This window comes from Macrotis lagotis, chromosome 8, assembly GCF_037893015.1.
Source record: "Macrotis lagotis isolate mMagLag1 chromosome 8, bilby.v1.9.chrom.fasta, whole genome shotgun sequence".
In the NCBI taxonomy this organism is placed as follows: Eukaryota; Metazoa; Chordata; class Mammalia; order Peramelemorphia; family Peramelidae; genus Macrotis; species Macrotis lagotis.
In genome coordinates, this window is record NC_133665.1 from 68,461,187 (window position 1) to 68,530,728 (window position 69,542).

The 69,542-nt window shown below is 34.8% G+C and overlaps 1 long non-coding RNA gene and 1 pseudogene across 1 annotated transcript; one reads left to right on the forward strand and one right to left on the reverse strand.

The window, feature by feature from the left end:
- Positions 1-7,782: 7,782 nt before the first annotated feature.
- LOC141494839 (uncharacterized) lies at positions 7,783-29,564 on the reverse strand. The gene is made up of 3 exons (XR_012470565.1): positions 29,410-29,564; positions 14,017-14,152; positions 7,783-7,801 (listed from the first exon to the last, which is right to left on the reverse strand). It is a non-coding gene; the product is annotated as an uncharacterized LOC141494839 (long non-coding RNA).
- LOC141496774 (U6 spliceosomal RNA) lies at positions 21,097-21,197 on the forward strand (annotated as a pseudogene).
- Positions 29,565-69,542: the final 39,978 nt, after the last annotated feature.

Below are 69,542 nucleotides of genomic sequence, written 5' to 3' on the forward strand. Positions count from 1 at the left end.
TATTTTTTGCAATTATATGCTGTGGCAGTTTTTCAACATTCATCCATTTACAAATTTATGAGTACTACCACTCTCCCTCCCCATGGCAGCAAACAGTCTGGTAAAAGTTGTATATGTACATTTGTGTTTAACATGTTTACATATTAGTGATTTTTGTGAAAGAGGAATTAGAACTAAGGAGAAAGAAAAAAAAACCATGAGATAGGAAGGCAAAACATAAGAGACAAGAAGTAATTGTAATATGCATTCAGATTCCATGAGTTTTTTTACTCTGGATGTGAATGACATTGTCCATATAAGGTCTATCAGGGTTATTCTTGATCTCTGAACTGCTGAGAGGAGCTGCATCTATCACAGTTGATCATTTTACAATATTGTTGTTAATGTATACAATGACCTCTTGGTTCCGTTCTCTTCATTCAGCTTTAATTCATGTAATTTTTTCTGTGCTTCTCTAAAGTTGACTACTCATGATTTCTTATAGAATAATAGTTCTTCAAAATAATCATATATGATAACTTGTTCAGGCATTCTCCAATCAATGGATATCCCCTCAATTTCCAATTCTTTTCCATTACAAAAAGAACTGCTCTAAATGTTTTTGAACGTGTGAGATTTTTCCATTTTTTATGATTTCTTTTGGACAAAGGCTTAATACTGGTATTGCTGGGTCAAAGGGTAAATTAGTTTTATTGCTCTTTGGGCATTGTTCCAGATTGCTCTCCAGAATGACTGGATCAGTTCACAAGTCCACCAACAATGCATCAGTGTTTCAATTTTCCCATGTATACAAAATTGATCATTTTCCTTTTTTGCCTTCTTAGTAAATCTGTTAGGTATAAGGTTTTAATTTGCATTTCTGTAAACAATAATAATTTACAGCATTTTTTCATATGACTATATATAACTTTAATTTCTTCATCTGAAAACTGCCTGTTAATATCCTTTAATCATTTATCAATTGGGGAATGATTTGTAATCTTATAAATCTGATTCAGTTCACTATATATTTTAGAAAAGAGTTCTTTATCAGAAACACTAACTGAGAAAATTGTTCCCAGCTTTCTGATTTCCTTCTTATTTTGGCTGTATTGGTTTTATTAATACAAAAGCCTTTTAATTTAATATAGTCAAAATTTTGCAATTTATAATGTTCTCTATTTCTTATTTGGTCATTAATTTCTCTCCTATACATAGATCTGACAGATAAAGTATTTCTTCATCTCTTAATGGATCTATGGTATCACTCTTTATGTCTAAATCCTGTATCCATTTTGACCTTATTTTGGTATAAGCCAATTTTAATTTTTTAAGGAACTATTTTCTTCAGCAAGCTTTTCTGTCTCCTTTTCCAATTGACTAGTTCTACTTTATAAGCATTTTTTCATTGAACTTTTTTTGTCTCTTTTTCCATTTAGCCAATTTTTGCTTTTTAAGTCATTCTTTTTGTCAATAGCTTTTTGTACCTCTTTTACTATTTTCCCTAATCTGGTCTTTAAGGTGCTATTTTCTTCTGTATCTTTTTGTGTCTCCTTTATCAAGCCATTGACTCATTTTTCATTATTTTCTCTTATCCCTCACATTTCTCTTTTTATTTTTTCTTCTACCTCAATTCCTGATTTTAAAAATCCTTTTTGAGCTCTTCCATGACCTGATTTATTTATTTTATTTTATTTTTATATTTTTCTGGGAGACTTTTAATGTAGGTACTTTGACGATGGTGTGTTCTTCTGAGTATGTATTTTGATCTTCTTTGTCACTATAGTAACTTTCTATAGTCAAATTTTTTTTCTTTTATTTGTTCATTTTCCCAATCTATACTTGATTTTAACTCCTTGTTAAAAGTAAGGTTCAGCTTCTAGGGGGCAAAGTGCATTGTCCCAAGTTTCTGGGGTTTTGTGAAACTATTTTCAGAGATACTTCTGGGAATATGCAAATTTTCAGTTCTTCCACTGTGGTATGATGTAAGGAGAAATGTTTACTTCCTTCCTGGGTCTGGTCTATGAGTGACCACAAGCACTCTCTTCTGCCCTAGAACTGAGAGAAGGTCCCTATTTCCATGCAGCAGCAAGCTCTGGTGTTCTCCCTGGGACTGTAGCCTGGACAATGACCCAGATCCAAGTACAGGCAAAGCAACTGAGTTCTGAATCATTGCTTAACAAAGAGATGAAATTTCCTTCTAACTAGTTATTTGACCCCCTTAAAATCTGTGGACTGAGACCTCTGCCACTACACTCTGTTGGACTGTGCTCCATGCTCACCCTGGGTGACAGACCTTTCCTGCTGATCTTCTAAGTTGTCTTTGGCATTTGTGAACTGAGAGATCAGGAAACCACCACTGTTGCCACTGATTCAGTGGCATTTGAACCTAGTCTCTAGTAGTCACTTGAATGTGACTGTTTCTGGATTAGTAGGAATTGGTCTGCATGGGCATAACCTATACTAGACAGCACCCCCCCTCTCACTTTGGTGCAACAGACTTTTCCTGCTGACTTTCTAAGTAGTCTTGGAATGGAAAATTGTTTCATTCTGTCCTTTTGTGAATTGTTGTTGTAGAATTCGCTTAGAGTCATTATTTAAAGGTATTTGAAAGGGTATGGGGGTGAACTCAACAAGTCCATGTCTTTACTCTGCCATCTTCTGCACTATTGTTTTTGGTTTTTTTGTTTTTTGTTTTTTGCTGGAGTTACTTGTAATTGTCCTCTACTCTTCACCAGTAGCATGTTGGACATCTAATCTGAGGGTCTCATATTTTAGTGTCATATCTTTATTCATTTTTAAATTGCCCTTGGGATTTTCTTGGCAAAGATACTGGAGTGGTTTGCCATTTCCTTCTCCGGTGGTTCACTTTGGGTCAGAATTCTCCATTATGACCTGTCTGTCTTGGATAGCTTTGTATAACATAACTCAAGGTTTCACTGAGCTATGTAAGCCTCTGTCACAACAAGGCAATGATCCAGGAGGGGAAGCTAAAACAGTATTAATATTTTGAGTTGTCGAATCATACTGCTGAATTTTGGTCCAATAAACCCCCAAAATCTTTTGATCAAATTTCCTTGAACTTGTAAAATTAATTTTTAATAAGACTTTACTTTTAAAAGTATGGTGGGTTTTTTTTATAGCTTTTGCTTTTTCTTTGTATCCCCAGTGCTCAGAACCTAGAACATAGTACAAAGTTAAGAAATGTTTATTGACTGATTTACTTGTCAATCAATAAATTTATCTTATTAGCTTTGGCTCAGTGCTCCAGTTGGTTATAGTCTCTTTGAATCTTCCCTCTCCCTCATTCCAGTTAGTCATCTCTCCCAACTTTAGTGCATCTACAAATTTGATAAGTATGCCACTCATACCTATATCAAAGTGAATGATTAAAAACACTACAGCAAAATAACTGATAAAAAATGTTGATTAGCACAGGATCAAGCCTAGACTCTAAAGGTATTCCACTAGAGACTAGGCTCAAGTGACTATCCAACCATTAATAACTTTTCTGAGCCCTATTCAACAAACCCCAAGGTCATTTAAGTATTTCATTATTCTACTTCCACAAGAATAGTATGAAAAATTCTGTCAAATGTTTTGCTAATACCCCTAGTCCATTATCATTGTCTTATCTGCTTCTCTTAAGTGATCCCATTCCTTCTTTGATACCTCTCTTTTCTCTATATAGTTTTAAAAGATTGTTAGATAGTACAGCAGATAAAGATTGATTTTGGAACCAGAGAGACTTGAATTAAAATCTGGTCTCATAAACTTGCTAACTGGGTGACCTTCAGCAAGTCACTTAACCTCTGTCTGTTTCAGTTTTCTCAGCTATAAAATGGGGAAAATGATAGCATCTCCCTCTCAAGGTTTTTATGAGAATCAAATGACATGATATTTGTAAAGTACCTGGCATAAGAACTTAATAAGTGCCACTTTCTTTACTCTCTTCCTCCTTCCCTCCATTCACCTCTCCCTCCCTCCCCTCTTTCTTCCTCTCTCTCCTTTCTTCCCTCCCTTTTCCCACCCTCCCTCCCTTCCTTCTCATCCTTCCTTTCTCTCTCTCTCCCTCTCCCTCCTTTCCTTCCTTCCCATATCCTTTCTCCCCTTCCTTCTTTCTGCCTCCCTTCTTCTCTCCCTTCCTTCTTCTGTCCCTTCATTCCCTCATTTTCTTCCTTCCACTCTTCTCTCCCTCTCACTCTTCTTTCCTCCTTCTATCCCTCCTTCACTTCCTTTCTTTTTTCCTCCCTCTCTCCCTCCCTTCTCTCCTCTTTTCAAAAGTTTTTAATATTATGTAATTGAAATTATTTAATCTTTTGCCTCTAAGTTAAGAATTTTCCTCTAGTCAGTTATAAAAAATACATTGATTAAATTTTTATAATGTAGCTTTTTATACTTATAACAAGTAATTTTTTGTGCTTATGGCATCTAGTATAAAATACTGGTCTGATTCTAATTTCTGCCTAAAAATCTTTCCATTTTACTCATTAGCTATTATGCAATAACAGGCCCTAACCCCAGTCATTTGTGTTCTTAATTTTAACAACCTTTGAAAGAGCAGTTTCAATAAAGTCATGATATAAAGTAGTAGAAAAACTGCTGATAATTGGACAAACTCTACACTAAGGTAATGGCTATCTTTTAAAAGCAAACTATATATATATATATATATATATATATATATATACATATACATATATATGCATATATGTATTTTTGAACTTTTTGGTATATAAGCCTGTTTTCTGATTTTTTTTGTCTTTAAAAAAATATTCATTTTATAGGATGATTCTCAGGGGAAGGAAGGGGAATACTTGGGGAAATTTTGGTGCTGTTAAAAAAAAACCCCAAAAGATATCACCAAAAACTTATTTTTTTTAAAAAAAAAGAGGAAAAAACAAATAATAGCATGAATTTTATTTAGATCACTGGAAAAGAATTTTTGGATGGATAGTTTGGGGATTTCCTTTCTAAGATGTGTATTTTTTAAATTGAAGATATAATGTATTCAACAAATACAAAGAAGATTCAGAGATGAGTAAGTAAGTATTGTATAAATCACCGGGCTTGTGTTGGTTTATTATATTAATTTTTTTTTTTTTAGTTTTTGCAAGGTAATGGGGTTAAGTGGCTTGCCCAAGGCCATACAGCTAGGCAATTATTAAGTGTCTGAGGCTGGACTTGAACTCAGGTAGTCCTGACTCCAGGGTCAATGTTCTATCTACTGCACCACCTAGCAACCCCTATTATATTAAATTTTAAACTCTATTTTGTAAGTGCCTGAAAAATCTTGAAGGTTCATCTTTCAACTCAAGGAAAATTTTTTTGATTGTTTGAAGCATTTCTCACTGGTTTAAGATAAACAATTTTGGGGATAAGTATGAAATAGGCCAAAAAAACTTGCTTTTGAAATCCCAAAGTTAAAGAAAAAGAATGTAATAGAGTGTAATGGACAATGAACTTGGAGTCAGAAAAACTATGTTCTGGTATTACTCTGATTCTTACTAGCAAGTCACTTTAACTTGCTGAGCTTTGATTTCCTTTAATGCAACATAGATATTCCTCATATTATTTATCTCATGTGCTGTTATGAGAAAAACATTTTGAAAAATTAATTGCAATATAAATATGGACTATTTCTATTAAGAAGGGCAATGGAGATGTTTGAGAAAGGGCAGGTGGTTCCATCAAGGGGAGGCAGAAGAGATTTTATCAATGCAGATTGGCATTGGATTAAACAATATGTATTGTCAGTACAGTTTCCTTTTTATGTGAGTCCCAATAAGAAAAACTTTCTAGAATAAAGAAGCAATAAATTTAGAGGGTTTGTCATTATTTTTAAGAAGACTTTGAAATAACAGCCCCAGAACTAATCCCAATTCTGTTAATTTGGAAAGGAATTTCTTAGTTTTGCCACTGATTAGATTTTAAGTAAATATAGATTTAAATCAAATATTTACTAAACATTTTATATAAGACTCAGCAAGATATAGAAGATAGAGAAAACTGGCCTCCAAGCTAGGCAGCCCTAAATTAATGTCTCATGTCTACCATGAGACAAATAACTGACCAAATAACTTCATCTCTCAGTGATTTTCAGGCAACTCTCAAAATACTCTACATTGCAGAGCAGCTGTAGATACTTTTCCTCACTGGAAGTTCCCCCACATTAACAAAATTACAGCCTCAGTCCAAAAAACAATAGGCTTTGGAATTAGGATAAGAGAGATATGTGTGTGGGATATTTAATATATCCACACACAAATAATTTTTTACATACATAAGCAATACATCCAGGACACGATATGCATGTATATATATATATATATATATATATATATATATATATATATATATATAAAACATATGCCTTATGTAGACATGTATATACATATATATATTATATATATATGTATGTAAAGTGACTGACTTGCATATGGCAAGACAGACTTCTCTAAGATCTGGCCTATTTCTCTTTAAGGAAGACTATGAAGGAGAATTTGTAGGCACTTATTCCTTTCTTTGCCTTTCTCCAAGTGGAGAATTGGGCTAGAATTATATTTATCCACTGTACCTCAAACATCCACCTTGCTTAAATGAAAAGAAGTTCATGGTCCCTGATTATTCTGAAAAGGGAGGTAATAGCTCTAACCTTATACTCATTAGCTTAGCTCCTTCCCATCAAACACTAATTGCACAAAGGATCATCACAAGTACTGAATAGAATAAAGCAAGAAGGCAAACAGAAATCAGAGGAATTTTGAAGATTAGAATATATCAGAGTTCATAAGTAAAGGAGTTCTTCAGCTGAGTGTGAGTTGAGAATTCAACTCAACTAAGGAGAGAAGGAATGATCTCATTCGGAGCATGTCCATTCTCAGCAGTTTCTAGAATTTCCAGCAAGTCCAGGGCCATGATGGGGATGGTTTCCCATTTATGTCTGCTATTCCAAAGACTTTCTTTCTCCACTGAAACCCTTTCTCTTGTCTCTCTTAAATAATTTTGAGAACCAAGCTCAGTAAGTTCCTTACCCAGGGGTTGAGCATTGTCCTAAAATCTTATCATATTAAATATTCTTTCTGCCATGAGGAATCACATCTCTCATCACAAAAATAGCATATAGCTTGCAGCATAGTGCTAATTTTGTGAGATTTGGTTCAATGGGATGTTATATCAGGAAGATTTATATTGTTTTTGCCTCCAGCAAAAACTAATTGTGTGATTTTTAGGCAAGTAACAACTTCTCAATGCCTCAGGCTATATTCTACATTACTATAAATTACAGTGTCAGTTGATGGAAACTACCTTCACTAATGAAATCAGAAGACTGAACCGAAAATAAAAAAAGGTAGAAGGTTCCATGCTAGGCACAAGAGATAAAAACCCTTGCTTGTCCTCGGGAAGCTGGGATCTTAAATTGGAGTGTGTGTCACAGTCAAAAGGTTAAGATATCTCTTAAAATTCTTAGGTTTCAAATTCACCTTCAATTTTTAATTTTATTTCATTCTTCTAGAACTGAAACTGGATCTTTCCACTATTTGACTGACATGTTGGTCTTGGGAAAGAAAATTTAGAGGGAGCGTTTCTTTTCACAGCTTTTGGAATGTCTTACATCTTTAGATTTTCTGAAAAGTTATTTCAACAATAAAGTCTGCTTCTCGTCCAGATGTTTAGCTCTCCGGATTTCCCCTAAGTATAAAGTTACATCTTGGCTCTCCTGAGAGATATTTCTTTTGCCTGGAAACTACATGGAAGTCCAAGGGCTCCTGTTTTCAGCATTCCTGCTTGGATCCCAGCAGCCTTCTTGCTATATAAGAGACTAAAATGTAAAATGATCAAAGACCTTTGCTATCTCATTTTAAGTAAAATGTAATCAAAAGTACACTGGCTTTATAGCTGGACCTAGGTTAAAGTCCTGATTTTAAGAGTTATTGGTTATGTGACTCTATACAAGTAGTCCAACCTCTTGGAAACATCCCAAAATGAAGATGACTATGAGAATAATCTTTTGTAGCAATTTAAAGTTTACAAAGCATTTTACATTTTTAGTAGTTATAAGCTTTGGGGATTCCTTATCCCAAAGCATATACACCAGCAGGTTGTGTTTCCAGAGCATTGGCATCAGGATTCAAGGGATATCCCTGAAAGGATGTTTTTCTTTTTTTTTTTTTAATTATCATATAAATATTTCATTTGTTTTCCAATTATATTCAATAGTAGTTTCTACCTATCATTTTTTGGTAAGGTTTTGAATTTTACAATTTTTCTTCCCCTCTCTCTTTTCTCCCCCTCCCCCCACTGAAGTTAATCTGATAATCTCTACATTGTTCCCATGCTACCCACTGATCAAAATTGAATGTGTTGAGAGAAAAAACAGAAAGGCTATTTTCTTATGCTATTACCTCAAGCCATCATTCTGGGGTGTCTGTTCCCCCCTCACAACAATTACCATTGCTAATTAATATTTCCCTAGTGTCACTGATCCTAGTGATTAATACCTTACTGTCAATATAACCAATTATGATTGATTAGGTTTTTTTTACAAGGGGATATTTACTGAAAAAATATAGCAAGAGCAGAAGTATAAAAACTCCCTCCTTTACTAAATGGAACCCTGGAGAAGTTGGGTTGAAGCTTAAAACTGTTGCTACAAAGCATTCACACCTCTTCACATTCTTTTCTAAATGTGGAGTGACCTACTGGTCACTCCACATAAGTAGGGTTGCTCCCTACTTATGGTCCGAGGCCATATTTGATGAGATGATATACATGCCCAGTCTTCCTAACTCCTAACTCCTAACTCCAATACAGTACTGTATTCATTATGCTACCTAGATGCCTCACTTATTAGCCAGGTGACTTTGGGAAAGTCCTTTAGTTTTTCACTTTATCATTTTCCCTTTTTTCTATGGAGATACTAGCTCCTACTTCAAGGGATTATTGCTAGAATGAAATAAGATTATATATGTTAAATGCTTTGCAAAACAAAGTTATCTAATTGTTCCTTGTGGTAATAGGGCTGTTATTATTTTTACATATCATCACAGACTTTTAGAAGCAAATTCCCAAGGCTGTACTTGGACGGGTAGTAGGCAGAGCACCCTGTGCATGCTTTGGAAATTTGGTCTTCATTGGCCAGATTCCTTCCTTACCCTATTACACATATCTACCATCTGAGTTTCAGATGATTAAATCCATGTGTATTATTATCCTCTTCTGCAGATAAGAAAACTGAAACTCAGAGGTTAAACTTCCACACCCAAGATCATGTAACTAGCTAGTCTAAATAAATCTAGACTTCTGTTTATAAGAGAAATGCTATATTACGTATGAGTTATTATTATGGAAAACTCATCACTCTAAGTGATTCTTAACTATTCTGAGATCACAGAGAAAGAGGTTTCTTTCTTCTACTCATCTTTTTTTTTCTCTTAAGTAAAAAAATTAGTAATCATATGAGAGTCAAAGTTAAAGTAAGCATGATAGATTTGATAGAGCATTAAATTTGAAGTCAGAAAGACCTGGGCTTAAATTGTACCTCAGATATCAACTAATTGTGTGGCCCTGGGTCACACAGGGTCTCAGGTTCTTTGTAAAATAAGAGAGTTGGATTCTATGGATTTAAAAACCCTTTCCAACTGAAAAGCTATGCTCTTAGGATTCTATGATCCCTGTCGGTCTTTTCAAATGGATATAGCTACAGTCTTCATAGAGAGATACAAAATCCCAAACAAAGGCTTAACCCCCTGTAAACTCATTAAGTTGATCAAGAAATTTTCTGATCATTTCCCTAATTAATAATAATAGTAAACAAATAGTATTCTATTATCTAATATTATCACAATAGTAGCATAATAACTAATAATGATTTTATGAAACATATAGCACCAACTTTCTTTTTTGCCTAATTATAAGTTTATATGTGCATTATTTATGGATATGTTGATACATACATGTACTTAACGCATATATACATAATATGTGTATATGTGCATGTGTATATACAAATATTTTATAATATATATATATATACATATATATATAATTCAATAATCTTTATCTTCCAGACTGGTGATTTCATCAGTATAGAGAGAGAGAGCTACAGTGAGACAGCTGTTCTGCCATTTATAATCACAGATAGTAGCATGAGGTTTTGAGAGATTAAATTACATACCCAAGATCATATAACCAGTGGATGTTAGAGTCAGGACCTTAATCTGGGTTTTCCTAACTCCAAGGTCAGCTCTCTATCCATCAATCAGTCATAGGATCACTGACCCATATAATGCTTAAAGGTAATCTTGTCCAAAATCTTCATTTACAAAGGAATAAACTGACTTGCTCAAAGTCATACGGGGTAGCAGTAGTAAAAGATGAGATTTAAACTTAGGTCTTCTGACTTTATAGTCATTGCTCTTGTTTTGGTTTTTGTTTGTCCTTTGATCTTAAAGAGGACCATGAGATCAGGGAGTCCATACCATGACATGCTCATGAATTGGTAGTGAAGGGGTGCTTTGCTAAGTCAGTAGCCTCACTTTCTCCTCCAGAAATGTCTGGGTCCAGTGGTTAGATAAGAATCAGGATGACTGGGGTGGCTAAGTGGCACAGGGGATAGAGCACCGGCCCTGGAGTTGGGAGTACCTGAGTTCAAATCTGGCCTCAGACACTTAGTAATTACCTAACTGTGTGGCCTTGGGCAAGTCACTTAACCCCACTGCCTTGCAATAACCTAAAAAAAAAAAAAGAATCAGGATGACTAGAGATAGTCCCAGATGTGAGACAATTAGGGCAATCATTGCTCTTCTTACTATGCCTGTATATAAACTATTTCTAAATAATTTCTAAAAAAATTATTTATTGCTGTTTAGTCAATTCAGTCATTTCCAACTCATCGTGACTTCATTTGGGCTTTTTTTGGTAAAGATTTTGGAGCGATTTGTCATTTCCTTCTCCAGCTCATTTTACAGATGGGGAAAAGGAGGCAAGCAGGGTTAAGTGACTTGCTCAGTCACACAACTAATAACTGTCTGAAGTCAGATTTGAACTCAGGAAAACGAGTCTTCTTGACTCTAAGCCCTGAACAATCTGTCCCCTGTGCCACTTTTGCTGCCCTAAAAAATCACTGTAACTAATAATGAATTTTCAAATACCATTAGATTTAGTATCTCAGAAGTTATCTATTTCAACCTTCTTATTTTATAGTGGAGGAAAAGGAAACCCAGACTTGGGACTTGCCCAAGGTTACACATCCAATTAGTAATAGAGGTGAGACCATTTCAAAGTTGCCTCCATTAGGGAAGAGGGAACAAGTATTTAAATGCCTCCAATAGCCCAGGCACTGTTCTAAGGGCTTTATAAATATCTCATCTGATTCTCACAATAGCCTTTTGGGGTAAATGTCAAGGAACTTGCCCAGAGTCACTTAACTAGTTGGTCACTATTGTTCTTTCAGTTCCTTAACCTCTGTCTGACGCAGATTTCTCAGAGTAAAATGAGGAAAAGAAGGTGTCAATTAAATAATTTGATCAGATAGATTCAGAATTTTTTGAATGGAAGGATTTGGATAAAAACTATTAATGGTTTGGTGTCAGCAAGCAAGAGATCTCCAGCAGAAGACCCCAGAAATTTGAACTTGGTCTTTTGTTATTTAACATATTTTTTTATCAACGACTGGGACAAATATATATATATATATATATGTATATATATATACATATATATATATATATATACTCATTAAATTTACAAATGATACAAATCTGGAGGAAATAGCTAACACACTTGATGACAGAGTCAGGATCCTAAAGGATTTTGATAGGCTTGAGAATTGGGTGGAATCTAAGAAGATAAAATTCAATATGTATAAATGTAAAATCCAGTACATGAATCCAAAACATCAATTTCACAAGTATAATATGGGGAGAGACATGGATAGACAGCATTTCTGAAACAGTATCTGGGAGTTTTAACAGACAGCAAGCACAAGGCCCTCTACCTTGAGTCCTTCTACCTTTCCAGACATATCTTGTAATGTTTTAGTTTCACAAACCTCAAGCTCTAGCTAAACTGGATTTCACCTTGCCCTCTCTCATCTCAGTTCCTTTTATTCAGTATATTCGTTGTGCCTGAAATTTCTTCCTTCCCTACCTTAATCTGTCCACTTCCTACCCAAACTTTAAAGCTCAGTTCAAATGTTTTCTTTCTCTTCCATGAAGGATCTGTCTGAAGGTTAGCAAGGCTGCCTGTTATTTTAGGTAGAAATAATAATAAAAATGGTTTACATCTGTATCATAGTCTAAGGCTGGGAAGATTTGGCTTGTATTATCTCATTTGACTTTCAAAACTACCCTTTAGGTTAATACTACAGCTTTATAGAGGAGGAAATGGAAGTTTAGCGGTAATAAAAATAATAATAATAATAATAAGTATATTTCAGAGTTTTGTAAAGTATTTTACACATATTGTTTCATTTGATTCTCACCCAAAACACTGCAGTACAGGGGTTATTATTAAATCCATTTTATTAGTAAAGAAACTGAAGTAATAATTCTATTAACATTTATATAAGGTTTTAAATTTTGCAAAGTATGTTATAAAAATTATCTCACTTGATCCTTACAATAACACTGCAAGGTAGATGTTGGTATTATCCTCATTTAATAGGAGAAGAACTGGAGGAAGTGAAGTGAAGTGCCTTGGCCGGGGTTGAATACTTAAGAAAATTTCTAAAGTCATATTTGAACTTAGGTCTTCCTGATTTTGTAGTCTAGTGCAATAGTTATTATTCCAATAAAGCTGCCAAGGCAATAGCTAACAGAAATATAAAAAGGATACAATATCCCACTGTGTTTATTGTTTGTTGGTTATTTTTTAGGGAGCCAACAAGGTTTCACCTATGTATATATCATCATGGAAGAATCCTTGAAAAAGGAGAGATAACATTGTACTAGGACTCCTAGATCAGTGATCTTTCCCATTACATTGTTCATAGACTAAGTCTTTAATAAATGATGTATTACACTTAATTCAATGCTTTGTGGAGAATAGCCACTTGATAGGGACCCTTTGTTGAACTGAATTCAATTCTTGGCAAAGAAAGAAATTTACTGAATAAAGGCCTCTAGGTGGCATAGTGGGTAAGAATATTGAGTTTGCTATAAGGAAGACCTAAATTCAAATTCTGCCTTAACTTCTTGTTAGCTGATCAACTTAAGCAAATCACTTAACCCTCACTCTCAGTTTCCTCATTTTTAAAATGGGAATGATAATATCACCTATCTCACAGAGATATGGTGAGAATCAAGTGAAATAATGCTTGGGAAGTATTTTTCAAGAATTAAACATCTATGTAAATCCTAGCTATAATTGTTTCCTTTGTGACAAAATTTGCATTATATTACTTTGAACTTCAATGTTTTAACTAAAAGAATTAAGGTGACTTGGGAATTATAGCATGCTTTTCTTGGAAATACCTGAAAATGAGTCATCAGAGGGAAGCCAGGGAAATTGGGAAGGAATGGTAAACTGATCATCTTTGCTCAGTAAATGAGCTAAAAACCAGAGGGATTACTCAAACAAAGCTAGGCATTTTGTGGGTGCTCTGAGAAGTCTGAGGTTTGAAAAAAAGGGGATAAGACAGGATGTCATTTTATAATTTTTAAAGATGATGTAAGTTAGAAAGAATTCAGGGGAAGATGCCAAAAGCCATTAAAGATGCTTGACCATTAGAGAGACAATGCCTGAGACTTCACCTAATATGTTCACCTGAACCAGCAAACAGGAGACCTGAATTCTATCTTTTCAACTAAAAGGCATTTAGAATTTGGGGAAAATCAATTTCTTTACCTAAGCATAGCTGCGTAATAAAAGCCCATTGGTTAAGTACCAATTTGTCGGTCCACTGTTTTCCAGCCCTTAGATGGAATGTTTGGTTAATTTAGGAGTAGTGGTCATTTTGACCCTCTATCCCTCTTCATTGACTCATTTCATTTTTCAGATGAAGAAACCAGGGACTAAAGAGGAGGAGTGACTTACCCAAGATAACATAGATAATGATAATAAGATCCAAGATTCAAATACAAGTTCTCTGACTCCATAGAGGATCCTTTCTGCCATTGCACCATTGTGTTTATTTGTAGTGGTTTTTATTATATTTGCCAGGAAAACATCACTAAGGAAAATAAAAACATGCATTTTACAATAATTGAACTATAAATTAAGAATTGTAGCAGATTTGTTCCAAGATAAAAGGAAAATGTCAATTATTTATCAATACCTTAATATGTTTTTAGAAGGCAGATACAAATTTGAATGAGAGAGACTTGACCTTCCATTCAATAGAATTTAAATGAACTAACATTTAGAGAAGTGAGCAGAACCAGAACCAGAACATTGTTAGCACTTATCAGCAATACAGTGATCAAAGACAATTCTAAAAAATTTGTGATGAAAAAATGCAATATACATCCAGAGGAAAAAACAATGGAGTCTGAATTCAGAGCAAAGCATTACTAATTTCACCTTTAAAAAATGGTTTTATGTTTTTTCTTTCTAATAGGTCCTTTTCCCCTTTGTTTGGATTTTTCTTTTACAACATGACTAATTGAACATATATAACTTACATGAGATTGTACATATATAACCTATATGAGATTACTCATTGTCATGGGAGGTAGGGAAGGGAGGGAAGCAGAAAATGTAGAACTCAAAATAATACAAAAAATTAATGTTGAAAACTATGTTTAACTAACTTAATAAATACTCATTGGTTCAATACCAATTAAATTAAAGAAAAATAGAATGTAAGATCAAGAGTTTTGCTTTTGCCTTTCTCCTATTCCTAGCTCACGTACTGGCACATAGTAGGGATTTAAAAAGTACATGTAGATTATTAAGTACTTACTATGTGCAAGACCCTATGTCAAATATGTCTTTCTCTTCTAAGCTGATTGGTTGCTGTCCTTCATTCCTTGAAGAGGACCAAAATGATATCACTATATTGGTGTTGCTCTAGACTATTGCTCTTGGATTAATCTGAAACTGTTCTAATAAGCAGCTTGGGGAAAGACTCAAATTGACAGTCATTTAAAACACATATGGATCTTAGGAATTCTTTGATCCAGTCTCCTTACTTTATAGATGAGGAAACGGAGGTTCAGTAAGGGGACCTGATTTGTCTAAACACCTAATTGTGAGCATTGTTGAATTGATGATTAATTAGACAGGAATAAAGTGGGGAGACGGACCATAATTACTTCAGACTTTTTAGCCTTTGTTCTCTGAGGGTTCTAATCTGCTGAAGAGGGAGGCAGAAGAGAAGAGAGAATAAGAATTTGTAGAGAAATACCAAGAGAAATTTGGATGGACAGGTGATACAGAATATAGACAAAAGATGGAAGTGAGGTTACTAGGAGGAAATACCAACAATCTCAGCTATTCAGATGATATTGCTCTGATGGTAAAAAATGAAGAGGAATTAAGAAGTCTTAATGAGAGTAAAAGGGAAAAATGTAAAAACCGGCTTGAAGATTGATACAAAAGAAACTCCAGGATTTTGGTAACTGACCTTGTCACTTTCTGGCAAATGGAGAGGGAAGAAATGGAAGAAGTGTCAAATTTTATATTATTGAGTTCAAAGATCACTGTAGAAGGCAGTTGAACCATGTAAAAGATAGTTGTACCGTAGAAGGAAACCTGTGGCAAATCTGGACAGCACACTAAGAAGCAGAGACTTTCATCTTGCCAATAAAGGTTCATATAGTCAAAAGCTGTGGTTTTCCAATAGCAATGTATAACTGTGACAGGTGGAAAGTGAAAAACTGTTTTTGATTTGTGGTGCTAGAGAAGACTTTTGAGAGCTTTTTGGAGTGCAAGGAAATAAATACTCAGTCAATACTAAAATAGTTAATTCAAACTATTCACTGAAAGGTCAAATACTGAAGTTAAAACTTAGTTACTTTGGCCACCTAATGAGAAAACAAGACTAATTGAAAAAGACTCTGATGATGTTAAAGATTGCAGGCAAAAGGAAAAGGGGATGGCAGAGGATGATATGGATAGATAGTTTTATGGAAACAGTGAACATGAACTTAAAGAAACTTTGAGAGATAGTGAATAATAGAAAATCTGGTGTGTTATGTCCATGGACTCACAAACTAAAGTCCTTGGCATGCCATTGCTATTTAAATAAATGTTAATTATTATCACAATCATCATTATTATTAGTAAGCAGAGCAAATGAGTTGCTCATGTCCCTTTCTTTTGAAATATAGGTGATAAAGCAAACTTTATCAACTTAAGCAAATGCACCACCAAAATTGGAGAGGAAGACCCTAGGATGAACCATGCAGAATCAAGACCAGAGCTTTAATGGCACAACAGAACCCCCAGGCTCCCTATCAGTCACTGCATCTTGTGGAGTGGTACAACTTGAGAGACTCTGAAACATGACTCACTCTTACCCTGGACTATCTAAATACAACAGAAGGAGAAGAAAAGAAAGGAGGAAACTGAATCATAGCCACAAATCAAAGAGCAAATAATCATCCAGAAAGTAGAGTCCTGTGGAGTTGTTTTTTTTTTAATTTAAATTCATAGCTTAATTTTCTATCTACTGAGGAGAGACACAGAGAGTAAAAAACTATAGCTACTGAATTTTTATAAGGCTATTTCATCTCCCATTTAAGGCACCGTTTCTATTTCCCTCTTCACATTTTTCTCTCCTGGGGTTCTTAGGAGAATGTTTTTTGTCTTTTCATCAGAAAATTATCTGTGAGACTTTCAGGCTTGAGTATAATTCACTTTGAGTATAATTCATGGAGCCTAGCTGGGCAAGATAACATAGAACACTAGAGTTAGAAGCAATCTTGGAAATTATCTAAACCATTCTCCTATTTTACAGAAGAATCTAAGGGAAGAGAGGGAAAATTACCTGTCCAAAATCACATACTAAGCTAGCACCAAAAGTCAGTCAAATTGCATTTCTTAAACACTTTCTGTGTTCCAGGAGCACTCAAGAACAAATTAAAACATCTCTGAAGTATAGCCTCATACCTCTCAGACCGGCCAATATGACCAGAAAAGACAATGATCAATGTTGGAAGGGATGTGGGAAATCTGGGACACTAATACATTGTTGGTGGAGCTGTGAACTCATCCAACCTTTCTGGAGAGCAATTTGGAATTATGTCTAAAAGGCAACAAAAATTTTCATATCCTTTGATCTAGCAATACCACTCCTGGGACTATACCCTGAAGAGATGATGAAAAAGGGTAAAAAACATCACTTGTACAAAAATATTCATAGCAGCCCTGTTTGTGGTGGTAAAAAATTGGAAATCAAGTAAATGTCCTTCAATTGGGGAATGGCTTAGCAAACTGTGGTATATGTATGTCATGGAACACTATTGTTCTATTAGAAACCAGGATGGACGGGAATTCAGGGAAGCCTGGAAGGATTTGCATGAACTGATGCTGAGCAAGATGAGCAGAACCAGAACACTGTACACCCTAACAGCAACATGGGGGTGATGATCAAACTTAATGGACTTGCTCATACCAACAGGGCAACAATCAGGCACAATTTGGGGGTATCTGTGATGGAGAATGCCATCTGTATCTTGAGAACTGTAGAGTTTGAACAAAGACCAAAGACTATTACCTTTAATTTTAAAAAATTTTATCTTATTATGTAATTTTGCTATATTTCATACTTTATGTTTCTTCCTTAAGGATATGATTTCTCTCTCATCACATTCAACTTAGATCAATGCATACCATGGAAACAATGTAAAGACTAACAAACTACCTTCTGTGGGGGTGGGGAGGATGTAAGAGTAGGGGGGAAAATTGTAAAATTCAAAGTAAATAAAATCTTTCTTAAAAAAAGAACTTGAGGGGGTGACTAGGTGGTGCAGTGGATAGAGCACTGGCCCTGGAGTCAGGAATACCTGAGTTCAAATCCAGCCTCAGAATAGTTACCTAGCTGTGTGGCCTTGGACAAGCCACTTAACCCCATTTGCCTTGCAAAATCCTAAAAAAAAAAAAAAGAACTTGAAGAAGCAAAATAATAGTAATACTGACTGCAATAATATAATAGCAAGCATCATTATAAGCCTTCAAAGTTCCCAAAGTGATTTATAAATATTATCTCATTTGATAGCAAAAGAGAGCCCTTGGTCTCCATTTACTTCTGGTCCAAGTGCAGAAAAATTATACAAACAGCTCTGTAAAAACAAGATACATACAGGATAAATAGGAAATGATCTACAGAGGAAAGGCACAATCTTAAAAGGGTTGGAAAAGATGTCTTTCAGAAGAAGGTAGAATATTAGTTGAGACTTGGGGGAGTCAAAGAAGCTTTGTCTCGTGATATGCAGCTCAGAGTTCTTGAATGTATTTTTGCTGTCTTTGTAAACTTGGGTTTTTTTTAAAGTCCATTTGCCTCATCCTTTCTATAATATAGGGAACTTTTCATGGAGTGAGTCAAATCTTGAAAGTACCACTGGAAAATCATAGCAGAACTTGCATTCTTTGTAATTTATTAGGTCCAGACTAGGTTAAAATTAGATAGAAAAATAGAAAATCAGCAAACAAGTTGGGAGGGTCAGAGGAGGAGAATTCTGACTTTCCAGTTTAGCCAGAGGAAATAAAAGAAGATGAGATAAACAGAGTGAGAGAAAGATCTACAAAATATGCAACTTTCCTTCACATTTTAAACAAAGAAGGAGTCACTTGGTTCTTGTTAACTTTGTGAGGCATCTGCTCAACAAACATTTATGGTGTTTGTTGTATGCAGGGTACCTTACTAGGAATTCTGAGAGCTGTAGTTTAGATATCCTCTAGCTCTGCCTTTGAAGTTTACAATTTGATAGGTGGATAAGATGCATACAGAGATAATACTAACAGACCATTTTATAAATTAGTGCATTAGAGAAGTACAAAACAAAATGTTCCATAAGGTCTGATCTTAGAATCAGATTGTTACTATAATGTTGCTGTTAAGTCATTTTTCAATCATGTATGACTCCATTTTCTTGAAAGATTTACTGGGGAGGTTGTCATTTCTTTCTCTAGTTTATTTTTATAGATGAGGAAACTGAGGTTAGTAGGGCTAAGTGATTTGCCCAGGATCACACAGTTAACAAGTGTCAGAGGACGAATTTGAACTTAGGAAGAGAAGTCTTCCTGACTCCAGATCCTGTGCTCTATCCCTAATTCTTAATTGATTCTCTCAATGTTATGTACTGAATCTCAACAATGTCCTCAAATATAAATTTTTTGTAAAGGCTCAGATTTTTAGAATAGTCCACTTTAAACCACTTGGTTTTTTTAACCTATCCTTCCCAATATCTTGATGTAGCTCATGGTTATAGGTAATTAAGAGACAGCTAGCATAGTGTTTTGTTGTTTTTGACTAGAGACCAATAGCCTACGATTTCATCAGTATTGAGAACTGGTAGAAAGGAACTTTCTCTTCTCAAGCAGGTTGGAACTTTCACTATTACTTATAATTTTAGAGAGTTACTTGGAAGCCTGATGTTAGAGTTAAGCCCTGGTGGTGATGTGTGTGTGTGCTTTGTGTTTGTGTGTTTTTATGGGCTTGCTACTATTACAAAAGCCTTTGCGCAATCTTAATTACCTAGACTTGTATACTACCTAAATCTCAGGGAAGAGAAGAGTCAAACTCCTCCCCTTAGCCCTACATTGTATAGGTGACTCACAATATCATAATACCTACCATGTCTTATTACTTCATTCCTCAAAGTTACTCCTTCCAGATCCTCAAAATCTCTTTGGTATTTTTTTCCTCTCTTCCTAGTATGAACTTTCTCATAGTCTTATTTTTCCCTCCTATAGTTGAGAGTGCTATAATCCTTTTAGAATGAAACTGTTCAGGATATGTCTAATTTTGTTAGTTAAATCAGGGACCTTAACAGAATGGTTAGACCTAAAAGGCCTTCAAGGAAGTCTTGTAGACCTAATGACTCACCCATCTCACTAGAGATCCCTGGTTCTCTCATCTAGCTGATTTATGGTGATTTGGTTTTGTTGACCTCTTCCTTGTCTCAGGGTTCAGGTAGTATGTTCCATGATCAATCAATCAATCATTCAATCAATCAACATTAAGTACCTTCTATGAGCTTACAGGAGACACAAAAAGAGGAAAAAAGTTTCTGACCTCAGGGAGCTTATCATCTAATGGAGGAGACAACAGGCAAAGAATTATATAAACATACATATGTGTGTGTGTGTGTGTGTGTGTATACCAAGTTATATACAAAATAAATAGGAAATAATTAAAAGAGGAAAAGCCCTGGAATTAAGAGGGATTAGGGAAACTTCCTATAGAAGGTGGAATATTTAGTTGGGACTTAAAGAAGCCAGGGAAGTCAATAGGCAGAGCTGAGAAGAGAAGATTCTAAGAATGGGACATAGTCAAAGAGCAAGTCTGGAGCTAAGAAATGAAGTGTCTTGTTCATGGTAAATAGGGGAAAGCAGCATAGTAGATCTTTGGAAAAGTAGGAGAGGAATAAGTTATGAAGGACATTTTTATGCCAAATAGAGCATTTTGTGTTTGCTCCTGGACTCAACAGGAAACCAATGGGTTTTTTTGAGAAATGGTTGGACCTGCACTTTGGGAAAACCACTTCAGTGACTCAATGGAGTATGGATTGGAGTGGGAAGAGGCTTGAGTCAGGCTCACTTACCAGCAGGCTATTATAGTAATCCAGGCTTGAAGTGATGAGAGCCTTGCACTAGGGTGGTGGCAGTGTTAGAAGAGAAAAGGAGGAAAATATAGGAATTGCAGAGGTAAAATTGATAAACCTTCCTTGGCACTAGCTTGGATGTAAAGAGTCAGAGGTAATGAAGAATCTTGGATGACTCCAAGGTTGTGAGCCTGAGGTACTAGAAGAATGGGGTTGCCATCTACAAAAAAGAGGAAAGTAGGAACGAGGTCAGGGTTTAGGGAGAAAGATAATTATTTAATTTAGAACATGTTTGAGGTTAAAATGTCTACTGGTTATCTAGAGATGTCTGAAAAACATTTGGAGATGTGTTTAGAGGTCAGCAGAGCAACTGACTTAAGGTAGATTTGAAGGTCAATAGTATAAAGATGTTAATCCAGCTCTTATACTAAAATTGGAATGATACAGAGATTACCATGGCCCTTGCACAAGGATGACATACAAATTCAAGAAAATGATAATTAAACTCTTGAGAATGTATAAGATCACCAAGTGAAGTAGAATAGTAGTAGTAGTAGTAGTAGTAGAAAGAGGGCCCAAGACAGAACTCTGAGGAACATTCATGGTTAGTGGGGATGATCTGGGGGATGATCCAGCAAGGAGACAGAGAAGGAGCAGTCAGGTAGATAGTAAGAAAACCAGGAAATATTGGTGTCCCCAAAACCTAGAGAGAAGAAGTAGAAGGAGGAGAGTAGCAAGGTTTCAGAGAAAAGGATTTGGCAACTAAGAGATTATTAGTGACTTTGGAGAGGGCAGTTTCAGTGGAATGATGAGAAATCTAGATTGTAAAGGGTTAGAGGAGTTTAACTGCAAAAAGCATATGAAGATATCAGATGATAATTAGCAGGAATGGAAAGTTTAAGTGAGGGTTTTCTCAGGTTGGGTGAGACATGTTTATAGACAATAGAATAGGAGCTGGTAGGAGAAAGAGATCTGAAATAAGTGCAAAATTGCAGATTTCAGAGGGATTATCCTTTGGAGAAGATGGGATAGAATGGGATCACTTAAATAAGTAGAGTGGTTAGCCTTGGTAAGGAGTAAGACCACTTGATTATGTGAGACAGGAGGAAGTAAAAGTGGCAGGAGGCACCTGAGAGATAGGAGATAAAGAAGAATAGAGAAGAGAGATTTCACAATGAATGGTCTCAATTTTTTTCTGTGAAATTTGAGGCAGCATTCTCATCTGAGAGAGTGAGGGAGAGAGAGCTATGAGGGATTAGAGGAGGGTTGAAATGGTTTGGAAGAGCAACAGTGAAGTGTGCCATAGTGAGTTGATAAGTATTAGGATTGCATAGCAGTAGTAAGAACCCAATACTTCCCACTAAATCATTTTGAGGCTGGGGGGAAAAGACTCCATATTTTCATTTATCTTTCCTACTGGTCATCCCCAGATCCCCATCTCTCACTGATTTCATAGTACTTAAATTATCCTGAAACTCAAAAACTTTGGGGTATCACTAGGAACAAGGTATTGGAAAAGAATATTGCTTCTGGCTACTGTGGGCAATTTTGTTGCTAACAAATGCTCATTTCCCTTGTTACAAAGAGAACACAGCTTAAGAACTGAGTTGGGGAAAAACCATTTTGATTAGTGACTTGACTAGGTGAGAACACTTTCTGATTGAATCATTCAGTTAGAACTAGGTGTCAATAGGACATGAACTTCTTTTGATTCAATCAAATCCTTTGTGTGAGAGGCTGAGTCATACTTTAAGCAATTTGTATAAAAGGAAGAAGCAAACAGAATTGGGAGATGAAATTCTGAGTGTCTGCATTTCAAAGGTTAGAGTAAGAATGACATTTCTAGCACTCTTTAAGAGCATAGGGAGGATTGAATTGTGACAGAGAAGGTAATAACAGAAGTCACTGGCTCTACAGGCATTTTGAAATGGAGGACCTCTAGCTACTGGAAATTCTATCAAAAAAGTCAACTTTTCCCTTAGCTTCTTTCACTACCTATCTATCCATCCATCCATCCAGTGCAGAAATATTAATATAATCGACTAGTTTCTTAGCCAAATGTTTCCAATAAATCATAAAGAGGCTAGAAGTTAACTAAGGATAGATAAAATGATAAGGTAGCATCAACCTAGATGTTATGAATTTCCCTAACAGGGCTAAAGAGCAATTATGAGTGAACTCAGAACTGTTCTTGGAAAATAAATATCCTAAATTTGAAGGGGGGAGGAAACCTTACACCTTAGGAGCCATTATATTGCCATAGGCTTAGAAAGATCTACTTGTGGTAAGGTTGCATTACAAAAGGATTTATGGTTGGAAGGAAACATATATCTAGTCCAACTTCCTTCATTTTACAAATATGGAAATAGATGCAGAGAAGGAATATATGCATTCATCTACATACTCATATATGTGTCTATTTATTATTTATTTACTATTCTAGTTCATTTAGTATATCTTCTGAAAGTTCTATTAAATATATACATATTTATATAATATACATATTTATATTTATATATCAGCAGAGTTGGGATTAAAACCTAGAAAGTGGATAGACTACTGAAACTGAGTCAGGAAGATCTGAGTTCAAATCCAGCCATAGACTTACTAGCTGTGTGACCATAGACAAGTCATTTAATCTGCTTCAGTTTCCTCATCTGTAAAATACTACCTACAGAGTTGGGAGAATCAAATGAAATGGTGTTTTAGACACATAGGTGCACATAGTAGACACTTAATAAATACTTAATTCCTCCTCCCTTCTCTTCTGACTCCAAATTAAATCTTTTTTTCTTCTATGCTACAGTTATAAATACAATTTAGCAATATATTTATATAATGTTATATAATTTACAATATATGTACATATAGTTTACATATATATTTATAATAAACATATCTATATATAATCTATAGATAATTTACATAATTTAGTTTATTCAATTCAGTTACTAAATTATGTAATTTTAAAGAATGTCCGATAATTCACAATTCTAATTTTTAACTACTTAATATGATCAAATTTTTCCTCAATTCTAGTTATTTTTTGATCAGTTCAGCAGTTCAGTTCAGATTCTCTATCTCCTATTGCCAGGTAATTTCAGGAGCTAATGCAAGTTCAGTTTCATCTGAGGTTACACAAATTTACTTTCCTCTGAGACAGAAATCATCCAGAATTTTACCCTGGATTTCACCCAAGCCCATATTAGCAAACAAAAATAAGAAAGATTAAGAAAAGAATAAGGAGTAGCAGGAGGAGATGGTTTATAAAAGCTAAGACCTTTTCAAATTTTCTGACATTTCACTGAGTGTTCCATTTTTTAATACTCAAGATTGTTGTTATACAAGATTGCTGGCTAGCCTGCTACTAACAATTCATTCAGCCATGACAGAGGAATGTAGGAACATTTAAGGACTTCCTGTTCCTCTCAGTAAAATAAACAGGACCCTCTTCCCTCCTTAGAGGAAGCAGTTAGAAGATATTACTTCACAAAAGCTGTCTTCTCTCTACCTTATAAAAACTAGATGGGGGTCAAGGATTCCATATGGTTCATTGCCCTATGCAATGTTCCCATGTGAGCATGTCCTTGAAGAAAGATTTCTCCTCATTCAAGGAATCAGCTCTATATTCCTTCAAAACACACACACACACACACACACACACACACACACACACACAATTTTGTCTAGAATGTTTTATTTTGCTGTGAAATTAGAATTTTTAAAAAAGTATTAAGATATTTCACATTTTAAAGGAAGACTATGATGGCTGAATTAGACTTCAAAAACACAGATGTACAGAGAGACAATTTTTCTAACTATTAGTTTTGGATCATCACATTTATAGCTGAGCAAAACCATTTTGGATGACAGGCTAAACCAGGTTAGCATTAACTAATAGACTTCAAATCTGTCAGTGAGTTAGTGGAGTGTCTACTTCAAACATGTGAAAACTTTCTCTTGCAGAATGGGCAAAGAACAATTTATTTCAATAGTAATGGAGGTTGCTAAAGCAGGTATTGTGGGGTATTTAGAGTTTGGTTAGACATTGAAGATGCCTAGATTACCCACTGCACCCTAGGTCATTGCCTGTTATCTTAACTTTTGTCTTGATATTGGATTTAGATGACTCAGGAAAGGGTCAAGATAATGACTTTTCATACCTCTGCCTCACTTAAATATCATTCATACAGAAGTCAAGGTATCACCCTGTAATGTCATTAGTTCTCTTTGAAAAAGGACAAACAACTTTATGGAACATGAACAACTTTATCCTTCAACCAATCCTCAATTGATGAACACAAGACCTTTCATCAGCCTGGTTGCATTTTCTGCTCAAGAGAGGATTGATGGGACTAAGAATTCTTCTGAGCTACTTCTGGTGACTTATGTATGCACTTTGGCCTCTACTAAGGGTCATGAGTGACCAGAGGATCTCAGCTGGTGCCTGAATCTTTGTGATGGAGGTGGATAAGTAGAGGGAATTAAGTAATGAACCACTTTTAGTGATATACACATGCTCTGCCCTCTTGCTGACATACAAGATAAATAGAGGTTCCTGGCTGTTCATTGGACCTTGTGATTGGTGGGAAGAGAGAGGGTTGTACCAAAGTTAATTAGTCAAAGAGATAGGAGGAATTACTTATCCAGCAGGCTTCAAAGGCAAAACAACTTCTTCGTTTGCCTCTTCTTTGCATTTCTTTTTCTGAGACTCAATGATCATACTGCAGATCTGTGATTAACTTTTCTTTCCTGCAGGGCAATCTTGTGAGAACAAGTTTGGACTCCTAGGGTCCAGTGCCAAATGCTCATCACCAAGAGATGGTCTCTGCACCAATTTTCTTTGAGAAGATGACCATTAATATAATCCAAAGATGACAGGACTAAGAAAGCCTGAACCATGAATTGCCTTGCCAGGAAGAAGAAAGGAAATATGCATTTATTAAGAACCTACTATATGACAGGCACTCCACTAAGCACTTTACAAATATTACTTCAGTTGATCCTTACAACAACCCTAGAAGATAGGTTGTACTATCTCTATTTAATAGAATAGGAAACTGAGACAAATAAGAATTAAGTGACTTGCCCAGGGTTGCATAGCTAACTCAAATTTGAACTCGGGTCTTCCTGACTCCTGTCCTCGAGCTCAATTTACTACATATACCTTCCTAGGAGGTTCCAATTTGTGATCTTCACAGATATCGAAGGTCTGCGATAAGAATGAACTTTCATGCAAGTTTCCCAAGAGTCTTTGCTTTCCATAAAAGCACTAAATAGTAAGAATGATATGTAACTTTTATAATTTAAGTATTTGTCAACATGATCTTATGAATCTTTTGTATTTTAAAAATTTCCTGTGTAGCAGAGAAAATGAACAGTTTTCATAATGTATGTCTGATGTCTATTACTTTCTACATTGCATAACTTTCCAGGCAGGAAACCTGTTAATCCCTTTAGGGAAAAGCCTAGACATGATTCCAACCTAAATTTTAAGAGTTTTCCTTCATACTCCAGGATTGGGGAATAATGAATCAGTGTTTAAGGAAAAAAACCCAGCACTTTCTTGAAGTTTAGGATCTTTCCATCCTCCCCCCCCCCCCCAATGAAACTGTGGACTGAATCACAATTTTCTTAGTCATTCACCAGTCAATGGATACACATATTGTTTCTACTTTTGTACTTAGGGATATAGGAGGTATGCCCAGATGGAACTTGGTCAAGGTTAACTCCTTATTAAACAGGTTAGTGAGGTCAAAGGATGAAAACTTTTTTTTTTCTGTGACTGAAGATGTTGTGGTAGTCCCAGGTCCACTGACTCTGTTAAGACCAGTTCATTGTCATGAGTCTTGGACTTGGCCTTTAAAATGGAGATAAGCATTTAGAGAACTGAAAGACTTTGGAGGAGGAGGAAAAGGATTACAAGTAACTCTAGCTCATTTTTTAAGAAGAGAACCTTGAGCATCTCAATACCCTTATAAGGAATTGGGATGATTAAAGAGGGATACTAGATGATGCAATGAATAGAGTGCCAGAACTAGATTCAGGCTCATCTTCCTGAGTTCAAATCTGGCTCCAGACACTTACCAACTCTGGAATTCTAGGCAAGTCATTTACCCTGTTAGCCTCAGTTTCCTCAACTGTAAAATGAGCTGGAGAAGTAAATAGGAAACCACTCCAGTGTCTTTGCCAAGAAAATGGCATCACAAAGAGTTGAGACTGACACAGCTGGAAAAGAAATGACAAAACAAAGGTCTCTTCCATCTCTAAATATAACTATATAATCCTATGAAGTTCCTGTTCTAAGTTATTTTCCTTATAATTATTTTCTTCAGAATTTTAATTATATTTTTTGTATTTTGTAACTTTTCTTTCATGTATTCAAGTAGTTCTTGTGGAAAATAATTTTTTTAATATTTGCCTGCACTGTGATAATTATTCTCATATTGGTTGTATATTTGACTTTCTTAGTATTTTTAATCATTCTTTATAGAAGCCAGTATATTCTTCTGTTTGCTCATATCTCAAGCTCTAGTTCCTGATTTGAGGCTTTGTGTGTAGTTCCATTTTCTAGTGAACTTTGGGTAGGGTGGTTAACTCTGTCTGGTGTTCATCTGGCTTGCTTGGGTTCTTCTACTTCCCATGGTGTGTTTATGCTAAGAGCACTGGCAATTGAAGCCATCCCACCCACCTTGATTTTGGAGGTTCAGAGTTAAAATTCTCAGAGTTTCTCAGGATAGCACACCATATATGGATCTTAGCATTTTTGGAACTTGGGTGTCCAGTCCAAGTGTTTTTTGTTATTTCCAAGGCTCATGTTATGGGTTTCTGACCACATGATCCACATTTATAACCTCTGGATACAGAATCTTGTACGCTTGTCTCTATTCAAAGAAATTCCTATTTCATTTGCCTATTTTTTGCTGTTTTTTTGGATGAGTCCTCTTTCCTATTGCCCATGATCTTCTGGATGACTTTTTGTGAAGTTCTGTAATAGCCAAAATAATTTACTATAATTTTGCAATGAATTACTTGATCATTATTTAATCTGATGATACTTTTAGTCTTTACTTTAATGCAATAGATATTTGAAAAGTGGGCTTCCAGGCTCTATCCAAGCAGTGATCTTAACCATAAGTCCAATACTAGATTACATGGAAAATATTCAGATTATATCATATCTTGGAAGTAGTTCAATCACATAAATTAATATCTGTGCAACTTTAAAAGTTTAGAAATGAAGAGTTTGGTTTATTTCCCTAGAGTCTATTTTTGGTAGGGAAGGTTAAGAATCTCAGATGTCTATCCATATGTAATTATTGGTCAAATACTGGATTCTAATTCTGGGTTTGAGAATTAATTCCATATCCTCAGTCTTTGCTTTTCCCCCTCTTGATGCTTCCTTTCTTCCTTCTCTTTTCTCCCCCACTTCTTCTGCATTTACACTCATATCAAAGACAAGGCCCTTCCAGGTCCTCAGCATACAGGGAGTTAAGGATGGATGACTTAATAATTAAAATATTAACAAAGATTTCTTCTTCTGATTGCTGACAGCTTTAATTCAAATTTAATCTTGAGAAATAATCTCCATAGAAATTCAAAAGTTTTAGATCTTTTAAAATTAAATTACATTTGAAGATACCAAAACTTAATAAAAATGACATATGACTGCTTATTTAAAAATTCTAACATTGTATCTTCAATTTGACGGGTCCAGTAGAGACTAAGTTGGAACTGAAAAATTCAAAATTAGATTAGTATTATTTAGACCTGTAATTAACTACATGCTAAGGCATAACAATTTATGAACAAATGCACAAATGGAGAAAAACTTAAATACTCTTTACATGCTATAATGTATTTAAAATAATTAATAAAGGAAAGAACAAAAAGTACAGATTAATATGGAGACTAAACAATGATATCTTAAATAATGAGTAAATCAAAAAACAAATCATAATAATAATAATAAACAAAATTGTATGAGAAAATTATAATGAATTAGCATAACAAAACATATGGAACATGGCTAAATGTTTTTTTAGGAAAATTAATATCCCCAAAGGATTTGTATTAATCTACTTTAGAGGTTAACCTTTAACTACTAGGACTCACAGGGATTCAGGCTATCTTTTCCTTTAAGCTCTGAACCCAGTTTTGGAGTAATGTATTGGGTTCACTGCACTGGGGTTGCATGACTTCTCTATAGGGAAAGTAAATTCCAATTTCACCCTATTCTAGGGTGCTTATGGACTCAAATGAGAATGTTTTCTGTAGCAAGAGGGAAAGAAAAGTAAAAATGGTATCAAATGTCCAAATATGATTCAAGTATGAATTGATAATTTGTTCCCACTCAGAAAAGGAAATATTAATTTCTGAAGCATCAAGGATTTATTAAAAGGTAATCCACTAACTTATCACTATTAGTCTCTTCAGTTGAAAAGTTAATACTTAAGCCTCATGTGAACATAATAGTATTTCCAAGATTATTAAATAGCAAGCCTTGATTTCACCCTTACACTGACAATGCCTAGTCAAACCACCAAGTGAGATTTTGTTTTGGATGACTTCCTACTCCAAACAACGCTTCCCTATGCCAGTGCTTTCCTAGTCACAAGCATAACTTTGTTAGTCCTCAATGGGTTTAGAATCTTTAACATTACAAGGTGAATACTAAGTGCAAATGAGAATCAAGAGAAAAGGCAAAGCATCCAGGTACCTCCAATGCAAATACAGTTAGCTGAGTTCATGGTCCATATCAGGAATGATGGTCCAAAGGTCTCTGCCCTCCGGCCCCCCTCCCCACCCCAGCCACATTATGCCAAGGTAAAGTAAGCCCCTTCCTTCTTTCATTTCTGATCAGAGTCCCATTCACCTTTTCAAAAGCTATCTCCCAGAGATGTCAGACAAAAATAAAAATTTTCTCTTCCAGGTGTGGTACTCTACACTAATGATATTTCTTGTTCAGCAACCAATCAGGAAGATTCAATCCATTGATGAGTCATAAAGAACTGGAATCAGACAGAGTATGACCTTAGGGGAAGGGAGAGACTGTTACATTAAAAAAAGTGAAAAAGAGAACATTAATGATTTGAGTGTGCAATTTAAAAAAACCCTAAAAAAAACAACAAATTTATCTCAAAACAATCATAAGAGAAAACTTTTTTTTTTTTTTTTGCAAGGCAAATGGGGTTAAGTGGCTTGCCCAAGGCCACACAGCTAGGTAATTATTAAGTGTCTGAGACCAGATTTGAACCCAGGTAATCCTGACTCCAGGGCTGGTGCTTTATCCACTGCGCCACCTAGCTGCCCCCAAGAGAAAACATTTAAATATAAAGTGGGATAAGCTAAAGTAAAAATGAACAGTAATTTAAGTAAAACAAAAAAGCTGTCTTTAAAGGAGTAACAAGGTTAATAAATTGTAGTTTGATTTTCAAAAATTGATTTAAAAATTAGAAAGTAAACTCAAGCAAATAAAATGCAAAATGAGAAAGGAATAATTTATAATAAATGGAAAGGAAATAAAGAAAATAATCAGAAACTATCCCAAATTACATGACAATACAAATTAAAATCTAAATTAAATAGACATTTACAAAATTATAAAATGCCCAAATTAAAATTATAGGAAAAAGATAAACTAAACAACATAATCCTGGAATGTAAAATTGAGTCAGCCTTAAATAAATTCTGGTAAAGAATCCAAGTCTAGACAGATGTATGAATGATATTTCTATCAAACATTTAAAGAACAAAATTCTCTGCTAGAAGTAAAGCATACATTATAGTTTTTTCTATGAGACAATTATGATTGTTATTCCCACACCAGGAAGGATAGAGTAAAGAAAGAGAATTATAGAAAAATATCAGAAATAATCATTGATTCCATGATATCAATAAAATACCAGAAAAGTGATTACATATTTTAAAAATATTTTTAAAAATCAATATGACTAAGTTGGATTTATAAAAATAAAAGAATGCTTCGGCATAAGAAAACAATAAATTTTAATAATATCAGGAGTAGGAACAACAGCAATAAAAAGCACATGATTAGATCAGTAAGTGGAGAAAAAGTGATTGATAAGTTACATTACTAATAGTTAAATAAATAGAATTGAAAGAATATCATATATATAAAAGAATATCATATATAAAAAGAATATCATATATAATAACAAGAAGAATATAAATGAAAACATTACTTTGAGCAATGGAAAAATCACTGAAGATCCTAGAGAAAAATAAAATACTTCCTTTCTCATAACAGAGAGATGGGGTACTAATAGGTCAGAAAATGTATCTTCTGTCAGATACAATTTCTGTATTTACTGTTTTTAAAAAATTCTTCTTTGTCACAAAGGAAGACTAAATCAGGAAGAGAAGTGGAAAATAACTATTATGTAAATAGAAAGGGCATCAAAAAAGTAATTGTTTTTAAGAAAAGGAAGATAAAATGAGGCACTCATGTTAAAAACAAAAACATTGACTTCCTGCCAAGATCTGAATAAGAGGTAAGCTGCCTAGTTTTCAAATACCTACTCAAACAAAGCCTCGAAGTTCACACCAGACTGGATAATGATCAAGAAATATAATGAAAAATAACAGCAAGTTACTTCTCCAACCAAGAAACATACAAAAAGTCATCTGGACTCTTCTCTTTTCTCTCCCTTTTCCAAAAGCACATGATAAAACCCAGGAGAAGTCAGAAAGCCCTAAGGAGGGGAACTCAGCTGTGCTACCTAGAACAGTGCAGTTATGCTTTGGATACTGCTAGTCCAAGCTAGTAGAACCTCAAATATTCTGGAGAGACGAACACCAAGAAGTGGAGAATAGTACAAGAATCCTAGGGTCCCAGTTCCCCCACCAAGGAAGATTGATCATTTCATCTCAAAGTGCAGTAGAAGTGGAACCTGAGAGAGACATAAATCTCTAATTTAGGCATTAGAGTTGGAGAAATAAATTTAAAAAAGGAAAAAATTAGTCAGTGCAAAAAATTAATGCAAGGCAATTTACAGATGAGATCAAAGCAATTCATAGCCGTATGAAAAAATGCTCTAAATCATTAATTATTAGAGAAATGCAAATTAAAGCTTCTCTGAGGTACCACCTCACAACTCTCAGATTGGCCAATATGACCAGAAAGGATAATGATCATTGTTGGAAGGGATGTGGGAAATCTGGGACACTATTACACTCTTGGTGGAGCTGTGAACTCATCCAACCCTTCTGGAGAGCTATTTGGAACTATGCCCAAAGGGCAACAAAAATGTGCATACCCTTTGATGCAGCAATACCACTCCTGGGACTATACCCTGAAGAGATGATGAAAAAGGGTAAAAAACATCACTTGTACAAAAGTATTTATAGCAGCCCTGTTTGTGGTGGCAAAGAATTGGAAATCCAGTAAATGTCCTTCAATTGGGGAATGGCTTAGCAAACTGTGGTATATGTATGTCATGGAACACTATTGTTCTATTAGAAACCAGGAGGGATGGGATTTCAGGGAAGCCTGCAGGGATTTGCATGAGCTGATGCTGAGTGAGATGAGCAGAACCAGAAAAACACTGTACACCCTAACAGCAACATGGGGGTGATGTTCCACCTTGAAGGACTTGCTCATTCCATCAGTGCAACAATTGGGAACAAGTTTGGGCTGTCTGCAAAGGAGAGTACCATCTGTATCCAGATAAGGAGCTGTTGAGTTCGAACAAAGTTCAAGGACTATTCCCTTTAATTTAGAGAAAACCAGATATCTTATTGTCTGATCTTGTTACCTCTTAGACTTCTCTCTTCTCAAAGGATATGATTTCTCTCTCATCACACCCAATTTAGATCAAGGTACAACATGGAAACAAAGTAAAGACTGACAGATTGCTTTCCTTGGGGGGGAGGGAAGTAAGATTGGGAGGTAAATTGTAAAACTCAAATAATATCTTTAATAAAAATTAATTAAAAATTATTGCAAGCTATGTAGCAACTACAAGCAAAGATTCAAAGGAAGAAAAAGTCTCCACTGTCCACCCCTCCATTTCTCATCCTGCTCTTTGCTCTCAGTAATCAATGAAAGTAGCCCAAGTTTGATAGTCAAAAAGGTTTTTTTTAGATTTTTTTTTTGCAAGGCTATGGGGTTAAGTGGCTTGCCCAATGCCACACAGCTAGGTAATTAGTAAGTGTCTGAGGCCAGATTTGAACTCAGGTACTCCTGACTCCAGGGCTGGTGCTCTATCCATTGCACCACCTAAGTCAAAAAGTTTAATAATAATAATTTAAATAGCCTCATTTTCCTCATCTGTAAAATGTGAGGATCAGACTAGATGGTCTCTGAGGTCCCTTCAAGATCTAGGTTTAAGATTCTATGCAACACCTCTACAAGAAAATTTTCAAAGAAATAAAAGAAGACCTAAATAAATGAAGAGAGATTCAATATTTATTACTAGGTCATACAAATGTAACAAAGATGACATTATATAGATAAATTTCTATATTCACAATCAGATTACCTAGATGATACATTATAGAATCAGTCATAATAAAAACAAATTTCACACAGAATAAGAAAAGTTCCAAAACCTTTAATAAAATAATGGGGATTTACCTCTAGTAAAATGATTGATGTTAGTGGCTCACAAACTGCGTGGTAAAGCAATAATTATTTTATTTTATACGCTGCTGTTATTGCATAATCCTTAGTTAGTAATGTGTTACAGTCTATTCATATCATATATTCTTGCCACATATCTCACTTTTGTCTTCTGGCCGTTATCACTAGTATAATTTTGGTATTTGAAATAAGGACTTTTGTTTCAGGGAAAAGCTTTTGATCATTAAAAAACACCTATGTGATTTCCCAAAAACAATCTGAGTAGAGGTCACATTGAATAAATCCAAACCAAAAAAGGAAGGTGGATTATGTTGAGAAGACAGTAGAGATCACTTAATTTTAATGATAACAAAAGATGGATTTTCAAGGTATGTGAAACCAAAAAGTTTATAAAATTTAATATCATGAAAAAAGTGAACAAGAGGCTATTAAGTACTGTCAACCCAAAAACCTACTTTCCCACCTTTAGACAATCTTTTAAAAGAATAATCTATATCTTCATAAAAGATATTCTTACTGAAGTTGTAAGAAGGAAATGAATGAGCTTTTGCAAACAATATTTATTAGACAGTAGATCTTAGCCTTACATTCATACAATTTTATTATAACATTTATGTAGTCATTTAAGAATTACAAATTGCTTTGTTGCTATTATGCCCATATTATAGAGAAGAAAACTGAGTCTGACTGAGTTTCAATGATTTGCCCAATGTTACACAACTAGAAAGTGTTTGAGATGGAATTCAATCTCTGGTCTTCTTGACCATAAGTCTAGTAATCTATCCAGTTTTCCATATGGCTGTCTTAGATAATAAATGAGTGAGAAATGTATAGAATTCAAGATCCATTTTGATTTTGTTTATTGGTTATTTTTAAAAAACATCTCCTTCAACAAGGTATGCACTATGCATTTCAAGGTCATTTAATATTCCTTTAAAAATGAAACTAGCTTTATTCTATGACTCTGTGGTTATTATTACTGAAATTCTAAACTAAATTTTCTGATTCATAACCTTCAAAAGTAGGTAAAAGTGTAGAAAACAGGATTAAAATTAGAAATTTAAGATAATTTTGTTCAACACTAATTTTACAGTTGAGGAAACTGAGGCAATTTGAAAGTATAATAAATGAGAAGTTCTTGAAGAATTGCAAACTAAAAACAAACACGAAAGATCCCCCCAACTATTTTATAAGAGAAACACAAATCAAAACAACACTGAGGGGTTCACTTTTCACCCAATAAAATAGCAAAGTTAACAAAAAATGGAAATAGCCATTTTAAGAGAAGTTCCAGAAAGACAAATATAGTAATGCACTATCAGTGTAGTTGTGAATTGTTCTAACCATTCTGGAAAGCACTAAGTTAAAAAAAAGTCATTAAAATTTAACCTAGAGATCTTATTACTGAGTATAGTTTGAAAGAGATCACAGACTGAAAACAAGATCCCTTATATACTCAGATATTTGTAGCAGCACTTTTTTGTGGTACCAAAGAACCAAAAACAAAGTAGATGTTCCTCAATTATAGAATAACTATACAAATGTTGGTACTTGAATATAATGGAATTCTTCTGTTCTAAAAATGAATATGAAGTAAAGGATGACTTATGAATTGAGGATGTAGAATTAAATGAATCAGTAAAACAATGCATACAATATTAATACAAAAATTTTTAAAAATGAAATTCAGTGTGAAATTATATTGACTAAGTCTGCCTCTGAACAAAAGATGAGAAAATGTTTCTCCTTTATAGAGAATAGACAACATTACATGAAATGACATACTTGGTGGATGAGCTGGTTAGTTTTACTGAAGAACTATCTTTCCCCCTCTTTTTTACTTTTATTAGCTTACTAAGTAGGAAAGAAGGGAAGGATATCTTTTAAAATATGGTGATATAAAGACAAGATAACCAAAATTTAAAACAAAAATAAGAAATAAAAAGATTAAAAATGGGACTTAAACCCAGGTCCTCTGACTCTGATTCTAACATTCCTTTAATTATACCAAACATTTCTCTTTGAATTAATTATTGACAAATTTTGTTTTGACACAACAAATATCACAGATCTCTCTGAGCAATTTTATTTATCCTAACCTCTCCTTACACTGGGAGGTCTGAGACTCCCAAAGAGAAATTACTATGACTCAAAATGCCTCATGGTTCCAAAGGTAACCTTCTTGTGGACGGCGAAGGGGAGAGTATACACTTCTACTTTTTAAAATTGTAGCCCCTGGGGGCAGCTAGGTGGCGCAGTGGATAGAGCACTGGCCTTGGAGTCAGGAGTCCCTGAGTTCAAATGTGATCTCAGACACTCAATAATTACCTAGCTGTGTGGCCTTGGGGAAGCCACTTAACCCCATTGCCTTGCAAAAAAAAAAAAAAAAACTAAACTAAAAGAAAACATTGTAGCCCCTGAGTTGACACCAGAATGCTTCAAATTCATAGAAAATTTATCATCAGGACACCATTAATTCTCTTTTTTTTTTTGGTGGGGCAATGGAGTTAAATGAATTGCCTAAGGTTACACATCTAATATCAAGTATCTGAGGTTAGATTTTAACTCAGGTTCTTCTGACTCCAGGGCCAGTGCTCTATCCACTTTGCTACCTAGCTGCTCCTGATACCATTAACTTTTTAAATTGATATTTTATTTTATGTTTCCAATTATATGTAATGAAAGTTTTTCTACATTCATTCACATGCATATGCAGATTTTTAAGTTACATCATTTCCTCCCACTTTCCCTTTTCACCCCCCTCCCCTCAGGGGTGAACAGTCAGGTGACTATTGTACATACATATTTTGTGTTAAACACACTGAAAATTTAACTATCAACTTCTGTAGTCAGCACATTCCTGATCATACACTCCCCTCAAAATACCCAATGTCTGTAGGGGAGACTATATACATACTTATAAGTATAGAACTCTCTCTCTCTCTCTCTCTCTGTATATATATATATATATATATATATATATATATATATATATACACACACACACATATATATATATAGTGAATAGGGAAGCACAAGAGCAGTAAAAATCTGTGTATTCAGGAAAGCTCACAACTTTGAATTGCGGGACCTGCATCCCTTTAGGAAAAATCTGCACCACAAAAAGCTATTTCTTCACTAGCTTCTCCCTGTCTGGTCCCAACCATTCTCCTATTAGGCATTTCCTTTTACCTTCTACTCTCAAACTGATGAAGCATTGGCAAAGTTTTTTTTTAGCTAATATCTGTCTCTTAACAAAGTGTAAAAAAAAGATGTCATGCCATCTTATGGACTTAATTCAGAGAATTAAGGTTGACTTTGGGAAATATAGATTAAAGCCAGCCTGTTCTTTACTCAATAGAATTCTGCTTTATCAAGTTGAATCCTAATCTCTTCTCAAAGCATTATTTGTCCTTTGTTTTGAAGAGAACCTATGATATCACAAGGGAGATATCTTGACTTACTCATGAATTGGATTTAAGTGAGCAGCCTCATTCTTTCTTCCAGAGTCAGTAAAGTCCAGAGGCAAGACAAAAGTCAATGTAGTATATGACCGTGGCATCTTCCATGTCTGAGCAACCTTTAAGAATTCTGCAATGCCTACTTCAGCTGCCTTCATGGTTGTTGAAACAAATTGTTCTCATCCATCTATTGTGCAAGTGGAAGTCTTCACGTGCTTGAAGTAATCCTCCAACTATTCAGGTCTGTGGTGTATCAAGTTGCTCTCAACCTGGTTCAGTCTGTCTAGAAGGTTTTACTAGGGTGTGGTTACTGTGTGTCCTATAACTTCTTAGAGTCAGAGGTGAGACTTGGGTTATGGTTGGACAGCAAAGGTGGATGCTAGTCTTCCATGATCACCTCCTACACCCCATAGTTCTTTTTTTTTTAGGTTTTTGCAAGGCACTGGGGTTAAGTGGCTTGCCCAAGGCCACACAGCTAGGTAGTTATTAAGTGTCTGAGGTCGGATTTGAACTCAGGTCCTCCTGACTCCAGGGCTGGTGTTCTATCCACTGCGCAACCTAGCCACCCCACTACCCCATAGTTCTTAAAGCAGATATGAAGCCTTTATGCCCCCTCTACTTTTCCTCAATCTAGTGAGAGCAATAGATAACAATTAAGCACTTTCTAGAATTTTCCAGGCTCTCAAACTATAGCTGGTACTGGAGTACAATAAATTCAATTAGCAGCTCTTTTCCAATAAGTTTTCCAGAAATTTCTCCAACCGTTCCACCTCCCCCAAGGGCAGTCATCAATGCAATATATCTCATTCTGTCTTCAGGTTCCCAGCATAAGAGCTCAAACCTTACTGCTGGCTTCTTCATACAAGAGTACTACTTCATAGTGTTTTTTTTCACTATTCTCAAAACCTCAAATCAGAGCCTCAGGGTAGTCAGTGACTCGTCTTTTCCTTATGAGGTTAAAAACTCACAAAAAATCTACCTTTTAAAAAATCAGATTTGAATTTAATAAAAGTCCTTATTTAATCTTCCCATCATCTTCAGTTATTTTATTTGCAATCTTGTCAGTTTTAAACTCTAGAAATCTAAAAAACATGCAAATGATCTAATAAATTACAATGCTCTGATGCTGCAGTTATTTCTTTACTCATTCTCTGAATAATTTGCTTCTCCATATTTTATTTGTAAAACTTCATGAGTGAAATGTAAAGACTATCAGATTGCCTTCTGTTGGGGGAGGGGGAAGGGAAGGGAGGGAGAAAATTATAAAATTCAAAACCTTACAAAAATGATTGGTAGAAACTACTATTGTATATATAATTGGAAAACAAATAAAACAACAAAAACTCTTCACAAGTGGACTTTCTCAATTTTTCAAATGTAATCTTTTTTGGATGTTTTGGCAACTAAATTGTTCATATGGTTATATCTTATGTGTATATAGCTCCTTAAATGTGGCAAAGCAGTTAGATGATACAGTAGATAGAAAACTAGGAAGATCTGAGTTCAAATCCAGTCTCAGATGCTTACTAACTGTGTGACAGTGGACAAGTCTCTCAACCTCAGTTTCTACATCAGAAAAATAGGAATATATATACACACAATAAATACCACTGTAGGGTTTTTCATCAAAATGTATGTCAATCACCCAAGCAACCAATAAGCATTTATTTAGAACATGTCATGATGTAGAGACTGCTGGGATTACGATGACAGAAATGAAATTATTGCTGTCTTTCAAGATTTTATAATCTTTCTAGAGAAGAAAATACATAAAAATGAATATATACAAAATAGCTCATCTAATTTTGGGGAGGGAGGCACATGGAGCTGTTGGATGGGGATCAGAAAAAGCTTCGGATGGAAAGTAGTATTTGCTTGAGCTAAGTCTGTAGGGAAACCAAGGCCACTTAAATGTACAAGTGAAAACAGTGAATTGCAGGCATTGAGGACAGTCAACAGCTAGAGATGGAAGAAAACATCCACACTTATGGGATCACAGATCTAATGACCTATGGATGTTAAGATGAAGGTAGTAATGACATGACATTCTTATTAGATCACATCAAAATACATGATTAGCATGAATAATGAATCTTCTGAAGAGGTTGCATTATTCAAGTTTACACTGCATATTTCAATTGGACTGGAACCAATGATCATATTTTGCATAGTTATTATTTCAAATAGTGTCAATTAGAATATATATGACCTCTTCAGGGAATTCATTATTTGTACTAACCTAGTTATTCATTTTTTAAAAGGGTCTGAAGCAGCAAAGGAAGGATGAATTCTTTAAGCTGATGTTTACTAAATAAATATATAATAGGGTGCAGTCAATACAGGATAGAAGGTAATGAGCCAGAAATGATTCATAATGTCATTTGGAAAGTGGGAATAGTTGAAACAGATAATCTTTTTTTTTTCTGAGAAATGAAACAGAAAAAGAGCCAAGCTGTGTAACTCAAAAGCCAAGTTCATTTTCTATAAAGACTGAATTCTTTCCTTCCCCTCAGTTTTTTGGATAATTGAAACAACAAAAATGCTTATTTTGAATTGAGTGTGTGGTTTCCATAGAATTCCACAGAATTGCAAAAGGCTATTAGTTATACTATAAGCTAGAAGCTTGTAATTCTTTTCCAAGCACACCCACCACTGCCTTTTCTTTTCTATGTTGATGTGTAGGCGCCAGTAAGATATATATTTGGTGGGTTTCTCAGATGACATTTGAGGTGCTGCATACACCATTTGTGTCCCTACTTTCTACAAGTCTATAGGAAACAAGGTGTCATACTAATTAATTAACTGAACAGTAACAGAGATGTTCTTTATACCTGTCTGCAAATAGCTCAACCTTGACAAGTTTGAGTAAGGAGGTTTTGAATTTTAAGACCTGATATAAAATATATTCCAAAATTACTAATTGCTCTAGAATTCTTTACTTTGGGTAAATTCCCTTTTCATTCACAAGTAATAATAAAGTTTTTGTAACATGGGATTCAAATATATTTGCACAAGACTTTCCTCATTAAGTAGAAAGAATGATTTCTCAACATTCCATGATTTCAAGAGAGGGGGAGTTGGTGAGATCTTGGGAGAGAAGCATTGTTTCTCTGTCTTCAGAGAAGACATACAGAGTTCCAGGTTCTCTTCAGGAAGAGACCTCTTAGAAATCTGCTTTCCATAAAGGAATCAAAATCTTCCTTGAAGAGGAATGGGAAAGTCTCCAAAGAAATTTATTCATGCTCCCTACAAGCCACATTTAGACAAACCATGTGGATATATGTATAATTTAGAAATCAACTCATTTCTTCTAATACACAAGTGAATGAAAGCAACCCTTTCTCAACCCCACAGCTTGTAAGGCAAGCTTGCATTTTATACTTATTTGAGATCAATGTGACTGTTGTCAAGAAAAATTACTAAGGAGAAGCTAAGAAGCTTCTAGAATTTCTGGAAAACTGGACAATAACAATAAATAGGGAACAGCACATATGTCTTACATTATTATTATACAGTCAATCCAACTAGTCATCACACAGATTTTACCATCCGAGACAAAATTGACAGAAAAATGTTTTACAGCAAGATACTGAAATGGGGTTCTCCTGCACCTGTTCTCACTTTTACAAAATGGTGAAAGGATTAGGGAGAAAGAGTTATGTGCAAAGAATCCCCTTGCAGGAGTAAGGGGTCATTATCAACTAGAGACAAGGATCCTTTGGGTTAAGAGAATTTGTCATTTGTCTATCTCAGCAAATGATATGGTTTCCAAAAATCTACTGTTTTCATCTTATCTCTGGTCTTGACTTGCCTGAATAGTGTTGACTTTCATTAGATAACTTGTATCTCTATGTAGATATAGGCCCCAGCTCTTGCTAGTTCTGCCTCCATCCTCAAACATCATAGGTAAAGGTTCTAGCAATTACTACAATGGGGGGTCATGCCATAAGTATCAATCTAAACGTAATGGCTACCCATTCCTTGTGGTCAGCATGGTGCATTTTTGGTGCATGATTCAACATCTCCCTCCCATCCTCCCCATATCAACTATCTCATTTTTGCACTTTAAAGCTTGGGACTGGAAGTCTCTTCAAAGACAAAGAAAGGGAAATTGGGGGTCTGGGTTTTTTCACTTCTCCATTGTCTTAGATCTCATTGATATATTTCTGCCAAGAAATTTTAGGAGGGGTATATTTACCTGCTATCCTTGACAGAAAATGTTATTGTTGTTCATCCTTCATTCTCAAAGAGGATCAATGATATCAGGAGGATGTCTTGCAAGTGAATTGTATTTAAATGAGACAGATCTGTGCAACATCAATTTCACTCTCTCTTTCAGAGTTATTTGGAGTCCAACAGCAAGATATAGCTCAGCACAAGCAGTCCCTTCCAGTCTCTAGGAGTTCTTGGAAAAAAAAGACTTATATGGAGTAATCAAAGTAGCTCTCCCTTTTACCCTCTCTTACTATTATTCCAGGATCCTCATTATCCAAGGTAACAAGAGACCAGATGTTCATGGTTTTGATGAGTGGTTGCATGGCATATTAGAAAGACCCATTGCAGTTAAAAGACTTCATTTCAGATCTGACTTTGGAACTTACTTTCTATAATAAGGACCAGGAATTTTCTTGACAATGATCTCAAAGGAGAAGATGCATTCCAAAATAAGGAAATGAACCAATTTGAGAAGATTCATCTGACAATTCTTCTATCTCATTAAGATAAAGCTATCATTATAATCAAAAGATAATGAAGTATAACTTTAAAGATGATATTTAAAAATTACATAATTTGGGGTGGCTAGGTGGCACAGTGGATAGAGCGCCAGCCCTGGAGTCAGGAGTACCTGAGTTCAAGTCTGACCTCAGACACTTAATAATTACCTAGCTGTGTGGCCTTGGGCAAGCCACTTAACCCCATTTGCCTTGCAAAAACAAAAACAAAACCTAAAAAAAAAGTTACATAATTTAACCCTATTAGATTGAACTACTGATAAAAATTGCCAAATTCTGAACTTTGTGTGTAAAAATAAAGATATTATGATTTGCAAAACTTTTGCTATTAGAAAAAATAAACAATCTCCATAATGAAACCCAACAGCAAAAACAATCATCTTTTCATTTATTTTGACTAAGACAGTGCTAATTTTACTATTTTTCAATACAAGTTGATAGAACTTTTTTTTTAATTAACTTAACAGAAGAGCAAAATGGCTATTGTCCAATTTTGTTTTGGAAAACTGTTGCAGTTAACAGTTGCCAATCAGTAGCATCAATGCTGTATTATTTGTTTGGATTTTTAGTTTATATAAAGGAAGTAAACTATTATATACTCTATCTGGAAAAAAAGAAAAAAGAAAACCAGCTTTGGATGGAGTTCAACTTTTCAAACCATCAATCAATTGATAAGCACTTATTATGTCAATATGTGCCACATACTGGTGCTACAGGTACAAATACAAAATCAAGACCATTCCTGCCTTCAAGGATCTCACATTCTATTAGGAAAATAAAACATGATCACAGGTAAATGAATACAACATATATGAAATAATTGCTGTTGAGTGCATCACCATCCTCCCAGGCTCTCAACTTAGGTGGCATCTTGTCATTCTCAGTATCTCTCACTTCTTATATAGATTCTGTTGCCAAGATCTGACAATTCCACCTTTACAGCTTCTCTTGAATAAACCTCCTTCTCTCCTTTGATAACTGCTACCATCCTGATGAAAGCTCTTATCATATAACTCCTGGACTATTACAACAACCCAATGGTTAGCCTACCTGTCACACGTCTCTCCCTTCTCCCTGCTCCAACAGCCTTGTCTCTCATACCTGCAATGCTCTCCCTCCTTATTTTCTCCTTCTGGCTTCCCCAACTTCCTTCAAATCTATAGGAGACCTTTCCTAATCCCTCTTAATTCTAATGCTTTCACTGTAAATTATTTCCCATTTATTCTGAACATAATTTTTTGAACATAGTTATTTATTTATTTATTGTTGCCCCTTTTAGGGAGACAGCCCCTTTAGGGAGTGAGTTCCACAAAGAGAAAAACCATCTTTTTCCTTTCTTTGTAGCCCTCATACTTATAGAGCCTGTTACAGAATATGTATTTAATAAATCTTTACTGACTGTTGATTAAAAAAGATTTCCTCCTTTTTTATCATTTATTTTCTAATTTTTCATTTCATTTCATTTCCTTTATTTAATTTCTAATCTTTTACTTAATCTTAATTTTCTACCTCATTTTTTCCAGCTATTCTAGTTTATTTTTTAACCATTTATTTTTCTTCAAGGTTTTGCTTGTAGATGTTTTATGCCTAATCTCTTTGGGGTTTGAGCCTTGCATGAAATACAGTGACTTTGACAAGAAGAGTATTTCGATTGTCTAAAGAAACAGTTGTGATTTGTAGTTCCTGTACAAAAATAAGATAATTTTGGTACTCAATTTACTGGAATGATTCAAATCCCAGCAAATAGCAAGAAGGGAGTTTTAGCTAATCCCCTTGAAAAGTCATTGCCTAATTGGAGGGGGGTGGTGTAGGAGGGTGGGCTGTTCATTTTGATCAAGACAGCAGCAGAGACAACCAAGAAATTAAAACAATAAAGAGGGGAGAACAATTCAAGTACAGAAGACTGGAGGAGCAAAAACATGTAAATTAGAGTGTGAGTCTTGTATTCGAGAAGACATCATTTTGTAAAAGCATGGGGAGAAGAAACCTAAATATTGATGGAAAAATAAAAAGATTCCAGACACTGAAGGCTCCTAAATGACAAAGAAGTTTGAATTTTATTCATGGTTAAAGAGTTCGATTTTCCCCTATAGGACACTTGACTATTCTGTTTCATCATCTAAGATTGCATTCATAATCTTGACCAGTAGGGATATAACTATGATACTGGGGTCCTCTGAAAATTTTTGTAGAGAGCTTCATTCACATTAATAATATCCAAGTGATAGTTTTTCATGATTTGCTTTCCATTCTCCAGCTGGGAAGTCAATGCAACATGTAAAAGTAAATACCCTACTTAAAAAAAAAAACCTAGTTAGACTAATACAAAGCCTCATATGAATTAATAACCTATAATGGGGCACTGGAGCTACTAGGTGGTACAGTGGAAAGAATGCTTGACTTAGAGTCAGAAAGATTCAGTTTCCTGAGTTCAAATCTGACCTCATTCTCTTATTAACTGTGTGATCTTGGACAAATCACAGAAATGTCAGAAAGTCCCAAGGTGATCAGAAAGCTCCAAGGTAAGGACCTTGGAACTGAGGGAAGCAATATTGCCAGAGTGGTATGACATTTCTGAGTTTTTCTCAAGGGATCCCTGCACTCTCAATACCTTCAAACACAGAATTTTTCATGCTATATGTGGTGCAGCTGGTGATGCTGTGGTTATGTTGTAGGAGAAATATTAGTCTAGCCTTTCCTGTTATATTAAGGAACTATTATCTGTATTTGACACTTTCTGTAGGTGTTGAGTTCCTTTACTGGACATCATATATTGAATCCCTTTTCCATTCTCTTATGTTGAGTCCCTTTTCTGGACTCCTTCAATCTTCCCCAGGCAAGTGTTGAAGGGGTGGGAGACAAGGGATATATACCTATATACCAAGGTCTCCAAGGTCTCTGTTTATTTACCAAAATACAAGTGCTTAAATATCCTTCCCAGTCTCTAATCCACTCCCACTCCCTCCTGAGGCACTCAGTAAAATAAGACTTTGGTGCTCAAGGACACCAGGTGATGATAGTTTACAGTGCTCCCACACACAACAGTTCTTAACATGTAGGCTTCTAACTCCCTCCCCATTTTTGAATTTAATACTCTTCTCAAATGTAAATTACAACCTACCTTTCCCCCTTCCCCTCCTTTACCTATCTCTGCCTGACTCCCATCATGCATGTCCAGGTGAGTCACACCTTGACCCCTCTCTGCTGACTCCTTCCTGCAAAGGAGGTAGGTTAGCTTCGCTTGAAGGGTTCTGCCCACTCCCTTCTCCAGGCTGGATCCATGTAAAACCAGCTCCATGTGGCTGCTTCTATGTTATTCTCTAATGTCAGTTCTGACTCTAAAATCCTAGAACTGTGTCCTAGGTAACTTAATAGATAAAGAAATTATTTGAATTTCTCTCTTCTTGTTGTTCTTGTTCTTGTTTTTTTCTTGATATTGTTCTTGCTTTATTCTCATTATCTTTAATATTATTATTATTATTACTTTCAACTATGTTTTTTCTCAATTACATGTAATTTTGTTAATATTTGTTTTTTAAAGTTTTGAATTCCAGATTCTCTTCCTTTCTTCCTTTCCTCCATACTCCTTGAGCAGACAAGTAATTTGATATAAATTATATATGTGAAGTCATGCAAAAAACATTTCCATATTTGCAAAAGAAAATAGGCAAAAAAACTCCAAGAAAAACAACAAAAGCAAAAAAGTATACTTTGATCTTCATTCAGACTCTATCAGTTCTTCCTCTGGGAAGTAGTTAGCATTTTGTATCATAAGTCTTTCAAAATTGACTCAGAATAACTAAGTCATTCACAGTTGATCTGTTACTATGTACAGTATTCTTCTGGTTCTGTTCATTCCACTTTGTATCAGTTCAAAAGTCTTTCCAGGTTTTTCTGAAACTCTCCTGCTTATCATTTCTTATAGAATAATAGTATTCTATTACAATAATATACCACCACTTGTACACTCAATCCTCTATTGAGGGGCAACCTGTCAATTTTCAATTCTTTGCCACCACAGGCATAGAACTGCTATAATATCTTCATACATATAGGTACCTTTCCTTTTCCTTTGATCTCTTTAGGGTACAGAATTATTGGAGGCATTTTGGGGTTTCCTTCCTTTGCCTCCAGTTTCCTGCTTTCCTTTTGCAATGGTTTTGCTTGTGCCAAAACTTTTTAATTTAATGTAATTAAAGCTATCCATTTTGCATCCTGGAATACTTTCTATTTCTTATTTTTTTTTTTAGGTTTTTGCAAAGCAAATGGGGTTAAGTGGCTTGCCCAAGGCCACACAGCTAGGTGATTATTAAGTGTCTGAGACCGGATTTGAACCCAGGTACTCCTGACTCCAAGGCCAGTGCTTTATCCACTACGCCATATAGCCACCCCTATTTCTTATTTTTCTATAAATTCTTCCCTTATCCATAGATCTGACAGGGAAAATTTTCCATGCTCCCCTAATTTGCTTATGATATCATCCTTTATATCTCAATCATGTACCGGCTTTGACCTTATCTTCATTTAGGGTTTCAGATGTTGGTTCAAATCTAGTTTTCCTGAATTGCTCTCCAGTTTTTCTAGCAATTTTTGTCAAATAGTGAGTTTTTGTCCCAAAAGCTTGGATCTTTGGATTTATTAAATACTGGATTACTATGATCATTTACTACTATGTATTGTTATCTATTCTATTTCACTGATCCATTACTTTCTTTCTTAAGCAGCACTAAATTGTTATGGTGTTTAACTTTTTGTAATACAGATTGAGATCTAGTACTCTTAGGCCATCTTTCTTCACATTGTATTTTCATTGATTTCCTTGATATTACCATGATATTTTGTTGTTTCAAATTTTATCATTTTTTCTAGCTTTATAAAATATATTTTGTAGTTTGATTGGTATGACACTGAATAAGTAATTTAATTTAGGTAGAATTGTCAGTTCTTTGCTACCACAGGCATAGATCTACTATAAATATTTTTGTACAGATTGGTACTTTTCCTTTTCCCTTGATCTCTTTAGGGTACAGAACTATTAGAAGCATTTCTGGGTTAAAGGGTATGCATAGTTTTATTGTCCTTTGGGCATAATTCCAAATTGCTCTCTCAAATGGTTGGATCAATTTACAATTCCACCATTAATTCCTACCCCATAAGCAATTTAATATTTCTCCAATTGTTTAGATTTGACTTAGTGCGAAGTGTTTTGTAATTGTATTCATATAGTTCCTGGGATTGTCTTGGTAGGTAGGTTCCCAAGTATTTTATATTGTCTACAATTATTTTACCCTTTCTTTGTAAGTGACAGTTAACAATTCTATTCAAAAGCAGACATTTTTAAGAATTTGTGTCTGGGTTGGAAAAGGTTATCTAAGGGGAAATTATTTTGCAAGAATAGTTCTAAAATGATTTAGTAATGAAAGGTGACTCAATAAAGGAAGTTCCTTGTGGTTTTTCTAGTCATATCAAGAAAAAAACAGGTGACAAGGCCACTATCAGGCCCGCAGTTCCCTAACTGAAAGCTTTCATAGGTGACTACATTGTTTTTAATAAAGAAAAACTTACATTTAAAACAACATCCTTAGCAAAATCTAAAAAAAAAATGTTTCTTCAAGCTCTAAAAACAAAAGCAAAGGATGGAGTTAAAGATTAGATTGACTAAATGACTGACTAAGTTTAGTTGGCTAGATTTATATTGAAAAGACATTCAAAGTCCCAGGAAAGAGAAAAACTGCCTCTGAAGAGGTAGCAAAGATGACTTCAAATGGAGCTGGAATCATAGTCTCATAGAACTGGAGTTGCAAGGGACCTTTTTTTTAAATTTATTTTTATTAAAGATATTATTTGAGTTTTACAACCCCCCAAATCTTGCTTCCCTCCCCCCACCCCACCCCCACAGAAAGCACTCTGTCAGTCTTTACTTCATTTCCATGTTGTACCTTGATCCAAATTGGGTGTGATGAGAGAGAAATCATATCCTTATAGAAGAGGAGTCTAAGAGGTAACAAGATCAGACAATAAGATATCTGTTTTTTTCTAAATTAAAGGGAATAGTCCTTGCACTTGTGGAAGGGATCTTAAAGGCCTACTGTCACCCCTTGGTTTTACAGAGAAAGCTAAATCTAAGAAAGGTTAAGTAACAAGCCTAATGTCACGTGGTAGTAAACATGACAGGATTCAAAAAGTCCACTAGCTCCTAAACTATTACTCCTTCTCTTCTGATGCTCTCATTATTGTCACTGCTGTTTTTAGAATTGATTTTTAAGCCACTGAGGGCCTGTTTGTTTTCTCTTTGAAGTTAATTTCTACCTCTCTCCTAAAGGAATAGAATTAAAGATTTAGTGTATTGGAAATTTCAGTTTAAATTTTAATTTTAGTAGGAGGTGATCAATAACCAGGTAAGGTTTTTGTAATAGTCCTAATTTATTTTATCTCATTGCCCAGAAGAGTAACAAGCATTGTCAACCAAGGACATAGCCTATCTTTCAGTTAAAAAACTGATAAAATAATTCTTTTCATGTGTATTTGTGGGATGTGTGTCTATATACATGTGCACATTGTGTTTTTGTTGGGAATCTATTGTGTCAAAATAACATGTATTTAATTTAAAAAAATCATGACTCTTGGCATTTCATATTCTTCTTATATCCTAAAGAGGATTGTCCCATTGAAAACATGTGTAGTTGCCTCCTTTTGAAAAAAAAAACCCATGAATTATAGATTTAATGCTTGTTCTTTTGACTTCTGAGTCTTCAATAAATATGTATGAATGGAAATAAGATGTATTAGGCATTGTTGTTGAGACTGTTCTATGGTTTGAATTAGTAAAAATAATCTCTATCGTTCAAAGACTTTTTCAACTTTATTCCAACTTTGGTCTTTGAATTCCTTGAAAACACTGCTAATATAGGCTCTATGAACCCTCTCGGGATTGAGATCCCAGAAATTGCTAATTGCTAAAATATATTTCTGATAATCATCTGTCAAATTCAAATCATTAACAACATTATAATGATCATAGAATGAATCATTTCTATTATGTCATGTCTTCACTATTTTGATAGAACAGAACCAAAATTTTATCAGTGTGACAACAACCACCTGTGCAGGTTCCAACTCCTACTTGTTTTCTTCACTTTAAAATTGTTGCTTGTCTTCTCGTAAATCCTCCATAGAGAATTCACCTAAAGAGCTAGAGACATTCCACTTATTCTTTTCATATCTTTAGGAATGTTATCACCAGAATAGGAAATTGAAGCTTTGCTTCAGAGCAATAAAATTTATGGGACATTAACAACAATTACTTGCCTTAAGCAGCAAAGTGTCTATCAAAAATAATTAAAATGGGCGGCTAATAGAAGACTTTGGTAATTGCACCTCCATGCTCTGATTATGTTTCTACTTTTCTCCCAAATCAATCTCCCTAGCAATATTCCTGTCTTCATCCATGGGGATTAGATGTATCAGTATCTCCACCTCTCTTCCAGGGGTAGATATTCTGGTTTCTTTCACTAATATCTCCCTCATCCCATTTGACCATAAAAAAAGTAGATTTGAGGGTCTATTAAGAGCAAATCTCCTGCTTGCAAAAGACTGAGTTTTCCCTTGGTAGTGAAATTACTGGTAAGGGCTTTGCCTGAGGGGAACAAAATTTCTTTTGCATAGGCTATCTCTCATTTTCACTGGAACCAATCTCCTTTACCAAAGATAGCCTTAAACATTAAATTTTCTTTAAAGTAGCTCTATCCTTGCTGAATATTTTATTTTACTTTTATTTTTAATTAATCAATTTTTCAAATTGCATGTAAAGGTAATTTAAACATTAATTTTTGTAAAATTTCCTCCCTCCCACCCTTCCCTCCCCACACCCTAAGATAGCAAGTAATCCAATATAGGTTATACATGTACAAACATATTACACATATTTCCATATTACTCATGCTGTGAAAGAAAAACTTGGTGAATATTTTAGAGGTCACCTGGGCTCCAGCTTATACATTTGCAGAAAATTCCCCTCATTAACTGGGGTAGCTAGGAAGTGCAGTGGATAGAATGCCAGTCTTGGAGTACTTCTTAAATTCAAATTTATCCTCAGACACTTAATAGCTCTATGACTTAACCCTGTTTGCTTGGTTTCCTCATCTGTAAATTGACCTGAAGAAGTAAAAGACAAATAATTCCAGTATCTCTGCCTAGAAAACCCCAATTGGAGTCACAAAGAGTTGAACATAACTGAAAAGAAAGTTCAACTCTTTATTACTAGAGGGAATAATTCCACGCCTGCATGAGTTGTCTAGAACTTAGGAGAGAAATTTATTTTTCTGACTACTGGCTTCAGAAGAAGATACATTTGATTCCAAGTTCTCTTTGGAGAAGTCTTTGGTAGGAGAGGAAGATTCTAAGAAGCCAACATATAAAGGAAGAAGTCAACAAATAAAGAAGTCAGCACTTTGAGTATGCCCATATTTCCAGTTTACCATACTAGATATTTAAGGAAATATTCTCTCTCTCTCTCTCTCTCTCTCTCTCTCTCTCTCTCTCTCTCTCTCTCTCTCTCTCTCTTTCTCATCTCACTCTTAGTTCTGTGTATTTTGTGGTAAATTCTAATCTGTATAGGTTCTTGGACTTCTATTTGTTATTGGATTATATAAATTGACTTATTCACTATTCTATATTTGTGATGGTTTTTGTGTAACTGGAATTTGGTGGGAAGGGAGTCAAGCCTTCAGATTTTTGTTGGACACTTCTTCCTTACTAAAGGAAAGGAAAAAGAAAACCCAGTAAAACTTATTTGAAACCAAAAATTTAGTTTACATAGACTACTATTATTTAGAGGGGGCAGATAGATATAATTCTGTTCTCATACAATCTCTCTGAGGAAAATAGGCCAACCACTTGGCTCCAATCTCCTTTTCCCCCTCTAGGCAGAAATCAAAGTCTCCCTGGGAGAGGACTAATTAAGATTCCAGAAATACTTCTACCCATGAACTGCATTTAACAGATCCAGGTGGACATATACATAGCTTACAATGGCAACATACACTTTTATAGCTCAGTATTTTTTCCATTGTTAATGCTTTTTTTGCAATATGGATTCCACTGTGATTATGGAATAAACAAAAGGGCATGCAAGTAATTATTTAACAATTAACTCTTTGGGGAAAAAAAGATACCTGATATATTTTAAGATTAATCTGAATTTTTAACATTTTCTCCAACACTTTCTTAAGTCTAGACAATCAACAAAACAATGAATCAGACCCAGAAATGTCGTGTTTGCAGATTTCTAAGGTAAAAATATTCACTTGAAGTTTTACAATTAGCCTCATAAACCAGTTCAAGCTGATTCTAGCACACCTTTGGTGACTTGTACTTGTGTAGTTCAACAGAAACTTTGAAACTCCTCTCAGCTTCATGCTTTGATAGGCAGAGTAGGAAATGTTATCTTTATGATTTCAAAGCTTTCAAAATTCCATTTGTTGAACATTTTTAAAAAAATCTGTTTCTTGCCTCCAGGAGCAAGGGGACACTAGAGTATATATAACATGTACAAAAATAAGTAATGATGTGAGGTAGAAGTGATGGGGACAAAGGAGAGACCAAGATATTTGTTTAAGAAAGGAAACTTTGAGGAGGGAAAAATCATTTTTAGTCGGGTCAACTAAAAGGAAGTGATGCTGAATTAAACTTTATAGGAAGAAATGAATTCTGAAAGGCAGGATGAGCTCCTTCCAAAACATTCTTTTAAGATTATTCAAAAGTGTGGTGGTAAGTGATGGCATGTTAAGGGCAGGGAACAGCTCATAGTTTAGTTTGGCTGGAATTTGGAATGCACAAGGAAATATGAAATAAGGTTGAAAATGTAAGTACTGCCACAATTCTCTTGATAGCATCAAAATCAGGAAAGGGATACAGTAATACAGTTGATCTTGCCAAATTTCTTTAAATAAGGGACTCATTGTGCTCCCTTTGATTATGCCTTCTTCTATTATAGGGGATGTTATCAATCTCAGAATTCTGATTGTAAAATAAAATTCTCTAGGTATTCAAAATTTTGGGTCGACTATCTAAATGTAAAAGACTGCTGTCAGAAATTCATTATAGTTTTTCCTCAAAAATTATGGTATGTAATTTTTCCCTAATTAAATCCTTTTTGTCTTCATCAGATGCTTTCAGGTCTTTAAAAACTTAATATTTGTGCTTATTTTGCACAAAACAGGAAGGCCTAATTTGCCTTCTATTTTTACTTAGAAAAAAATGGACCTTAACTAGATGACGCAGTAGATAGAGCACTGATAGAAGATATGAATTCAAATTTGAACACAGACACTTATTAACTTGTGACTCCAGATAAGTCATTTAACTCTTTATCCCTTAGTTTCTCCATTTGTATTATAGGGATAAAAATATTATCTACCAGGATTTTTGTGAGCATCAAAAGAACTTTGTAAATCTTAAAGGTTTTAAATGTTAGCTATTATTATTTTAAAAAATACTAATTGTTTTAGTTGCCTTTAATTTAGTGATAAATCTAATCTTTTATTAACATCTTGGATAGAATAGAAAATAATATAAAATACTTCACTTCAGCCATTGAAAATAAAAAAAATCCTCAAGGAAATAACTCAAAATCTGAGCACAATATATAAATCCCAACTGAATGAGTCACATGTTAATTTATTTTTATAAGAAGGAGTAAGTCAACAAAAAATTATTGGATAATATTGACAAATTCAAGGGGCATATTTTAAATTATAATAGAATAGAGGTCTATGAACTTTTTTTTAGCTCTTTGATTCTGGGCAAGTTAGTTTAGTTAAATTCTTAGCAAACATTTAGGGAGTGCCTATCCTCCAGATACTTTCAATTTACTTCCTCAATTGCAAAACAAGAATTGAAATATTGAATCTATGGGAGAATTTTGAATTAAATGTTGAATTAATTGTTAAATATTTGCAAAAAGAATACTTTATAAGCTCTTAGTGTATTAAAAGAACCAGTGGATGGAGACATCTACTGCTTAGCTATTTATAAATGAACTTTATCTACAGGAGAGAACACTGCAATAAATATGCAGGGTAAATTTCTCTCTGGAATAAAAGAGTCACTCAGAATGAACTAGCCATTGTATATTTTTATACAGTCAGAATTAGTCTCTTAAGTAAGGCTTCTAAATTAAATGTAAAGAAATCAGAATAACTGAGTCAATCCAAACTGAAAGCACTCTTAAGTGGTACAAATACATTGTCCCAACTTTGAAGGAGTAACTTCATAGTTGGTCTACCTAGACTTGGTGATTAATTAGTGTATTTGATAATAATCTAACTCTGGAAAGCCACTATTTCATCCATCAGAAGATCTATAGTGACATCATGGTATGGTGGAAGAGTACTGGATTCAGGGTCAAAGGATCATTGTTTGATTCCTGACTCTATTACTCATTACCTGTGCCATATTAGGCAAGTCACATAGCCTCTGTGTCTCAGTTTCCTCATCTATAAGATGAAGAGATTTGGAATGAATAATCTCTAAGGTCTCTTCCTGCCCTGAATCCTATAACCATTATAGTAGTTCCAGTTTTAATTTCACTTGTTCAATAATATAATGGGAGCTATTGTTTCTCTTCCTGCCTGTTTCTTTCCTTCTTCCTTGAGCTTCCTTCTGTCCTAGATTTCCTTTATATTTATATACATATACATCAGTACATATATATGTATATTTGAACTTCAGATAACACTGCTATCCACTTTCCTAATCCTTTTTACCAGAAAGATTCAGGCCCTGGGAAGTATCCTCCCCCTAAACACTGGTTGCTATTTATGTACTCTATCCAACATTAGAAGGAGGTATGGGAGAGTTGCCAAGCTCTTCATCGTTCTCAAAGGGTGGGCAACCATTTACTTGCTAGTTTCACTTCTCTCAGTCAGTGGTGCTGTGTAATTCTTAGTTTAGGGAATGTGACTAACAGAGATTTACCCAATCAAAATAGCTCTGAACCTCCATCTTGCTGGGAAACTTCCTCCTTTAATCTGCTTTATTTCACAGAGTTCTATTCACACATTCAAACCAAAATGGCACTCTGCTCTCTTCCTCCTCCTCAAATTGCATGCACACATACACATACAAACACATACTCACAAAGATATACTTCACAAGATACATTTTTACATGGAATCAATAAAATAAAATAAATTAATGAAGAATATAATAACATAGTAAAAGATCTATTACAAATCTACTATGAATCCATAGCTTTTCCCAGTCTTAGGCAGGCTTGAACTAGTTTAGAGTCATAATTCCAATTCCAGAAGTTTTGTCAAAGATCAAGGGGTAGGTTGAACTAACACACTATATAATTATATTATGTTTATAGCCACACGATGATGGACTATTTATTTCCATTTAATTAAGAATGGAAAATCACCAAAAAGGAAAGTATAACATACATCTGGTCAATACAGCAAAGATCTTTGCTTTTTTTCCTGGCATTTTTTGGATTGAGCCACACTAAAACACAAGAATTTCTTTATATTTTAGCATATGTCCTCCCTCTCTTCTCCCTTTTGGAGCATGCCATTTCTGCTCATTCACCAACCCAATATGCTGCTCTACCACCCAATCACTCAGTCACCATCTCTTGTGGCTAAATAGATATTTTCTATAGACTGATGTTCTCTGCCTGCTTTTGGCTATGTATGATTGAGTTGAGTCCTATTTGTTGCTGAGACAAAATTCCAAGGATATACCAAAGAGATGACCCATCCCTTAAAGCTCCCCTTCTTTTATAGCTATGAAGCATAAAGATTCATTATAACCATGTCTGGGACAGTAACATGGGAGAAGGATGAAAGTTCTCTGTTCTCAAAAATATGTGAGCCTATGTCTTAGCAAGGCAAGCTTGTGTTTTGGATAGAGCCACATTTTCTTTGGTTATATTTCCCCCCTCAAGTAGGGGACTGATTTACCCAATTCACCTTGAGGTGGATGAATCCAGGTGACCTTGTGCATTTCAAAAGATTATCAGGTCTTGGAAGACCACTGTACATCAGGGTAGTCATTTGTAAGAACTCAAATGGTGGTGGTGGCAGAAACAGGAATGGGCTGATGCCAAACAAAGAGGCAGAGGCAGAGAGAGGTGTACCACTGGAATAGAATATCATGCTTAGATAATGCTTAATTTTTGAACAAACTGTGCTCAGTAAAGGTGAAATGCAAAATGACTAATTAGTAACATTACCAAAAACTGTTTATGTTTCAATGAGGTTTAAATATAAGCCTATCAACTGATTATTCAAGTTGTCATAAGTAACTGAATTTTGTTCTAATTATTCTGAATTTAGTTTTTTAAAATTTTTTATGCTTAGTATTACATATTATGAGTAGGAATAAAATTGATCCCATCCCATATCCAGTTGGGAATCTTTTTTTAAAACAAAATTGATCCCTTTCTGAGAAATTCTTTAAGACTATCTAGATTAAAGCCAAAAATTGAATTATTCTAGAGCTGTGTGTGTGTGTGTGTGTGTGTGTGTATGTGTGAGAGAGAGAGAGAGAGAGAGAGAGAGAGAGAGAGAGAGAGAGAGAGAGCAATAAACGTAAGACCTGGAAAATCTACTTCCAAAATCGAGAAGTCAAATTTCTCTAGCAATGAATCTGTTTCAAAATCATAGGATCATAGATCTAGAACTAGAAAGAACTTCAGAATATATCTAATCCAATTTCTTCATTTTATCCATGAAGAAACCAAAGTTCAGAAATAATTCAGTGACTTATCTGAAGTCATACAGGTGCTTTAAAAGGAATTTGAACCTAGTTCTTGTGACTCCAGATGTTCTTCCGACTCCTTCTTTAAGTCCTTCTTATGTTAAATAATTTCCCATCTAATTAATCTACAAGCATTTATTAAGCTCCTATTAAACTCTGCTAGTTTGCTGATTATAAAGACAAAATGAAAAATACTTTGTGCCTATAATAATGGAGTTTGTATTTTACTGGAAGAACAAATATCAACAGATGAGTATTTTAGTTTTTGTTTAGTTTATCTAACTCTTTATGACCCCATTTGTTTGTCTTGGTAAAGATATTGGAGTAGTTTGACATTTCCTTCTCCAGCTCATGGGGTTAAGTGACTTGCCAAGGGTCACATAGCTAGATAATGTCTGAGATCAGAGTTGAACTCAGAAAAATGTATCTTCCTGATTTCAGGTCTCGTGCTCTATCTACTGTGCCACCTAGCTAATTTATTTGTTTATTTTTTGGGTTGGTTTTTTTTTTTTTTGCAAGGCAAATGGGGTTAAACGGCTTGCCCAAGGCCACACAGCTAGGTAATTATTAAATGTCTGAGACTGGATATGAACCCAGGTACTTCTGACTCCAGGGCGGGTGCTTTATCCATTGCGCCACCTAGTCACTCCTGCCACCTAGCTAATTTAAGTTTAATTTTTTTTGGACTAAGCCAAAGTGGCCATTCTTGGCCTCCTTGCCTCATCTCTCTCTTACCTCATCTTAATCACTGAATGGGCTTTGTCACAGTCAAACTCTTACCTGGGAAAGACCTTAGCTTTAAAAGACCAAGGTCTCCCATTGCATCCCATGACCAGCTCCAGTTGTTCTGATCCATATCTAGCCACTGCATCCAGATGACTGGAGGAAAAAGTGAAGCTGGTGACTTTGCACAGCACCCCTTACTTAAATCCAATTCAATTGCATGTCATGCTATAACCTCCCTGATATAATGGTCCTCTTCTAGAGCAAGGGATAAACATCAAATTTATACATAAAAATTAAAGTCCAAGGAGTGCACAAACAACTTGGTGGATCAAAAAAAGACTTTCTGAATCATGATAGAAAATATAGGAGTGCTTGACTCTTTGTTAGGGATGCCATGAGGGGTCTCAGAATTATTCACTTCACTCTTGCCTCCATGAACTTTTTAGACTTCACTCCAGGCCATGAGCCTTGCTTCTCTCCAACTGTTCCTACCCCCACCATCACCCCCATTTCAGCTTCTCCTGTATATGTGGTCATTTCTTTATTAGAATGTAGGTGCCTTGAGGATAGTAGCTGTCTTGTTTACTTGTCTGTGTATCTATCCATCTAACAAAAATGTATTTGTTTGCAAATTTATTGCAAATAAATCAAAAGGGCTTTAAAACGAAAGAGAAAGGAAAGGAAGAAAACTGCTTTTGTATGGCAACCAGTCTAGATATCACAGATGATAGTTAAAATGAAGAAATATCTACTAATGTAGGCAGAAATTCATAAAAGATAAATAAAAGGAGCCAGTATAGCTCTTATCAGATAGCTCAGATAGCTATATTCAAATGTCAAAGTTAGATAGCATGCCAGATAAACTAGGTTCACAAAGGTATTATGGAGACTTGGTAGACTGAAACTAATGACAAGAATTTGAGTCTGGAGGGTTTTAGCTTACTTAAAAGAAATGTATTAAATAAAAGGGTGAAGAGAATAGCACCGTATATTTAGAAGCAATTTTTGCTTGAAGAAATTCAGGAACCAAAATGGGGAAACATTTGGGAGATAATGAGGAAGGGAGAAACAGAAGTGTGATGACTTCAACAGACCACCTGGACAGAAGATCATTGGTTGGTTGATTGGTTGGTTCTTGTCCTTTGTTGATGAAGAAGACCAAAAAAGACATGACTATGTTAGAGACAAGTTATTTATGTATCTGATGGTGGCTGGTCAGACCAATACAAACTTGGAATGCTCAACCACAGGTCAGGCACATATAGTCCATGTGAACCTGGGGTGGGTACTCTAAACTTACGTATATCACATTTCCTTTGAGCTGCTTCAAATCTGCCTTGAACAGAAGATCACAGTACTGGATTATGATGAAGGGCCTTCAATTATCTACACATGAGCTTCCTCTTTCTGCTAAAAACAGAGCAGCTATTGTTTTCTTGATTTGGCTTAAGGGTTTTTCACCTTCAAAAGGTGAAGGAACTCACAAAGCAAAATTCTATTCTGGATTTCATTCTTACCAACAGGAAGGAATTGACTACTGGCTGCTATGTAAATGAAAGGAATTTTCAATCTGCTGTGACGGATTTTTTTTTTGGTTGAAGTATTTAAAGAAAATATAACTTCCTACAGGGCATCTAGGTGGCACAGTGGCCAGATCTGGAGTCAGGAAGACTAATCTATCTGATTATGGCTTCAAATTTGGCCTCAGACAATTACTAGCTGAGCAAGTCACTTAACCATGGTTGCCTCATTTCCTCTCTTATAAAATGAGTTAGAGAAGAAAATGGTAAACCACTCCATTATCTTTATCAAGAAAACCCCAAACAGGATCACAAAGAATCAGATATAACTGAAATAACTGAACAACAGTAACAAAAACTTCCCATGAATATGTAGCTGGGAAAGGGAGCAATATTTCAATAGGAAATAATCTATTAGTATTATTATAAAATGTAGGTTTAACTTCATGAACCCCATGAAAGGACTCAGGGATCACCAAGAGTCCATGGACAACATTTTGAGAACCACTAGGTTAATATGGTCCTATGTGTTGCAAAAGTAAATTTAAAAGGATAAAAAAGGAAGGATTTTGGTTCCCCTAGATTAAAATTCGGTAGGAAAAGTCAGTCCAGGAAGAATGAGAATTCTCAGTAATGAAATTCTTAAGACACAGAGGGAAACAATTCTGATGGTGAGGAAAAATAGGACTTACCTGAAAAGACATATGGCAGCACATACTCACCAACCATATTAGATTTTTGAAAGTTATATATACTGAAAATGGAACTAAGATCAGGTAATAGAAGACAAATACAAAAATGTGGCATTGTATGAAGGATAATGTCAGGAAGGCTAAAAATGATAATGAGTTAAAATTGGTAAAGGCAACTAAGGACCACAAAATCATTTGTGGTTTTTTTTTTAAATCTATCTTGTGGAAAAGGGGAAGAACAAAGAAAGGATAGGCTATAGGATATAACTTAAAGGATAGGATAGGATATAACTTAAAAAAGGTAGACTTAGAGCTCCTGAGACTTGTATTTTTAGCTATACACTGTTTTTATTGGTGACCTGGATAAAGATTTAATTTAATTTAATTTAATCTCATCCAATTGCAAATGACACAAAGCTCAAAAGGATAATCAACTTAGTGAATGAGAGAAACAAGATCTAAAAATCAACCTGATAGTCTAGAGTTAGAAGTGAGGAACTTTTTTTTCTGTCAAGTGTCATTTGGATATTTACAACATCAAGGCTATACAAAATTATCAACTTAAAAGTTAGCTTGCTAATATTTGCTCAAACATGTAATTAGCTCACTCCTAATGTGATGTTAACTGGTATTGATGATGTTGCTATTCACAACTGCTTTTCCAGGTTTGTATTGGTCTGTCTGGAGTACAGTCAACTCTGCAATGGCAAATTTTGAAAAGAACTGCCCTCAGCAGTTATATTATTCTGAACACAGTTGTATTTTTCGGTGCATTTCTACTTAAAGTGGGAAATTCATCACTGTCTTTGCAATGTTTATAGAATTCAAGCAGTAGGAGGTTGTTGTTACTCAGCTTTCAACTCATTGTTTTATAGCTGAAAGATTTCTAGTTGTAGGTTATTGGGCACCTCAGCTGGTTCCACATTGAACGGTGAAGAAGATACTCAATTCCATTTGTTTATTTTTCTCATCCTTGAATCTTTTATTAAATGCCTTAATTGGTTTTGCACTTTCACCAACATATTCAAATGTTATAGAAGGCTTTTGTCCTTCCAGAGTGGGGAAATGCACTGTTATTCCTTTCAAGTTGTACTTTCCATCTTATTAATTTAGCTTCAAAAGATTTCACATTTGAAAACAGGATGCTTAGAAGCTTGTTGAGGCCCTGCAGCTTGATGTTCAGCTCTGAGAGGTATTTGGTAATGTCCACCATGAACGACGGATCTCACGGTCACTTGCTATTAATGAGTTCCCTGACAGGTTTTCCCTTCATCTCCATGCACTATTTATCTTCATCACATAGTTTGTAAAATTTCATGAGCATGTTCCCATGACTCAACTCCCATACTTCACAGTAATAAACAAGATCACCATACTCAGTCACAATCATTTAGTAATTCCTTAAACTGGTGGCTATTAAACCCTCGGCTTTTGATAAAATTTGTACAAAAAACTACTCTTGACATCACATTGTTGAACTACAACGATTGTGCATAGAGACTTTCTTGGTGTATCAGGCAGTATTTTATAATTAAATTACTTGGATCAAATGAGACAATTCAGTTCTTTCTGGACAGATGCAATCAGTCCTTTTTTATGAGTCAATTCTGGCTAGAGCTCCATCTGTAGTAAAGTCACTTAACTTTTCAAATGGTAACATGCTATTTCTTTGATAAAACAAGTCTCTCTAACAAGTCCTCACCTCTTGTAGAGTCATGCCTGGCTTCCACTGACAGCAATTCCTTTCATGTTTGACTACTCTGTAGTTATCTTATGAATGGAAATGGCCAGGTGGTCAGTATTTGTTATGTCAATTGTCTTGTCACAGCCAGAGAGAAAATAGGCAAATTGGAATCTGCAGAATCCTTCAGTGTTTTTTTTAATATTTTTGCTATGTCAGTAATTTGATCTCAGACAGTTCTCCAAAACAAACTGACAGTCTGAAACAATTTTACTTTTGTTTGGTGCTAACAATTCTGCAGTATCCATCATGCACTCTCCCACAAACTCTCCTACTACATGAGGCTTCAGCTTCTTTGCCATTAGCTCACTCACTATATAATTCATCTGAATAATGTTGTCTCTCTCACAAGGTCTAGTGAAAGGAACTTCAGCTTGTTGTGATTCCAATCTTCCCTGAAGTGCTTTGATTTTATCCTGATGCATTTGACCTCCCAAATCACTGAGTTCAGCATGTTTTGACGTGTAATGGTGCTCTGTATTGGTTTTTTCATTACTGCTAACACATCACCACAAACTAGGCATACAGGTTTGCCTTTGACTTCAGCAAAAAATAATCATTTGTCCTCATTTGTCCATTTCTCTTGGAAATATAAATATTTTGTATCAACTTTTCTTTGTAGTCATCTTTTGAAGGATATCACATCACTTAAGTTTTAATAACTTATTGTATGTGTGTGTGTGTGTGTGTGTGTGTGTGTGTGTGTGTACAATTATTTTGTCTAATCCAGCTTCTTGGATTTGGGATATATTCAGCATTCATATCTTAGCTCTAGAGGTCTTTTCTAGGTATTGTAATTTCCTTAATCTTCATTTGAGATTCAGTTTTTGTGAGGATTGTTGATCGTGGAAATGTAGATAAAGGTTGCTTTGGAGTTATCATCTATCAACAAAGAAGCAGACAACATCATCATCATCAGTCACTGGAGGCAAGATCATCAATATCACAAAGAATCATCTTATCAAATCTTGTCTCATCATCACCAGTTCACCATAGTTCTGCTGCAGTGTGTAGTAGCCTTTTGCAATGTATATACTTCTAGTTGCCTGGCACTGACTGTTCTCTGACTCATTGAAATACAGCCACAATTGTGTCCGATCTATCCTGTAATGGATATTCCTTGCTTGTACCTCAATTATTATTATTATTCTCTCAATATAAATTTAGGTTATCATGAAAAAAACTCCAAGATTTATTGAATTTCGAGACTTGCCTTCACTTGCCTTGGCTGACCCAGACTAAATGATTTTGAGCCTTATATGGCCCATCATTCCCCACTCCTGGTCTGGAGCATTAAGCTGAATTTAGCATGATATTGAATAGGAAAAAATGCAAAGTCTTGAACACGTAGAAAAAAATCAAGAAATATATTCTGGTGGAGACATGGAAAGACAGTAGTTATTCTGAAAAAAATATCTAGGCATTTTAGTAGAACCTTAAGTCAGGAAGACTTATCCTAATGAGTTCAAATCTTACCTCAGATACTTACTAGATGTGTAATCCTGGGCTTAACCTTGCTTGCCACAGTTTCTTATATGCAAAATGAACTGGAGAAGGAAATGGAAAACCATTCCAGTATCTTTGCCAAGAAAATTCCCAAAATTAGGTTATAAAGAGTTAGACACAATTGAAAAATAACATAACAGCAAAAAGAAGAAGCTCAGAATGAATCATCAATGTGATGTGGCTGATGATTTCTCAGGCTGCTCTTACCTTCAGAGGCCTCATTTACAAGAAGAGGAAGATGATAATGCCACTACCTTCTGCCCTTGTTGCAATTCATCTGAAGTTTTCTTTGGTTCAGGGTACCATCATTTAAGGGCAATGACAAGTTGAAGAGGTGGGCAACCAGGATGGAGTCTATTTCCCAGGAGTACAATATGTAGGAACTGGGCATATTTAACCTGAAGAAAAGAAGATTCAGGGAGAACACGATAACTGCCTTCAAGTATTTGAAGGGTTAATATGGAGAAGGGACATATTCAGGCCTTAATGGAAGGATCCAGAGAAATGGGTGGCAATCACAAGGATACCAGTTTAGGCTTGATATCAGAAAAAGCTGCCTAACATTCAGAGTTTTTCCAAAATGGAATGAATGACTTCCCTCAAGAGGTGGAGAGCTCTCTCTCCTTGAAGGTCTTCAGGCAGAGACTGCACAGACAGTTGTTAGGTTTGTAGATATCTCTTCCAACTGTCACAATCTGTGATTTTTCTTTTCCTTCTGTTTTCTCTGTCAAAGAGGATGTCATTTGGACTGGAAAAGATAGAACAAAAATACCCAATAGGCATTGGATACCCATAATAATAAAATAGTAAGGAAGCACCTACTTGTCCTTGAATAATTCAAGTAACTTGCCCTAGAATAAATAATTCAGTCAGTCAACTAGTATTTATTCATTGTTACTGTGTGCTAGGAATTATACTATATGTTATAAGATGGGTCAGATGACTATATCCTAGAGTGCTAAAAAAAAGGTAGATATGAAGACTGATTGAGTGTTAATGATTCTTGAAAGAACATGGAGATAAAAGGAAGTATCATATTACTGGAGAAGGGATTTCCAAAGAAGGGAAAAGAATGTAATTCAGTGAATTTGTCTTTAATTCCTGGTCAGATTTTAGAACATATTATGATTAGTGAATGATTAGTGAATATCTAGGGAAGAAAGTGACAATCACAAAAATTCAGAATAAGGGCAATTCATGTCACATTATGCTAATTATCTTTTTGACAGGGTTATTAAACTAGTAGCTTAGGAGAATTCTGTAAATACAATATGGCTTATCTAGGTTTTAGGAAAACATTCAATAAGCTGTCTCATTCTATTCTTGTGGGGGATATAGAAAGACATAGGCTAGATAATAGATGTGTTTGGAGATAGTTGAATGTCAGGTCTCAAAGACTTATAGCTAATGTAACACAAACAGATGCAAAATAAAGTGATCAAAACGATGACAGTATTATACAAAGTGACAACAGTGCTGTAAGATGAAGAACTCTGAATGACTTAGATATTCTCAGTAATACAATGATACAAGACAATTCCAAAGGAGTCATGAAGCATGCTATCCACATCCAGAGAAAGAACTGATCCTATGTGAATATAGAATCAAACATGCTATTTTTCACTTTATTTCTTTTCCTTCCTTCCTTCCTTCCTTCCTTCCTTCCTTCCTTCCTTCCTTCCTTCCTTCCTTTCCTTCCTCCTTTTCACATGCATAACCTATATCAGATTGCTTACCATCTCAGGGAGAAAGAAAGGGTCAGAAGGAGGAAGAGATAGAATTCAGAACTGAGAACTTTAAAAAATGAAACAGTTAAATATATAATTGGGGGAAAAATAATTTTAAAAAATACTTAATATAAAGTCGGAAGGAAGTCTCCAGGGAAATGACCCAGTGATTTTCACTTGGCACTGTGCAGTATAACTCTTTCATTATAGACTTATTCTAAAGCATTTATAGCCTCCTAATCAAATTTGCAGAGCAGAGGAAGTTGGATATGACAGTTAAGATGCCAGGTGACAGTGTCAAGATCTAAAAAATAATTTGGACAAACTAGAAAATTGGGATATATCTAATAAAATGAAATTTAACATAAAAATATGAAATCTTAAATTTGAGATCAAAACTATGCAAGATGGGGAAAGTATGACTAGATAGCACTTTGTCAGAAAAAGATTGAAGTAGTGGTAGTATGGATTTTAATGAACAATAAGTGCAATATGAGTTAATAGTATGACATGTTAGCCAAAAAAGCATATGAACTATTGGGCTGCATTAAGAGAGGCATAACTTCCAGGAATAAGGTAGTGATAGACTAATGTATTTTGCCCTGGTCATACCATATTTTTAAAAAAATCTTAATAATTTTTTTCCAATTACATGTAAAGATAGTTTTTGACATTCATTTTTGTCAAATTTTTAATTCCAAATTTTGTTCCCATCTCTGCCTTCTTTCCCCCTTCCCCAAGATAGCAAGTAATTTTATATAGGTTATACATGCACAATCATGTTAAACATATTTCCATATCAGTTATGTTAAAAGGAAGAATCAGATCAAAAGGGGGAAAAAGTACTGGAAAGAAAAAAAAGCAAATTTTAAAAGGAGAAAAAAGTAAGTCATACTATATCTTAAATTTTGTCTTTAGTTCTTGGCAACACAGTTTAAAGAAGGACATTGTTTAACTGTAAACTGAAGCTGGTTTAGAGGAGGGTCACCATAAGGATACATTCATTTAATTAATCCAAGAAGCTTTCATTAAATGCCTAATATATAAAGCATTGAGATTTACAAAGATAAAAGAAATCTGCACACATGATATATATATATATATATATATATATATATGTATATATATATATATAGACACATCTGTGTCTCTCTCTATATAATGTGTGTTACAAACTGTGTGTATACATATATATATATATGTATAGGTACATATAATGTGTGTATAAGGATAGAGATAGAGATAGGGATAGGAACTGATCCTATATAAATCTGAAATCACAAAGTAAATTTTGGAAGTGGGTGATAGAGCATAAACACAAGGAGAAACAGAAAAGGCCTTGGCATTTGAGCTGAACCATGAAGAAAGCCAGGGGTTCCAAGAGGTAGAGATGAATAGGATGAGCATTCCAGGAATAGAAGTCAGCTTGTGCTTAAAAAATCTAGAGATGCCTAAGTTGGATAAGACTCAGAGAGGCCATGATAGATATCTTCAAGGACAAGTTGTTTTCAAGTATTTGAAAGATTGTCAGTTCCAAAGAATTAGATTTGCTCTACTTAGCCCCAGAGCTTAACTAGGAGCAATACTATGAGGTGTTGCAGTGTAAGCAATCAATATGCAAGGAAAATTTTCTAGCAATTAGAATTATTCAAAGGCTTAAAGGAACAAAGAAGTTCTCAGTTGCTACAGGTCTCCAAATAAAGGTGAATGGGTGTATTATTGGTGGTGTTGTCATAAATATATGAGTTCTTGAAAGTAAAACACTCATGATTAGCTCTGAAGGTAGAAAAGCTTAGAATTTTTATTTCACAAGCCTACAGAGTTCACAAGTTAAACTTTTTTTTCCTGGAGAGAAAATAAACTGCTTGAGGACAGGGGGAATAGCAAAATTCTATGTGAGAGTGCCTAGGGGAAAGAGAGAAAGGAAAATAGACATAAGAGTTGGCTGGGCTCAGACTCAAGTGAATCTCCAGTGCTCCACAGGGCAGGAGCACATGGTTCTCGAGAGAAAAAGTGGCTCCTGCAAACAAGAGAGTCAAGAAAGAGACTCCCAAAGAACTTGCTTAAATGTATTTCCATAGTGGGTTAGACAAAGTGGTGCTTGGGGAGTGGTTTAGCTCCTGACTCCAGGAATTCTCCAATATGTGTGCCACAGGGACGACCCTCCAAGGAGTGGCTAAAATAGTACTCAAGTCACAGGGTGATGTTCTACACACTATCTTTCCTCTCATGATGGGCATGACCTCCAAGTACAACATGGCCATTTCCTGTACCCTGCTTCATTATAGTGAAGATCATTTCAACTATGAATTGGTCCTAAATGCCATGAGATTCCTTTAGAATAAAATTTTGTGATTCTGCATGAAATTTTTATAAGAACTGAATCTCTGAGGAGGATTTATGGAAGGATACAACCAAGAATCACAGAAAATAAGAAGGTATAGATGACATGAGGTTTCTATCAAGGTATTAAAATGATTCTTTTATTTTATGGTGATTGTATTCTGTGTGGTTATTTAAAAAATCAGTTCATTCTAATACTTGAATATTATAAATTTTTAAGCATTATAAATTATTTTAAATTAAATAAATAGAATTATTCTATTTAGATCAGCCTAAAAAGCTGAATTTTTCAAATTAAATCCTTTGAGTGAAAAGAACATGGTAACTTTTTTTTAGGTATTTTTGCAAGGCAATGGTGTTAAGTGACTTGCCCAAGGCCATACAGCTAGGTAATTATTAAGTGTCTGAGGTCAGATTTGAACTCAGGTACTCCTGACTCCAGGGCTGGTGCTGTATCCACTGTGCCACCTAGAAGCCCCGGAACACAATAACTTTTGGCACGAATAATAAAATTATTTAATCTTACAATATGATCTTATAGTGTTTACTTTTGAGTAAAATAAAATCTTCATCAACTTCAATTAGTTTTAAGATGGGTTAACTCAGCAAGACTCCTTTTAAAATGAATTAACAGAAGAGAAATAATTTATAAGCATAAAACTGCAAACCCTCCTAGTTCTTCACTCATGTTTCTTCTAGTTAAGTAATTCTACTTATTAGTAATATTTATTTTAAACATTAGTGTCATTATTCTAATGAGAAATTTTATTACCTCTTGCTATCAATTCTCAGAATCCTTATAGAGTATGGAAAGAAATGAGTTTCCATGTTGATAGGAAAGTACATGATTCTGAGGGTTTTTTTTTTTTTTGCAAGGCAGTGGGGTTAAGTGACTGTCACACGTCTAGGTAATTATTAAGTGTCTGAGGTCAGATTTGAACTCAAGTCCTCCTGACTCCAGGGCTGGTGCTCTATCCACTTACACCACCTAGCCGCCCCTCAAGGTTTTAATATATTAGCCAGAAAGACTTATCTGAGGGGGACTTTCATAATTTCATGCTTGAGCTACAATATGTAATTCTGGCAACTTTAAAAAAAATACCTCTCACACAAAATAGAAAAGGAAAAAAAGCAAAGATCCAGTTCTTTTAAAACAGGAACTTAGTCAAAAGAGTCAGGAGAGACAGGGTTGGAAAAAGGAAATAAATTATTCTCAAGGTTTTACTTTCAAGTTTAGGTCAAGAAATCTAAAATATGATAGGAAATATTATTGATAATACTTTGTTTTACAGTAAATGAATATAAAATGTATTTGAATTACATTAACATTTTGTGTCATATAAATACAATGTATGTGATACAATGAAAAGAATGTGGAATTTGAAGTCAGAGATATGAATTCAAATCTTGATTCTTCTAGTCAATTATCATTTGATTTTTGGCCAAATCACAAAAACTCTCTGGGCCTCAGCTTCTTCATTTGTAAAATGAAGGGTTTGAGCCAGAACTAAAGCCCCCTGGAACAATACTCGATAATGATTTCAGTGCACTTTAGGATCATTATATTATAAAATTTCAATATATAAGATTGTAGTACAAATCTTCTGTGCTGTATGAAATGACAAACTGGTTGATTTTAGAAAATCTTGGAAAAACTTGCATGAAATACCAAATAGTGAAATAAGTAGCACCACGAGAATGTTGTATTTAGTAATAGCAATATTGTTTGAAGAATAATTGTGAATAACAAAATTATTCTGAGTATTACAAATACTCAAATCAATTATAAAAGGACCAAGAAAGATGCTATCTACTTCCAGAGAAAGAAGTGATAAATAGAAGAATGAATAGTATGATTTTATAAATATATATATATACATATTTATAAATTTGTATCAAACAAATGGAACAGAGGAGGAAGGGAGTTCAGAACTGAAAATGTAACAAATGATAAATAAAAAATTAAATTAAAAAAACTTATGTAGCATAATCAAAGCTGAGTTAAGTCTACTTTGGACATAGCATTGCTCTGGGTGTTGGACAAATAATATTTTACATTTATATAGTATTTTAGAACCCATTTTATAGACTATGGAATGATGCCAAAGCATTTCTAATCAAGATAGTAGAGTGAATAGGAGCAGAACAGCTAAATGTTCATATTTGTATTTCAGAAAATATAAAACAAAAGAGCACCAGTACAAATAATGATTAAGAAATGAAGAGGAAAAGCCTATAATAAATAGCTTTATCCAATCTCATTTGGCAAAAGGGAACCTCCCCAGAAGTCAGCAGGCACTAAGTAAAGGACCTAGTGGAAGAGCCAGAATGTGGTTATCAGAAGCCTGGTCTCCTACAGTCCCAGGGCACTCCAATTAGGAAATCCCAAGATGGTCAAGTATACATGAAATTGGAAGATCAGAATGTTTAATGATTGGAGAAATTACTTGGAATCATGAAGACCTAGGTTTAAACCTCAGACATTTACTAGTTGTATGACTCTGGGCACATCAGTTCACTTCTCTGAGAGATGATTTTAATAGAACCTACTTCCCAGTGTTCTGAAGATCAAATGAGCTAAAGCACACAAAGAATTCTACAAGTCTTAAAGTTACATAAATGTTAGCTATTGTTATCAGTAATTAGTTGTACCCTGTCAAAATATATTGAATTTAATTTTCCAGGATATTATTCAGTATTTCTCATGTCCAGACCTTTTTTATTCTTTTACTGAAGAAAGTATTCATGGTGTTAAGAGATTTGGATATTCTATATAGTCTATAGTAGATTTTGACTTTTCTTATTTATTATTCCTGAAGTATATTTTCCAATATACTTTTCTATGTCTACTTTTAAACTGAAGTCATGTATATGCTCATTTAAATGTGGAATGTCTTATAGAGCTCTTACAGAATTTCTCTATCTCTTATCCTCTACAACAAATGCCAGCTTCAATTATTTTCATGATCGTTTTTTTGCAGATATTTATTGTGAACACTACAATATAATCTGACCAAATGTCCCATGAAATGATGTTTCTGATTTTATTTAGACACATGATAAATGAACTCCATCAATTTTTTATATTATCTCTCCAAGGAGAAACTATGAGTCATCTTTCCATTTTGTTGCAGTTTCCTTTTGTTTTCTGGTGTCATTTGCAGGGGAAATGCTTGTACATTTTAGTTCCTTTAAACATAGTCTTCTAGTGGATTTCCTTTGACTGTATCTATTCTCATATTCCAAAGTCAAAAACTTCAGTTTTTTAACTGGCTTCAATTTGCTTTTCTTGCAAATAGATTATTAAATACCAAGAAGTACCATGCCTAATTCAATTATATATCTACAATGTGGAAAAACCCTTAAACCTAATTTCAGTTGGGGGGTTTTTCCCTACTTAAAAAATGTCATTTGTGATTCAGCAGTCATCATTAAGATGCTTGGCTTTTCATCAGCATATCAAAATCTGACTTTTGGATATCACCTTCTTTGCAGTTCTAACTTTTTAGCTCTTACCCTAGTGGCAATCTTTATAGGGGAAAAAGAACTATATTATGGCAGTTGCCTTGTGTTACCCAATCTAGGTAGCAAAGTGGACGGAGCACTTGCCTTGGAGAAGAAACTAGTTTGAATCAGGCCTCAGACACTTGACATTAACTAGCTGTGTGACCTTGGGCCAGCTACTTAACCCTGATTGCCTTGCATCCAGGGCCATCTCCAGTCATCCTAATTCATATCTGGTCACTAGATCCAGATGGTTCTAGAGGAGAAAGTGAGGCTGGTGACTTAGCATAGCACCCCCTCACTCAAATCCAATTCTCTTGCTTGTCATAGCATTGCTTCCCTGATGTCATGGTCTTTCTTGAGAATGAAGGACAAAAATTATTATTATTATTATTATTATTGTTATTATTATTATTATTATTAATCTCAGGATGGAAAATTATTTGGGCATGTGCTTTTTTTGGTTAGGTTTTTGCAAGGCAAATGGGGTTAAATGGCTTGCCCAAGGCCACACAACTATGTAATTATTAA